General features: G+C 35.5%; 3 protein-coding genes and 1 long non-coding RNA gene across 12 annotated transcripts in view; all 4 read left to right on the plus strand.

The window, feature by feature from the left end:
- The first annotated feature begins 4,400 nt into the window (after positions 1-4,400).
- Positions 4,401-16,293, plus strand: LOC127808876 (uncharacterized). 3 transcript variants are annotated; one of them, XR_008024998.1, is made up of 4 exons: positions 4,401-4,573; positions 13,196-13,297; positions 13,520-13,568; positions 15,307-16,293. It is a non-coding gene; the product is annotated as an uncharacterized LOC127808876 (long non-coding RNA). The 3 variants fall into 3 exon arrangements; XR_008024999.1 differs by having other exon boundaries at positions 15,492-16,293; XR_008025000.1 differs by lacking the exon at positions 13,520-13,568.
- A 5,580-nt stretch (positions 16,294-21,873) lies between these two features.
- LOC127807260 (protein RGF1 INDUCIBLE TRANSCRIPTION FACTOR 1) lies at positions 21,874-23,846 on the plus strand. Of its 4 annotated transcripts, none has more exons than XM_052344959.1 (5): positions 21,874-22,079; positions 22,239-22,402; positions 22,486-22,686; positions 22,862-23,077; positions 23,237-23,846. In XM_052344959.1, the coding sequence occupies exons 2-5, from the start codon at positions 22,400-22,402 to the stop codon at positions 23,540-23,542; spliced, it is 726 nt and encodes a 241-aa protein (XP_052200919.1). In that variant the 5' UTR covers positions 21,874-22,079; positions 22,239-22,399; the 3' UTR covers positions 23,543-23,846. The 4 variants fall into 4 exon arrangements, with proteins under 4 accessions (XP_052200919.1, XP_052200920.1, XP_052200918.1 ...); XM_052344960.1 differs by having other exon boundaries at positions 22,275-22,402; XM_052344958.1 differs by having other exon boundaries at positions 22,314-22,402.
- Positions 23,847-43,661: 19,815 nt separating this feature from the next.
- On the plus strand, positions 43,662-44,865 carry LOC127807225 (uncharacterized). The gene has a single exon (XM_052344905.1). The coding sequence runs from the start codon at positions 43,853-43,855 to the stop codon at positions 44,555-44,557; it is 705 nt and encodes a 234-aa protein (XP_052200865.1). The 5' UTR covers positions 43,662-43,852; the 3' UTR covers positions 44,558-44,865.
- Positions 44,866-49,867: 5,002 nt separating this feature from the next.
- The window catches only part of LOC127807554 (tetratricopeptide repeat protein SKI3), a 24,470-nt gene continuing 2,248 nt past the window's right edge, over positions 49,868-72,089 (plus strand). For 2 of the 4 annotated variants that reach the window (XM_052345501.1, XM_052345502.1), the window contains exons 1-20: positions 49,868-50,021; positions 50,138-50,248; positions 50,440-50,652; positions 50,763-50,885; positions 50,990-51,073; positions 51,188-51,238; positions 55,382-55,474; positions 56,087-56,227; positions 56,348-56,428; positions 56,714-56,961; positions 57,038-57,209; positions 60,707-60,822; positions 60,918-60,975; positions 61,310-61,375; positions 61,526-61,738; positions 61,877-61,928; positions 64,661-65,034; positions 65,147-65,241; positions 70,935-71,177; positions 71,526-72,089. The exon at positions 71,526-72,089 is cut by the window's right edge and continues 80 nt beyond it. In XM_052345501.1, coding sequence (XP_052201461.1) covers positions 50,013-50,021; positions 50,138-50,248; positions 50,440-50,652; positions 50,763-50,885; positions 50,990-51,073; positions 51,188-51,238; positions 55,382-55,474; positions 56,087-56,227; positions 56,348-56,428; positions 56,714-56,961; positions 57,038-57,209; positions 60,707-60,822; positions 60,918-60,975; positions 61,310-61,375; positions 61,526-61,738; positions 61,877-61,928; positions 64,661-65,034; positions 65,147-65,241; positions 70,935-71,177; positions 71,526-72,089 — 3,107 coding nt within the window. In that variant the 5' untranslated portion in view covers positions 49,868-50,012. Of the gene's footprint in view, positions 50,022-50,137; positions 50,249-50,439; positions 50,653-50,762; positions 50,886-50,989; positions 51,239-51,707; positions 51,808-55,381; positions 55,475-56,086; positions 56,228-56,347; positions 56,429-56,713; positions 56,962-57,037; positions 57,210-60,706; positions 60,823-60,917; positions 60,976-61,309; positions 61,376-61,525; positions 61,739-61,876; positions 61,929-64,660; positions 65,035-65,146; positions 65,242-70,934; positions 71,178-71,525 lie in introns of those variants that run through there. The other 2 variants (XM_052345503.1, XM_052345504.1) reach the window with 2 other exon arrangements.

Genomic DNA, 72,089 nt, shown 5'->3' on the forward strand with positions numbered 1-72,089 from the left:
TCCCCACCATTGCTTCCTACTTTTGGAGAGTCACTGATTGTTTTGTGTTTACTTCCCGCAAGCAATTATTGTCATGCGTTTCGTTTCAACCAAACATTTATGTAACTTTTTCTTTTTCAGGAAAACACTTTGCCTACTTATTACATTCTTCCACTTTGTATATCTCAACTCCATTTAAATAAATTTTAATATTTAATATTTAATAATTGAGTTTATCTACTTTTAGTTTGAACCATACTTTTTTTTTTTTTGTAATTCTGACTATAAAATATTTTGAATGACTCTAATATCTTTTTTATTTTTATACACTTTCTTAAGAATATTTTATAATTCGAATTGAAAAAAACAAGTATAGTCTGGATGGACTGAAAGTAATTTTATTCTTAATAATTAATATTTAATATTTATTAAACTAATTAAAAGGTGGCATATGGGTGCTACTGTATTGGGTTTTTAAAGAACATTCTTGAAGTTTGACGAAATTATAAGAAACTCATTGATATTTGAGAAATGGCAATAACCATCCCTATTGTTAAATAAATAGGAAAAATGATCAATTTATTCTTTACTCTCTCTTCTTAGATTAAAAAATAAAAAATAATTCAAGTGAAACCCATTAAGTTATGTGCCAACTCCAATGATGAAACCTAGATCTAGGTTCATGGCTACTAAATTCTAGAAAAGAGATAAAAGAAAAGATAATAGAAGAAGAACAAAATAAGAAGAAAAGAGAGAGACTTATTGCCGTCATTGTCATTGTTGTTGTTGTCACTGTCAAAGGTCATTTGAAGAAAAGAAACAGAAAAGGAATTTTAAGAAGTGAGATAATTAGAAATAAAAAATAATTTAAGTGAAACCCATTAAGTTATGTGCCAACGCCAACGATGGAACCTAGATTTAGGTTCATGGCTACTAGATTCTAGAAAAGAGATAAAAGAAAAGATAATAGAAGAAGAACAAAATAAGAAGAGAAGAGGGAGATTTATTGTCGTCATTGTCATTGTTGTCACTGTCAAAGACCATTTGAAAAAAAGAAACAGAGAAGGAATTTTAAGAAATGAGATAATTAGAAATAAAAAATAAGAAAAAAGTATTTCGATCATATTAATGTTTAATGAGAGTAGGAAGAGAAAATTGTAACCTAAAATTAAATTTTAAGGGTACTCTTTGAATGTTAAACAGTAATTTTTTTTAACCACACTACGCTATCACTCTAATCATATCAATTTTAAGTAAGATGAGGTGTGATAGTTTATCTTCTTAAAATGGTGGAGAAACTGTTAAATTGAGTATTTTCATTTTTTATCTTCTTTTAGATGATCTAAATTATTTTCAGTAAGATCCAAAAAGTAAAGGGAGAGGGCGCTTGACAACTTGTCTTACTTTTGTGTCTAATTTTGTTACTTGCATTGGAAAATAATGAGCATATAAATTAATGAATGCACATAATAATAATAATAATATAATAAAACACAAAGTAAGATGGAATAAAGTGTTGGTAATTTGGTGGGAATCTATATTGTATGGATAATGTATTATATAGATGAGGAGGCATATATGTTGGTTAATGTTTCATCAAGTATTGTTTATTACAAATTTGGAAGGCAGAGACAGAGACAGAGACAGAGACTGACAGGGTGGTCTCATGATTAATAACTCATTGAATCTACAAATCACATGATGTGATGTGATGCCTTAATTGCCAGATTTATGAGTTCACATAAACTTTGCAATTGCGGTGGAAATACATGTCAGAGAGGGCTCCACTGTCTGGACGCTGGACTCTATTAGCAAAATGCTAGAGAATTCGACAAGTTGATCAATGAGTTCATGAAAAGAAGGTAAAAAGATCATTTTGCCCTCATGCCCAGTTCTTTCTTTCTCTTTTTCATGGATTCCCTTTAATTCTGTGCATTTCTCCTGCAATGGTCGTTGATCGCCTCTTCGTCGCACCTCGCTGTAGTCACTTGGTCTCGTCTTCGTCGCTTCTATGCAATCGCCGCCTCGCCTCGTCGATAGTCGTTGCATCGATTGTTGGTGAGGCGAGGCGAGGCAAGACAAGGCGAAGATGGTAGAGAGGCGACGGAGACAAGGCCAGGCAACTACAACGAGGCGCGGAGGATAGGTGATCGGCGGCCATTGCAAGGGAGACGCGTAGGGGGCAGTGACCTACTTTACAAATTTGTAAAGTGAACGGGGCAAAATCATCTTTTTACCTTTTCTTTGTGAACCGCTCAGTAGGCCCATCGAATCTTGTAGAGCGACTCTCTTCATTATACAATGTAAGATTAATTAATTAATTATACCAACAAAATAAATAGAGAGATTATATATATATATTTTATTTATATAAAAGAGGGTTTAGTCAAATATTACCTCGAAAGTAAAAATAAACAAGGATGAGGATGGATAAAGATGATTTTGATCAAGTTAAGAGTGAAAATGTTGTTAATGGTGACAATAAGAGCATTGTAGATACCAACGAGGATGAAGGTAATATGGAACAAAAAAAAATAGATATTGTTATAGTATAAATTAAGGAAGAATGAGTTAATGATATTTTGAAGAGAATGGAGGTCAAGAAAATGGAATAGATATAGTGACTTAGATGAAATTGTGTACTTGATTTTGAAGAGGGAAAAAGGACTCTAATTATAACTTTTGATACTTCCGAAGATGGGATAGATTTGGTGACGCTTGTGAACCCTTCGATATTGTCGCAATAGAAGAATAAGAAATATTCTTTATCAACTAATAAATCTAAGTATCCCTAGGGTTGAGAATGCAAAAGAAGTAGATGAGATGATTCACAAAGATGATTTCTTTAGCAGTGTTCTAAAAGGCGTTAAGCACTATTCTGGCTGCAAGTTGTTGCCAAACACCTAGGTGGGGCCTAGGCGTCGTCTAGAAAACTTAATATTTTTTTAATTTTTTTCTTAATATATTATTTCTTTCCCCACTCCACCCTTGCCCCTTCAAATTTGAGCACGTTCTCACTCCCCTTCCCCACCTACCCAAAAATTTTGCAGCACTCTCTCTCTCAAACCTACCTCCCTCGAGCATATCGTTGCCCCCCATTGTCAATTGGGCCGTCTTCCTTCTTCGAGCACATCGTTGCCCCCGCCATTGCCAATTGGACTGTTCGCCTCATTCGATCACATCGTTGCCCCCCGCCAATGCCAATCGGATCATCATTATGTTACCATAAGTAAGTCTAAAGGTTGTTCCAGTCCTTGTCTAGCAGTGGCAGCGACGACGACGATAACGGAGTTGGGCGACCCAGACCGATGCGACGACGACAATGGAGTCGGGCGACCCAGGCCGATGTGGTTGCGGCGGCTACGACGATCATCACTGATGGAGGCGGGTGAGAGGTCTCGAGCTCAAACCACGTCTAGGCGCCCAAGGTGACGCCTCACCACCTTGGCCTCATCGATTGCCTAGGAGCCGCTCGAGCCCGTTTAATTGGATCGGCGCCTAAGGGGCCAATTTAGAAGAATTTACGACGATCAGGGATTGCCTAGCGCCTCTCCTCCACCTAGGCAGCTGCCTAGGCTACTTTTTAGAACATTATTCTTTAGAGAGGGGAATGGGTTAGAAGGAGGAGTAAAAGGTGATCCAGAAATCATTTCATAATGCCATTGAAGTAGAGGATGAAGTGGGTGAGAGAGGGATCAGGCATGGAATGGATAAACGAAGCTATAAATATGGAAAATCCCATGTTGTATGTGCTGGTTAGGCTTTTCCTCAGTTCAAGTATTTAGGAAGGCATCGAGGCAACATGCAATTAAAAGGGCTTTGAACTACCTTACCACATGCCACAAGTGATAAACTATTTAATTTTTTTTAAGAATAGTGGAGTATTAATTGTTAAAATATCTCATTTAATGAGAATTGATCACTTTAAGAGTATATAAATTTATAATCGCATCTGATTTATTCAAAGGCCGAATCAAACAGAAATGCCGGTCTCCTTTAAAATTAGGAGGGCAAAACCCGAACACCTGAATTATCAAAAAAAAAAAAAAAATAAGACATTAAACTAGGATTTGCAACAAATGAATTCGATGGACTTACAACCTATTGTAAATTTATAAATCTATTTAATTAAAATTGTTCTTTAGTATGTATATATTTGTTAAACATTTCAGATGCTGTAAATTTGTATAATATTATTTATAACAATATTAGTTGGTTCTTTTTATATAAATAATAGACATTTTTCTGGGATACAAAAAATACCCAGGTGTTTTAGTGGCGGAAATTTTGGGCGGGAATGCCTAAGTAAAACGACAGCGTTTCACACACTTTGGCACAAAAATGTTGTCGTTTTGCTATGGTATGTTATAGGGTCCCCTGTAAACGGACATAACCCTTCTCACTTCGGTGCCCTTCGTCATTTGTACAACTATCAATGTCTCCGGCTTCATCTCTGTCCCTCTCCTCCTCCTCCTCCGGCGTCATCTATCTCTAGCGTATTTCAATCGATTTTGGGGCTTCGTATTGCTGCTGTCTGAAGTCAACACGACCTTTTTAGGGCGTCATTCGACCATTTTGGGGATTCATTTCTGTGGTATGCTCTTACTTTTTATGATTTTCCCGTTAAGTGTTTGTTGTCCTGTTTGGTTCCATTGGGGGGGTTTCTCTTTTGCCTCCCTTTTGTTCTTGTTATCTAGGTTAGCAACTCAAATGCAACGCATTGAACACATTGCACACAAAAGAGCTTTTTGTGAATCTCTCTGTCTCTGCGTTCGATTCTTCATTACTGCTCGTGACCTTTGTATATATAATCAAGCGAGAGAAGGTTTATGTGGGTCGGGGCGCTAATCTGGAAGGTTCTTCCTATTTTCTGGTCTGTTGGATTGTTGTTAGGAGATGTTGGTCTAGGGAGAGCTCCTTTTCTTTTCAGCTTTTGTTGTCTTGATTTCTCTGGTGCCGTTTGAGTGATTTGTTTTTTCGATCTATGAAGAATTACTATATAGTGAAGTTTATACGGTATACTACGTAGTCTAAATAGCCACCAAATATACTATACAACTATGTACAATAATCTAACCAAAATCATATCAATCAACTTTGCAAAACACCTCAATTTTTTTTTTTTTTTTTTGAGAAGATTCCTTTGCACATTCTCATGATCATACAAATAAGCATCAAGTTGCTCATAGAAAGACTTTGTGGTAAACAAACCAGAGTTATTGAAAGTCCATGAAATTTTCTCACAACCCTGGTCTAGAGGAAATTGCGATAAAATTCTGATTATATCCTCGTATAATTCTTGCTTGCTCCCAATCAAAAAATCCTCTTCTCCATTGAAAATTCCATCTCCAAACTGAGTTATCCCAGATTGCAAGATCGTTGATACATTTTTCTATAATGTAAAGAGCCTAGGAGATCTGTCTTTTAGAGCAATATTGCCCGCCCAATAATGTAAAGAGCCTAGGAGATCGGTCTTTTAGAGCAATATTGCCTGCCCAAACATCCTCCCAAAATCAACTCAAATTTCCTTTATCTACATGCAATTGAAATCCCTCAGAAAGTGGCAGTTATTGGCCAGAATAAATAATTAGTTACAATATCTCTCCATACAACACTAGAATCTCGATCAACAACCAGGTTTGGCATTCCTCTTGTGTGCAGGTTATACTTGCCTTTAATAACACTACACCACAGGCAGTTATTATCACCAACCAATTTCCAAAGTGAATTCAAGATCAATGCCTTTTTTTTTAAAAGTATTGGTCCAACAACCCCCCCTCCCCCACAATTATTTTTGATAGTTCCACCAGTTTCCATCTAACAAGGGTCATTTTATGAGAATCCCCAAGACCTGACCACAAAAAATTCTTTTGAGTCTTTACAAGTTTCTTAGCAACACCCTTAGGGATCTTAAACAAAGACAAATAATACACAAGGAGCTTAGAAAAAAACTACCTTTATTAAGAAAAGTCTACCGGCAATAGATAAATGTCTAGCTTCCCAAGCTGAAAGTTAGTTCTTCATTCTTGCAATCAGTCTTTCCCAAGTTGAAGCCCTTCTAGTGGCCAACCAAGATAGGTTATAGGAAGGGAGCCCAACAAGGATACCAATTAAAACAGATTTTCTAAAATTCACCTTTAGCCTTGACTCAAACTGGGGAGCACTTCAGGATTCTTTTAATTGAAACTAAATAGCGAAGATTCACCAGATAGAATACAAGTGCATCATTAGCAAACTGGAGCAAAGAAGATACCTGGACATCCATGGCCTGCTGAGAGCCCTTTCAAATGTCCCAAGCCCACAGATTTCCTAAAGAGCCTCATGAGACTCCAACTGCTATGATAAAGAGAAATGGAGAAAAAGGGTCCCCTTGTGTGACCCCTTTTTCCATCTTGAATCTACTAGCCACGACCCTGTTAACCAGAACTAAAATATATTGCACTTGCACACATTATGCCGGAATGGTGATATCTTCTAGATTTGAATGGAATCCTGATCTAATTCCATTAAAAATACTTTAGTTATTTTTTTACTTTTCATATTTTTTAAAAGTTACAAATTATCCCTAAACAAAAGAAAATAATTTTCATTCAAATCCATTAAGTTTTAGTGTGTCAAACGTAACAATGAATTGATGTTGAAGGATGCCTCTGTTGGTGCAATTAAAGACCCAGTTAATGCCAGGTTGTCTGCAAAGCTGTTAAGCAAAGCCGGAAGGATTTGAAGTCTTATCATTTAAATTAATTTTTCCTTTTCAGTTTGAATTTGAATAGTAGTCAAAGTTTGTTCAAGATTTTCAGGAAACAGTTACGATTTGTTTGTTTTTTGCACTTGTATTAATTTTAGTTGATTAATTTAAAATAATACAACTTCAGTCTTGACTTCTGTATTCTTTGATTTCATATACCAATAAATTGGTATTATTCTTAAGGGCCTGTGTTTGAGAGTGAGTGAATCGAGTGAGAAACCTTTTCATATAAAAATTTTACACTTGGACCTTCAAGCCAAATAAACAACTATGTTAGGAAACAATTTTATGCCAGCACCACCTATTTTTACAGGTGAAGACTACCAGATTTGGGCAGTGAAGATGGAGTCATATCTGAAACAAGTGATTTGTGGGATGTGGTAGAGACAGATGATTTTCCACCATTGTTTGAAGATTCTACCATTGCACAGATCAATAATTATAGAGAAAGTAACGAGAAGGAGATTCAAGGCCAAGACCTGTATTCACTCAGAAGTTTTAGATGCAGTTTTCACAAGGATTATGGCTTGTGACACTGCAAAGCAAGCTTAGGATGTTCTCAGAGAAGCATTTCAAGGCAATGACAGAATCAATCAAATGCAAGTCTTGAATCTTAGAAGGGAGTTTTGAGCTTTTGACAATGAAGGAGGCTAAAACCATAGAAGAGTATTCTGAAAGGCTCTTGAATGTTGTGAACAGAATCAAATTGATTGGTGAAGAACTCCCAAATAGAAGAGTTGTTGAGAAGGTGTTGGTCAGTTTGCCTAAATGATTAGAGGCAAAAATTTCTTCTGTTAAAGATTAAAGACACCTTACTCAAATAACTCTACCAGAGTTAGTTAATTCATTACAAGCTCAAGAATAGAGAAGAGCTATAAAAAATGAAGGAGAAGCAGAAGGAGCATTTCAGGTAAAGGAAAAGGCTCATGCTTAGTCACCTGGCAAAGGCAAGAAACAATTCTGGAACTAGAGGAACAAAAAGGAAGGTGAAAGTAGCAAATATGGTGGTGGAAAAGAGAAATTTCCTCCATGTCCACACTATAAGAAAACTTCACACTTGTTGGAATACTGTTGCTTTAGACTTGATATTCAATGCAAGTCTTGTAACCAGATGGGTCACATGGAAAAGGTTTGCAAAAACAAACAACAAGAAGGAAAACAAGCTCAAGTTGCTGATCAAAATGAGGAGCAATTGTTTGTGGCAACCTATTTTGCAGGCAACAAAACCAATGATGCATGGTTGATAGACAATGGTTGCACTCATCGTATGACTTATGATGAGTCCATGTAAGGAGCTTGATAAATCACATATTTTCAAGGTCAAAATTAGGAATGGAGACTGCATTGAGGTTAAAGGCAAAGGAAATGTGGTCATTGAATTTGGTTCAAGTAAAAAACTCATTTATGATGTTATGTTTGTACTTCATATAGATCAAAACTTGTTGAGTTTTGGACAACTGCCTGAAAAGGATTATTATGTGGTTTCCAAAGACAAAGCTTATGTGATTTTTGACTCCGTTGGAAGTGAGTTGTTCTTAGTGAAGACGAAGAGAAAAAGTTTTTCACTAGATTGGAAGTAGACAGATTCTTGTGGATATCCCAATTTTGTTGATCAATCTCAGCTTTGAGATAAAAGGTTGGGATGTTTTCATTATTCAACCCTCACCTTTATGCATAAGAATGAGCTTGTGCAGGATTTGCCCAATATTGAAGAAGGAATTGGAGTTTGTGAAGTTTGCCAACTTGGGAAACAATCCAGATTGTCATTTCCACAAAACAAGGCTTGGAGAGCAATAGAGAAGCTTCAACCTGTTCACACAGATGTCTGTAGTTTAATGAGGACTTTGTCTTTCCATGACAACATGTATTACATAGCCTTTATTGATAATTTTAGCAGATTATGTTGGGTTTATTTTCTGAAATAGAAATATAAAGTTGTTGATGTGTTTTGGAAGTTTAAAAACTTGGTTGAGAATCGAAGTAATCACAAAATCAAGGTTGATTAGGTCTGATAATGGAACTTGATACAATAACTTATACACCTCAACAAAGTGATGTGAGTCAAAGGAAGAGCATAACAGTAATGGAGATGGCTAAACGTTTGTTGTTTGAAAAAAAAATGTTAAAAAAGTTATGGTTTGAGGCTGTTAACACTGAGTCTACTTGGTTAATAGGCTGCCTACAAAAACTCTTAAAGGAAAGACTCCATTTGAAGTTTGACATGGATATAAGCCCTCAATACAAAATCTGAAAGTGTTTCGTTGCATTTGCTACATGCACATTCTCGATGTGAAGAGAGATAAACTAGATCAGAAGGTTGAGGTTGGAATTTTAATTGGCTACAATAGCATTACTAAGGGATATAGGGTCTATCAACCCTTAATAGAAAAGGTAATTGTTAGTAAGGATATTAAATTTGATGCATGTGCAGCCTGGAACTAGGACAAGTCAGAAGTGAAACATGCAGGGATCAAAGAACCTGACACTAAAGTAGCTTTGGAGGATGATTCTAATATGTTTGGAGATGATTCAGTTGATGACACACCTGTAAGAGGTACAAGATCACTTTCTGATAACTATCAAAGGTGTAATGTTACTGTACTTGAGCCTGCAAGTTATGTAGAGTCTGCAAAGGATTCTAAATGGATTACTGTAATGAAGAGGAGCTGAAAACAATAGGGAAGAATCAGACTTGGATTTTGGAGACAGACCAAGTCATAAAAAACTAATTGGTGTGAAATGGGTGTTTAAAACCAAATTGAATGCTGATGGTTCTATCAACAAACACAAGGCAAGGTTTGTAGCCAAAAGATATGCCCAAAAGTTTTTGGCGAACTTCTTAGAAATTTTTGCACCTGTGGCCGGCCAGACTTGATACAATCAAATTGCTCTTGGCACTTGCAGCACAAAACGAGTGGAGTGATATCAAGTCAACATTTTTGAATGGCTATTTAGAAGAGGAGATCTTTGTTGAACAACCCGAAGGTTTTTCTACAAAGGGGCATGAAGACAAGGTGTATTTGCTCAAGAAGGCCTTATATGGTTTAAAACAGGCTTCAAGAGCTTGGTACAGTAGGATTGATGATCACCTACTGAAGATTGGTTTCAGAAAAAGCTTGAGTGAATCAACCTTGTACGTGAAAGTTGCTAATGGTGATCTAATTGGTGTTTCTTTATATATTGATGATCTACTTGTTACAAGAAACAATGTAAGATTGATGCAACAATTTAAAGAACAAATGATGGAAGTTTTTGAGATGACTGCCATATTTTATTGGCTTGGAAATTCAGCAATCACAAGAAGATATTTTTAAAGGACAACAAAAATATGCAAGGGAAGTGCTTAAAAATTTCAGCAAGGAGGATTTTAAGTCCATTAGTAATCCCCTGATGCAAAATAAAAAATTAAGCAAAGATAATGGGGCTGAGAAGATTAACAACGGTTTTTACAGAAGTGTCATAGGTTGTCTAATGTATTTGACTACAACAAGGCCTGATATAATGTATGTTGTGAGTTTGTTGTCCAGGTTCATTCATTGTGCTGGGGAGTTGCACCTTAAGGCTACAAGAAAGGTGATTTGATACATCAAAGGCACTTTTGATCTCGGAGTTTGATTTGAGAAATCTGAGAAATTGAATTTGCATGGTTTTGCTGATAGTGTGGGCTGGATCATGTGATGATATGAAGAATAGTTCTGTACTTATTCAGTCTTGCTTTAGGTTGCTTCTCTTGGAGTTCAAAAAAACAAGATATTGTTGCTCAATCAACAACAGAAGTAAAATATGTTGCTGTAGCTGCTACTATAAATCCAGCTTTATGGATATGGAAGCTACTGTTAGATTTGAAGCATGATCAAAATAAAGCAACTGCCATTTTTATTGATCATCTAGCTTCCATATCTATTTCCAACAATCCATTATTCCATGGTAGAGCCAAGCACTTTAAAATCAAGTTTTATTTTATTTGAGAAGTTCAAAAGAGCAAGGAAATAGTTTTGGTTCACTGTAAGACTGAAGAACAACTTGTTGATATTTTAACAAAGGTTTTGTCTAAAGCCAGATGTGAAGAACTAAGAAAGAATATGGGAATTTGCAGCAAAAGGGTCAATGTCAGGTTGTCTGCTAAGCTGTTAAGCAGGGTTGGAAGGATTTGAAGTCATATCATTTATTTATTCTGTTTCAGTTTAAATTTTCTATTTAAATTTGAGTAATAGTCAAAGTTTGTTCAAGATTTTCAGAAAACAATTATGATTTTTTGTTTTTTGCAACTGTATAAATTTCAGTTGATTAATGAAAAATAATACAACTTCAGTCTCAACTTCTGTATTCTTTGATTTGATATACCAACAATTGACTTTCTCAATTGACATGTGTACTCTCTATGATGACCAAACAAAAGGGAAAATCGTATCTCTGCTCATGATTAGCCCAATTGAGGCTTGTGTGCAGTCCACTCAAAGGATATTGCACGTATTTTGGAGTTTGTTAAATTTGCAAGATTGCATAACTTACTAATAAACTCAATCATCCTTGTGTGCAACCTTTATAATCCTGGTGAAAGTATATAATTCTAGTTGCTGACATTTTTTAAGACTGGATTAGTTGCACTTTTGTTTATTCTCTTTTAGTGATCAGAGGCTTTATGATTCTGTGAATGTACTTGCAGAATCTATTATATATAATGAAGCTGAAGAAGGGGTTTATAAACTAATGATTGATAAGCCGAAGACGGGGTTTCTCATTTTGGTATCAATCTAATTTGTGTGACTTAATTAGTGGAAAATTGGAAAGCTTTCATGTTCTCTGATTGTCTCTTTGAAAAACACACCCATTAAAAAGATCATGTCTTTTATGATGGGTGTGTCTTAAAGAGCGGTTATAACCTTTTAGGAACAACATAACTCTTGAAACTAAAATATGTCACTTTAAATTTAACAAAACATGTCTTTTAAATTTAAACTGAAGGACATCTCTCTTGGAAACACAAGTATATACATTTACTCGCTTCTTCCTTGTAATATCTATCTATTATCTAACATTGAAGATTGAAAGTTCTTCTGTTGGTTTTGCTTTGTTTGTTGCTTCAATGCTTGACATTTGGTTGGATAATAGGTTTGTCAAATTAACCATTGCATCTTTGATTTTTTGTTTTTGTGGTTTCTTCTTCTTCTTCTTCTTTTTTTTTTTTTTTTTCGGCTTTGTTGGGAAGCATTTTTTTGTCAATTTGCATAAATTTGTTTAGGCCTTTCTTGATAACCATAACAAATGATGTCAGTAGTTTATAATGATTTGTTAATTTTCCATTTCAATTCCAATGTGCATTTTTTTTAGGAAAAAAAATTGCTCTTTGTTTTTTGTTTGGCTTTGTGGCTCTTTTGTTCTTTCTCTATTCTTCTATCTCTTCTATTAGTCAACATCGTGCAATGCACTAAAACTATGAGTGGCCAATTTATAATTTGATTTATTTCCCGTTCACCATAATCAATCATAACTCATCATATATGAATTTTAATCAGTTGAAAAAAAAAGTGTTATTAATGCATTAATATAATAATTTATTGCATTTAAATACTTGTTTGTATAAGCACATATAGGTTATAGAAAAATTCATGAACATATTAATGAAAAACTTGTTAGTGTACCCCAAAAATTAATACACTTAAATGGTAATAATGAACATGATGAGAAAATCATTTATATATGCATATAGATATATATAGATATAGAATGAAGCAACAATTTCATGTTAATTTAGCAAAATGATTACAAAGAAAACACACCACATTTCTCTATTTTACTTGAGGAGATCCATGATTGCATGTTTGATTTTTTGTTTTTGTGGTTTTTTCTTCTTCTTCTTTTTCTTTTTTGCTCTGTTTGAGAAGCATTTTTTGTGAATTTGCATAAATTTGTTTCGGCCCTTCTTGATAACCATAATGAATGATGTGAGTAGTTTTTCATGATCTGTTAATATTTCATTTCAATTCCAATGTGCTTTTTTAAGAAAAAAAAAATCTGCTCTTCTTTGTTTTTTATTTGGTTTTGTGTCTCTTTTATTCTTTCTTTGTTGGTCAATTTATAATTTGATTTATTTCTTGTTCACCAAAATCAATCATAACTCATCATGCATGAATTGCAATCGGTTAAAAAATTTAAAATTTTAAAGATAAGTTTTATTTACTAACTTTTCATGTTGGTTTAAAGACAGCCCGGGTGAAGCACAGGTTCATCATCTAGTTCAGTATAGTTGACTATATGTAACAGACATATATTCCTTATAAGCATTGCATATGGACGTCAATTCGGTACCTTCATTTTTGTGTTCCTTGGTGCATATGGTCAATTATGAATAACAAAAAATTATGAAATACCATGCAGAAAAACATTTTGGGTATATTCTATATTTTTTTGGTATACTCTATTCTGAGTTGACACAAATTTGAAAACATTTGGCATTACGGTGATCAGGAGGTTGGAGATGCACGTGTAATTCAAACTGGTTCAATACTTGCAAACATCTGAAGTTCAGAGTTCAAGTTCTCAGAGGTGAATTTCCATCTGCAATGTAAGGTGAACACTTAGCTTTGGATGCTCCTATTGCCATCAATGTGAATCAAACCATGTTCCATGTGTTCCCCATCATTGGGATAGTGATAACTTGGACATAGATCTCTTTAGCTTTTATTTATATATTGCTAGCCTAAGTGGCGCAAATATAAAGTGTATAAAAATAAATTTCGGTTATATCATTGCTAATCTTTGTTTATTTAACTTTGTGCGTTCTCCTTTCAGAAAACATTACTCCTTGAATGTTTCCAGCACTAGGAGAACCATCTTCCAGGTTATTCCTTGAATTGACTTTGTGGATTGTAATATTAGGGATGATAAATTTCTATCCGACTTAATAATAAATATTTGGTAAATTTGGTTCGTTTGGGTGAGTATAGACATAAAAACTGTGTTTAACAAAGTAGATATGAACCAAAAAAAAAAAAACCCAAACAAGTACATATAAGAGGATGGATATAAAGCCCTTTTCTCACCCCCTTTGGTACAGTGGCTAGTCGCTTGAATGTGCCTAGTTTTTGTGAAATCTTTTTCTCATCTCCTCCTATATAATAAGTATCTCATTTCTTAAGAGTATCCTTCCTATAAGCTAGCTAGTTTCATAGTGCTTATATTCCCATGTAATGTTTTAATTATATTTCCCAAAGACTTAGTCCCAAAATAACTCCCTTGTGGATGTGACAGTCAGGCAACAAACTATGTGAACCCTATCACTTTTTGATACCTCTCAATGCGGTCACAGGCTTGCTTGGGTTGTAGGAAAAGCATAAAACTAGAAACTAGGCCTAACAAAGATATGCAACCCCACAGTATAAATGTGTCAAATTAGCAGCCTCTTCCCATGCACACCATTGATTCCCACACTAAAACCACCTTGATTCAGTTACCAACATTGGCATCATAGACGAGCTGCAACCAAACCAGAGAGGAGCAAGCCTATTTAGACGTTAGTTAACAAAATAATGTGAGACAATGAATTTTATACACCGAGGCAGGTTAAACCTAGTCTGATTCCATAGTCAGTAATTAGCATTATTACACCTAGGCAGGTTCCCCTAGTCACTTATCCCAAGGAAAATAAACATTTGGTAGTTCTAGGTGTAACTTGCCAACCAAATGATTCTCTTGGTAGTCAAACTAATAGAGAAATCTCTTAGTTGCAAACATTTTGGATTTACTGGATGAAACTATGTGCACAGTTTTGTGCTAGAAGTCATGTCATGCATGCCATGTAGAAAAATCTCCAGACTCCTCTTCCATTTAAGGCTTTACTTTACTAGAACCAACTAAGAACTTCCTCTAAAATTCATTGAACTAATGTTCTCATTTGTGATGCCAACGTGGCATGTGTGGCTAGCTGTTTGTATTACTCCAACTGAACATTATACCTCAGTGATGCTGTAATTGCATGGTCAACTGGTTTGTTATTGTTGTGATTTCATGCTGATTGTTTTTTTGTTAAGTCCCCCTTAAAACCCTTTTCATTATTCTCTTGGCCTTGGGTGGGGGTGAAGGATTGGTTACAAATGATCAATGTAAAATGGCGCATAACACATAAACATAATCTATGCTAAGAGTCTAAGATCCTGGGTCTACATACATCTTCTAGGTTTTTCCTATTGCTTTAGAGAGTTAAACAACTTAGCTAATTAACATCTTTGACACATGCACGGTTCAAAAAATGGAGTAGATAATCTTTTGTTACACTTCCCCCACGGTCCAACTCATAGTGCATTATCATACAAGGGTTATATCATTAATGGTTTCCAATTTCACACTCAAGATTGTGAGAAAGAATTGACAACTCAGAATAGTGGAGTTATTGTGGCAGGGGAAACAAATAGTTTTCTAAGTGTAAGAAATAATAATCCAGCTACTAGTAATGTGGATTACTACAGCGTGTTTATAAATATTATTGAATTACAATGACTCGACAATAATCGAGTTGTTCTATTCAAGTGTGATTGGAGGGATGATTACAGATTCACTTAAATTTTTGTTGCTCCTTACAGATTAATGAACCTTCTGTACTTTCCAAGCTGTACAAGTTTATTATGTAAGGGATATGGGGGAACATAATTGGATTGTTGTTCAAAGGTCACAGCCTCGGAATTTTTATGAAATGCATGTTGAAGAATCCAAAGATAATGAACCATATCAACAAAATGAGCCACTAATTGGACACTGTCTAACCCAGGCTGTGAATGCAAACGAAGAAGCCTTTCCAATACTTAGAAGTGACATCCTACCAGAGGTTGCATATATGAAGAAGGTGCATCATGACACCAGCGAGGAGAGGTATGAGGGGAAAAAAGAAAGGGAAGGGAAAACAAATAGTACTTGCAACTTATGATGATGACAGAGCTTTTATAATTTGAAGTGTTGATTTGTAATTAACACAAATTTTGGATCACTGCTCCTGCAAATCCTTGTATATCCTTTTGGACATTATTTTGTCTTTTCCCTTATAATCACCAACTATGATATCTTCTCTCGTTCTCGTCTTTTTTATTCAATACCTGCTTTACTTTGGGTTTGTAGGTATTGTCTTTTCTTAAACCATCCCTAAAAGATAATAATACTGAAATATGAATACTAAATCAACCAAGGAAATGTTGAATTAAAGTAGAGCTAACTCAACTTAGAGATTAACATCTTTCCGCTTTCTTCTCTGACTTACCCTTGACAATATCTAACTCACACTATTGTAAGAATGATATGAATGGTGAAATCGTGGTGCTTTACTGGTAACTGTTCGAGAAAATTAAGAAACCATTTCAGTGGATAAAATTCTCAACTGAAAGTGCATTCGTGATGGCGAGGGAGATGATAAAAGGTAAACATTTGGAATACTTAATTGAAATGGTTTTATTAATTTAGTCAATAATCTGACATGGAGAGGAGCCCTAGTATCAGCTTTACTCATTTTGTGGTTATTAGCATGAAAATATTCTAACCTCAATCTGTTTTGATATTCTAACCTCAAATCTGTTTTGATATTGAAGCACATAATAGTCGTTTGTTTCCTTGCTGGGATTGAAGTGCGGTACTTCCGACTTGATTCTGGATTTTCTCATAAGGAATTTCAATTGTATTCTTCCCGAGATAATGTACCGGTGATTATCGCAGTCTTTGAAATTTGATTTTGTATATGTTCTGTTGAGTGAATATGGCATGTTCTGATTTCATGTAATCAACTTACAATACACGTGTAGCAATCTGGGGTTGGATAAAACGTCATGGTACTTTGAAGCAATGACATATTCCATGCTAAGCCATGCTGCTGGATATAGACCCTGAGGATTACAGAACTGATGGTAGTTTAACTGTCTAGTGACTTGTAGGTTAGATATGATAGTGAGGAGTATAAGTTGTGTACTCTTTTTAAGACAGGACAGGAATAGAGAGGACTATCAAAATTGGGAGTGAACAAACCTGAGGGTGAGGAGAAAAAGATGGAGAATAGAGAAGACTATATAATGAGCGGAAAACTTAAATCCTTGTCTACATTTGTAATCCTTGCAAAATCGCTTGAGCCTTTATCAACATCATAGTTGACAAAATTCCTATTGCATATTGCGACTTAGTTTAGATTCAGATGACTGTCAGTCAAATTTTTAGTTTCATATTTGGCATTTTTAAAGTATTTCAACGGTTAAGAGTACTTTTCAAGCCAAACACTAAGAGGCTTTGTCAGAAAACAACTATTAGGGTATCCTTTTAAAAGACTTTGGAATCTGAGAGTTTGCTTTTGCTTCTATTCCTGCCTATTTAGCTGATCCTTCCTACTACATTGGGTTTCATTTCAACCCAAAAGGCATTTCTAGACCTCTTTAATTTATAAACCGAAATTGAAAGGTATTTGGTGCCCATGTGCCTTTCAATTAATCTTCAAAACCAATAGCAGTGATTAAAGTTGAATCACATGATAAACCACTTCTATTTCCACATTCAGTATTTAGTAGCCTTGTACCTTTACATTAATTCATTTGCGTTATTTACCAAACCACAAGGAGTGAACCTTAATACAATTTCTTCCAGTTTTATTTGACTGTTTGAAATTGTATAAATGAATAGTCTTTTTGAAAAAAAAATATTACCCAAACAACAAACTCGAACAACATAGATGCTTGTATGGCTAGTAATCAACTAAGCACGAAGTATGTTCAACATTTGACATTTTTTTTAATGGCTACTGTTGCTAGAAATATAGCAAGTAAAATTTGTACTGGGATAGGTCAAGCTAGGACAGAGCTAGGTAGAGAACAAGGTTGGGGGGAGTTCATCGTTTTTTGAGGGAACTCGTGCCTCTGTCTGGGAGAGTGGGTAGTTGTCAGACTAGGAGAAACAACTGAAGGAGTGAAACAGGAGAGTGCTGTAGTTGTTCGAGAGAAATCTCCTGCAAGGTAGCAACTAGTTAGAAGGCACACGAGAATCTCTCATGACTGGGCTTTTTGATGCTTAAGTCAAATGTTTGCTCGATGCTTGGAAGATACAAGTAAAGTATATATAGATGTTGTGGTTTGAGTTGTTCGAGAGAAGTTTGGCACACTTCTTTTGGAGAAGAAGTCACTTAGGTATGCACGTGTGTCTAGAAGTCGAAAGGTTCAAAAGGATTTTGAAAATGTCGAGTTAGGGGGTACTTACACCCATCGAAGTTGGTGAGTGGGACATGTGGCATGCACACACAAGGTACATGGTGCTATCTTGAGTTAAACACGAAATAGGCTTGGTGAGAACCCCCCTTCCCTCGGAGGAATTGTCCTTTGGGAGAAGAAATGCCTTTGTGAGGCGAGCTTTCAATGTTCGAGACAATAACAGGGTATGGTTTTTCAAGAGAAAGTCCGCCCTTGTTTCCCCGGGAGAATGGCTCGATCGAGTGTGTGGTGTTGTGCAATGCTTCGTAGGACTTGATTGTTTGGGAGTACTATCTGGGAGAACTTCTCTCTCGAGAGTAAACCTTCTCCAGGAGAACTCTTCCCCCCCTTCCCGATCAACAGACTACAACAATGTTAATATTTTACTTCTATACTATCATACATTTTGCAACTTAGTTGACACATTTCTCTAAGTGCTAATCAAAATCTAATTATGTTAGCGAGTTTAAACCTTTCTCAGTTGTCTCCGGTCACACTAAATAAATTGACTTCAAAAAATAGAAATATAAATAATTACATATTGTTCTTAAGATTTAGTTTCTACAAATATAAATACTTACATATTGTTTTTAAGATTTAGTTTTTATGATGTACCATTTCTCCTTTTTGCTAAGTAAATTTCATTAACAAATATGACAAGAATCAATTTTCTATCTAAAGCAACTTTGGGTGTGTTTGATTGTACACATTTATCATAGAAAATGTGTAATTATTACAATATTTTCTATAAAAGCAATCAAACTCTCTTAATTTTTTTATGGAAAAATGTATATGGTACAAATATTTAAAGTTTCTTTCTATTAAATTCATTTTTCAAGGGCGTGGGTGGTTTCTGTTTTCTAGGCAAATATTAGCTAGAATTAAATTTTAGGTAATGCAATTGAACACACCTTATTGCCTAGAAAACAAAAATCACTCCACCCCTTGGAAAATGAATTCTATGAAAATAAGATTTAATTGCTTGTATTATATATATATTTTTCATAGAAAAATTAAGAATGTTTGATTGCTTTCATAAAAAATATGTATAATAATTATATATTTTTTATAATAAATATATATAATCAAAGACACTCTTAATTTTTTTTTTTTTGCAGTAGAGAATGTGTAGACTAGTTCATCACATTGAAATTGTTTAGCACCATGTTCACTGACAAGGAGTATAGAATATTCTGTCTCAAATCGGATGGTTTTTTGCCACCAACACAACCAAACAAAAAAAAAAAAAAGAAAAAAAAAATGAAAAGGAGTTTTGTGATGTTTCTTCTTCCTTTAACCTCTTGCCTTGAAATTGTTTCTTCCCTGTCACATAGAAGATATTGATATCAAGGAGTCTAGAAAAAGTATGCCTACTTTCTAAGCCACCCCCACCCCCAAAGCTATGAAGATAAGAAAGCTAGGGATTAGAAAAATAAGACTGAGGCTTTGTTAGACTTATGAGTGGAGGAGCAACCTTTTGAACCAGTTAAGTGCTGGAAGAAGAAAGGCATGGAAGGATATGTATTGGGTGGGGCCTTCTACTCCAATTTTTGACAAGACTCATTCTTAAAATAGTTTTTATTAAGAAATAACGATTGAATTGAAAGAACTTCAACAACAAAACAAAAACTTGAATTTATAATAATAATAGATTCTAAATTTTATTTTAGATTTGTATTGAATCATGTGATTTCAATTATTATGCCATTTGGGTGTTTATTATAGTAAAAAAAGGACTTGAAATGAGTGATTTTAAATACAAAATTAAGATTTTGAGATTTAAGATTTATAATTTAGGGGTTTATGTTTCACTGTACATGGCATGGAGAGAGGGAGATAGAGAGAGAGAGGGGCAAAAGGCCATGAAATTAAAGCATCCTTCTTAATTGATTGATGATGAGGAGGACTTTCAATGTAGTGACAAAGAAACCACATAGAGACCTCAAAAGAAGATGATGTGAAGGGGTTTGAAAATTCAAACTTTGAACTTTGTGGAGGAATGCAAAACGTCGATTGGAAGAATGAATGGTGAATGGGTAATAACTCTTCCAGATTTTTGTGATTTTATTTCTTAAGTTGAATGATTTTCTTACTTTGTGATTGATTCACTTACAATTAATTCTCTTGCACCCATAAAGTCTATATTTTAGTTTAGATTTGTATCAAATTGTGCTATTTGAATTGTGGATGGTGCACTTGGCGTCCAAGCAATTCTAGTAAGAAGTATAGTAAAATTAAAATAAATAAATAAAAAGTCTTCAAATGAGAGTTTTTTTAAATACAAAATTAAGCATCCAAAAGTTAGGATTTCAAATTTAGGGATTTATGACTCACTGTTTGTGGCATTAGAAAGAGGAGAAAAAAACAAAACTTGTTGAATAACGATGACTTTCGATACAGTAAAAGAGGAATAAAAAAGAGAACTTAAAAGAGGAGATAAATTGATGACTAGCCAAAAAGGGTTTCAAAATTATAAGTATTGGGTTCAACAAAGTGAATTTAAATCTTAATCAAAAAGACCCAAAAGTTCTATTGGAAGAAGAAATTTACGAAAATAAATTATAGGTATATAAAATCATCATATGATTAAGATCTAAGAACACCAGTTCAAATGACTAAGATCGAGACCCACCTGGGAGTCTTTTTTGATGCCTTCGAGACAATTTCTCGAGAATTTATGAGTCACTCAATATTTGTTATTCGAAATGGTACTATTGTGGGCCACTTAGACCTGAAAGGGTCTCTCCTAACCATGCAAATGACCTGTCCGAGAGATTAAAAAGCTCAAGAGTCATGATCTCCCGACATTATTCACGTGAGACCATAAAGAACAAAGTTAATCTTACCTCCAATATCATTGACAACAAATCTAGAAGAGTCTGAAATGCTCGTAGAGAATTATGGCTCTCCCTTCACCTGTTAGTCTCTTTTCTCTTATAAATATGAGACTTCTCTAATAAAAGTATGCTTAGACTATAATTTTACTTATTTTATGTATTTCGAGCGCAAACTAATTTAAGTATCAAAAAGCTCGCATGAGAGACTCATATTTATAAATCTCTTGAAAACTATACTCAAGATAGTCTCATACTACAAGCAAATTTATTATTAGATATTGTCAACAAATTTAATTATTAGATATTGTCAACAAATTTATTATTGAGAGAGGGAAGATGAATGGGTAACTTCATATTTTAGTAATTTTATTTTTTAAATTTTTCCTTACTTTGCCATTGACTTCCAATTATCACAATTCACTTTCGTTTCTTCCGACACGCCCATAAATTCCATAATTTAGCTTGAATTTTGTATTGAATAACGAACGCAATCTTGAAATGCAAGTCGATCGTGTGATTTTAACAATTATTATTGGAAAAAGAAAAGAAAAATTAGGATTTGAGAAGTGAACGTTGGAATTTGGGAATTTATGTTTCATTCAAACACACACGACAGGAGTGAGTTATCCTCTGCACTGCATTCTTAAATTAAAATCGTAAAATAAAAAGAATATATATTTAAAACAAGTGATATGCCCCCTCGATCTCTTAATTTACTCGACTCGTGTCGTATCAGGTAGATTATAAAAAGATTATCTCTTAAGATAAATGCTTAATGAATGACGAAGATAACAACACGTGTTAGTCATCGGGAACATTGTCACGTGTGACAATGCATCCATCCACCTAATTAAGACGGGCAATAAAATAAAATAGGATGGATCCGTAATATAACGACTATTGGCAGTGGGGTGGCTGCTGGTTTCGTCATTTAGATAGATAACGTGGTAATAATTTATTACCATTACCATCGCCAGCCATTGCCATTGCCATCGCCATCGCGAGATAATTCATGGAAAAGAAAAAAAAAAAGTTAGAATAATGCAACCGCCATAGAGATTGCTTTCTGCTTTCTGCTTAATTTCAAGCCTCCCTTTTTTTTTTTTTTTTTTTTCTTTGTGTGTGTGTGTGTGTGTGTTTGATGGTGTGGCCTTCTTCCTTTCTGCCTCTCGTTCACTGGCACGCATCCTGAGACAGCCCCCGCCGATATTTGTCTCTTTTCTGGACTCTCTTTCTTTCCATATACCTGTGCTATTTACATGTATCAATCTTTGCTTTGGACAGACAACAGATTCATGGGAGTTTGGGAAGGTTGGTTTTTTCATTTGATTCTCGGATATATGTCATTAGTACATATGGCTTCTTCTTCTTCTTCTTCTTCTTCTTTCTGTTTCTCGCATGGCGGCGCTAGCCTGGCAAAGTTCCAACCCTTTTTTGATATTTCTTTTTTTTGTTTCTGTTTTTTTTTAGCTTCCGTTACTATCTTCCCTTTTCCATCCATATCAGATGAGATTCCAATGTGGGTTTGTTCTCATCTGTTCGCAGTTGGCGATTCTGATTAGGGTTTCCTACATTTGACTTTGATTCCCGATTGCAGAGCATCGTATCAGGATTCCGAAACAGGGAAACTCATGGTATTCGTGTTTCTGTTACCATATCTTTTGGTTTTCTTCTTCAGGTTTGATTTTGATTTTGATTTTGGATTTGGTTTCCAAAGGTAAGTCCGATCGTGCGAGTAGGGAACGATGATATGGAGCCGCCATGGCTGATACCATTGTTGAGAGCGAGCTACTTCGCTCCCTGTCCAGTTCATGGCGATCAAAACAAAAGCGAATGCAATATGTTTTGCTTGGATTGCATGGGAAATGCTCTCTGCTCCTACTGTTTGATCCACCACAAAGATCACCACATCCTTCAGGTTCTAATTTGATTTATTAATCAGTCAAAACTTATTTTCAATCTTGCTACTGTTCCGGAAGAACATAGCAGCAGGTCTATGTTTTTTTAACTCCCTTTTTTCACGGGAGATATATTTGTTGCATATGAACAGAGCAGGTTTAGGGTTTCTGAATTTTCGTTCTCATGAGTTGCAGATAAGGCGGTCGTCGTACCATAACGTGGTGAGAGTGAACGAGATTCAGAAGTATATCGACATATCAAGCGTGCAAACTTACATAATCAACAGCGCGAAAATCGTCTTCTTGAACGAGCGGCCGCAGCCGAGGCCCGGCAAGGGAGTCACCAACACCTGCGAGAGCTGTGGCCGGAGCCTCCTCGACTGCTACCGGTTCTGCTCCGTCGGTTGCAAGGTGCATTTCCTTTTTAATTCATTGATATTTCCGGTTCCGATCACTTGCTCCCTTTTCTCCTGTTTATCCCGGCGGCGATGAATTTTGATCAAAATGCATCGCCGATCTTTAATTTCCGGCCGCGGTGATTTCTGATCAAAATGCACCGCCGTTTTGCAGCTTGGAGGCATGAAGCGAGGGGACCCGGAGCTCACGTTCACTCCAAGGCTGAAGCACAATCGGGAGACGTTCCATGGGTTTGAATCAGACGAGTCGTGGAGCCCGACAAAAATCCAGAGGATGCACATTTTTAATCGGTTGATGGACAGGGCTGCGATTTCGCAGGATGGTGGCGACGGGGACAAGTCGTCGTGCTCTACTTCTGGAGACGAGACGATGAGGTGCATCTCGCCGGCGACTTCTCCGCCCTTCAACCACCAGAATTCCCGGCGGAGAAAGGGCATCCCTCATCGTGCACCGTTTTGATCCAACAAGACAATCAATCAGATATAGCTATAACAACAGGTACAAAGGCATAGAAAGTAAAATGTGGGGAGAAAACTTGATTGTGAATATGTCGTTCTAAATGGGGGATTAAAAGAAAAAAATAGTTCTGTTTTATAAGATGTGTTATCATATCAGCTATGGTAATGGAATGTATAATATATATAGATAATGTGTAGTCAGAAATAAGGAGGTTGCATTGGTAATGGGGGATTTACATGTACAGAGAATATATGCATGTTTGGTGCATATATATATATATATAATAGTTCTTGTTAATTTGTAATTTTATTTGCAATGCATGGTGAGTCATGCCAAGTGACTGTGGATTTTAGGTTATGATGAAGGGGGTGTTCTTTAGGAAAACTTTTGAGTTATTAGGTACAGTAGTGTGTGGTCTTTCTTTCAGGATATATGGTAAATATTTTGTTAGAAGTTACTTGAGATAATGTCATCAATGCTCCTATTTCTAAATTTGTAGATCACAAGACAAGCAACCATTGCTGAGCATCGTAGTTGAACATCATGTAAGACTTCAGGTGTTGGTAAAAGTAGCTAGGTATTGTCCATGGAGCTACTATTTGGGTGGTGAAAGAATTTTTTTTTTCTTTTCTGTCATGGTAGGATCATGAGTTAGTCCCACTAGTTTGCTGAGCGAACAGCTTAGTGCACTGACTCAATCGATTATTAAAGGACCATAGATGAGATTAAGCAGACTCTTTGTTAGGTTATATGTAAACATTATTAGTGTTTTTCGCACCTTAAAATCAATTAATAACGATGGGATTTAAAACTCACAAAATTAGAAACAACGGGAAAGATATAAGAATGAGCTAGTGGTATGGGGATTTTCAGGGGATGGGGAGATAGCTACGTGACGAAACAGTTGAGAATGAAGAAGGAAGGAAGTTGACGAGATTTGTGGGGTGGGGTTGGGGTTGCGTGGGGAAGGGATTTGAGTGGAGGCGGCGGGGGTTCACGTCAACGAAAAGGTTTATTTGTGCAAGGGAAGGTGGGCACGCAACTCCATCTTCAGCTCCATCCATCCTTGGAGGACAACGACGCGCCCTGGCCCTTGGCCCCTGGGCATTGGCTCTCCTATCCTTTACCCCTATTATTATTATTATTCACACACACACACACACACACAAGTAGTACCAACAACTAGAAGAAAGAGTGGATGATTTCTGCGTCTCTTTCATTGGTTTCTACATCAACCAACACGTAGCACTAGTCTAGTAGCACTTGACGATGCGAGAGAAGTAGAGACTCATCACGCATCTCAAAGCCTTCCCATCTCCACGCGCAATCACGGTAGCTCCCCCATCCCCTTCCGCTATCATCCTCCCTAATTTTTTCCGCCAAAAAAGCCCAATTATCAAAAATAAAAGGCGGCCTTCCTTCCTACCAAACTCTTGTGTGTATGTTGTAGAATGACCCTCGGTTGGGTTGGATATGGTTTATTTATCCTTTGCATCCCATGTACACTCGTCAATCTGTCCAAGTGAATCGGGACGCCAAATGCACATATATATGTAATGTGATTGCTATGTGATGTGACAGGAGGGTGCCAAAATTGTCAATTGCAGCATTGCATACTCAGCCGATCAGACCCATATTCCAGAAGGAACTGGCTGCTATCTTGGACCTACAGCTGCCACATAAATACCTCTGAATCATAAATTATTATTTAGATATCTAATTTTGGCAAATGGTGTGGTCATGAATGATGGTTGGTTGACACACGTGGTACGTTTTCAAGGAATTGTTTGTTTTTTTCCTTTAGAAAAGAAGCAGATGGTAACACTAAAAACTATAGAATGCTTGGGAATGCGAGCATGTTGGGCCAGCAGCGGCCCTGCATTTATTACTCCAATGCGAGAGTGGGGACAATGGCTACCGTTTTCGCATTCATCTGTATCTCTCTATCTCTATCTGTGGGTCTACAATGCCGCCGCTCGCTGTTCTTTCCGGTCTCTGATTATATTCACTGCCCCCGAGCAATACCTGTTCCCTAATATACATATTATATTCCTTTTATATACATGAACATATTGCTGAGCATGTGGAACCAGAGACTTCAACTTAACTGTCTAACTTCTTAAATTGTTAAGCTTCAACGGCTCATATTAAAACACTTGTATGGAGGAGATTATTTGAGCTGAAGTTAGGTGTTTGTTAATTGGTCTACCTTAATCTAGTCTTGGTATAAAAGTGCTAATTGTAAATATGTTCATTACTAAGATCTTTCAATAAATATTCTGAGTCTTCTTCTTCATAAATTCTTTATTTCTCCAATTCTCCACATTGTAATCAGAACCAAACTGCTGAGAATTGAAATCGTGTCGTTTAATCCTAGCATCCCGTCTGATTCTACTTCTGAAGAGGTTGATTTCTCCCCTCTAGCAAAGGTATTGAATTTTCGTCCGATGAAACTAGAATCCGACAATTATATCTTATGGAAAGCACAAATATTTGCTACAATAAGAGCAAATATTGAATGATGAGTATCAAGTGGATGAAATTCGATCAATTGCTTCTTGGTTAGTTATTTTCCACAATGACTAAAGATGTTTTGACTCAAGTTATTCATTGTGAATCTTCAATGGATGTATGGAATATTTTGATTGGGCTCTATTCTCAACAAACAACTGCCAAGTCTTTTCAACTCAGACAGCAGTAAAGAAATTTAAAGAAATGTCTATGTCAATCACTGATTACATATTAGAGGTCAAGACTATTCAACATGCTTTGGCAACAATAGTTCAGACAAAGAACTGTCGTTAGTCATCACTGGTGGACTTGATTCTTTCTGAGTATGATTACTTATCAAATGGAAGATATGGATCTTCAACGAGTTCGTATTTACTCTGAATGCATGAAAAAAAAGGTTAAGTCAACAGAATTCATCTAAATCTCTCTTGGGAATAATTTTTCTGTAAATAAATCTTGCAAACAGTTACTGCTCGACTTGAACTAGAGGAAGTAGCTAAGAAAAGAGGAGGTGGAGATGGAGGAAGATTACTATCAGCTGTGTGGGAAAGCTAGACATTCTGCCGGTAAATGTTACTATAGGTTTGATAAATCTTTTCAAAGACTTGTCTACAATTTAGGAAAAAAAATTCTTTGCATGATTAGGACATACAGAGAGCCTACTATATCAACTCATGAGGGACTAATTCTGTTCCTTCAATTTTTAAGGCAAACATTTCTACCAAGTATTGTTCACCTCTTGATGCCGCTCCTGAAACAGTTATAGATCCAACCTGGTATGTTGATAGTGGGGCTACACATCATATCACCTCTAGTTTTAAATAATCTCACAGTTCATTCAGATTAGAGGGAATGACAAAATAGCAGTTGGCGCTGGTAAGAAACTTTTGTTTTCTCATGTATGAAATAGTGTCATTCCTACTCATTCTCAAACTTCTTTTCCTCTTCTTTTAAGAAAAGTTTCTATGTTCCTGAAATTACCAAAAATCTACTTAGCAGATTGCTTCGCTAAATAAGATAATCACACAATAGTAAAGTTCTCTGACACTTGTGCTATGCCAAGGTCAACTTAAGAATGGTCTTTATCAACTTCAATCTTCTCCTCCGCCTACTCAACTTGCAACTGCAAATTTAAGGCCACATACAGAGCTCAAGCACTCAGTTTTTCCTTTCCAATAAAACGTCAAGGACCTTTCCTCCTTATTCATCTGTATTACGATCTCATTGTGCTAATGTTGTATCCACTGCTAATTCCTGTGATCTTTAGCATGCTAAACTAGGGCATTCTTCCCCTCTTGTAATGAATAAAATGAAGTTACCTTGTTCGGTTTCTTCATTTCAATTTTGTGATGCCTGAAAACGTGGCAAGTGTCATCAGTTGCCTTTTTTTAGACGTCCAGTTATTGCAAAGGCACCTCTTGACCTCATTTGCTCTGATATTGGGGTCCTACACCTACTTCTTCTATTAAAGGCTTTAGATACTATATTATCTTTGTACATGCTTACACCATATATGCTTGGCTTTACTCACTTAAACTTAAATCTCAAGCCTTTTATACCTTTCTTACCTTTACAATCTTTGTTGAGCTTCAATATAATTCTAAGACTGAGTTTTCATGCAGATAATGGTGGTGAGTATAAAACCTTTCTTCCATTTTCAGTGAACAAGGTATCAACCCACATTTTACTATCCCTATACCCATGAATAAAATGGTGTTTCCAAAAGGAAACACAAGCATGTTGTTGAAATGGGATTAACTACTCTTGCCTATGCTCAAATGCCTCTAACCTTTTGGGTTGAAGTGTTTCATACTGTTGTATCTCATTAATAGGTTGTCGTTTTCAGTTCTTAACTTTTCTTCTCCTTATGGAAAGCTCTATCTTAAGCTTCCTAACTATACCATTCTTAAAGTATTCGGTTGTTCTTGTTTTTCCTACTTCAACCTTTTAGTTCAACCAAGTTTACTTACCATTCTACCAAATGTGGATTTGTAGGTTATAACCAAGCACATCATAGTTATAAGTGTCTTCATCTTTCAGGTAGAATTTATGTTCATAGGTTACAACCAAGCACATCCTGGTTATAAGTGTCTTCATCTTTCAGGTAGAATTTATATTTCCAGACATATAATCTTTAATAAATAAAAGTTTCCCTTCAAACATATTTTTCATTCTTCTTCTTCATGTATTTCTTCATATGTTTCCTCAAGTTTACCTAGTTCAATTTTGGACTCTCAATCTCACTTGTTTCATTCTCCATCTAGTTTAATTTCTTTTTCTATTTCACTAGTTTTTTCTTCTCCTTTATCTTCTTTCTCTAAGAAATTGTCACAATTTAGGCTAGTTATATTTTATTTTTATTTCTATAAAATTGTATTAGTTAGTTATTTACAGATTAATGATAGTTGTGCAATGTTTAGGAGTAGTTTCTCTAGTGGAGGAAGTGGAAACTGCTTTGTTAAAGTAGTGGAATAACCTCTATATAAGGTTGTACCACTCTTATACATTTTTTAGGTTCTGATTAATTGAAAGTTAATTTTCTCTCTCTGAAATTCTCTCTGTCTCTCTCAGGTCTCTCTATTTCTCTTTACTCTCTGTCCAAATTCTCCTTTCTCTCTTTAAGTTCTCAATTCTCTCTCTTAATCAATCTGATTCTTCCCTATTTTTCCTCTTTATTTCTCCATCTCTTTTAATCTATCATCAAAGGAATTACATTAGGCTTGGGTTCCTGAAAAATTGGTATCAGAGCAATCCAGTTCTTGGTTGGATCTAGGTGTTTCCAATCAGATTTTGAAGGCAAGAAGTACAAGGTAGTTTCTGAAAGAGATTTCAGAGGCAGGTACCGATTATTGGAAGCAATTCCAATTGCTATTCAGGGTGAAGTTGGAAGAAATTGGCTGAGAAAATGGTAGAAGGAACTTGCACAAAGCAGATAAAAACAATGTTGGAGGCTATGGAGATGGGTTTGCGACAGACTCAAGAAGAGTTAGGTTGCTGTTAAGAGGGGAACACAACCACCAATGTTGCCACTAGAAAGGCTATGCAATCATTGGAGAACGAAGTAGCTAACTTGGGCACCGAATTGATGGGCTATTGAAGATGTTTTCCAAGATGCCTCAAGCTAGCTTATTGGAAGATTTCCTTCCAAGAGTTGTGTCAGAATTGATCTTGACACAAGCAAGCATCCTCCCTCATGCTTCCACGTCACAGGAAGATGAAGAACAACCAGTAATAAACCAGGCCATCTAGATAAAGGGACCACACCCAAATCACCAACACACACCCCTACCTAGGCTGGAAATTCCCATGTTTGAGTGTGTTGAACCCAAGTGGTGGGTTAGGATGTGTGAGAGGTTTTTCCAATATTATCAAGTGGCTAAAAGCCAGAAGATAAACCTTGCAACAACCTATTTCAATGACATAGCTAATGCATGGTTCCAAGGGTGGAACAAAGTGTGAGATGAGACAAATGGGGCAGATTTTGTGGAGGACTTTTGTATAAGGTTTGGTGAGAAACCTTGACAGACACAATTGAGAAGTTCAATAAATTTAAGCAAGAATGGTCAGTGATAGACTACCAAGTCTGTTTTGAAGAATTAATGTCTTTAATGATGAATGTACATCTTGCTCTGATTGAAGATTATTTTGTTTCTAGTTTCATCAACAGACTTAATGATGAGTTGAGAGTAGTGGTTAAGATGATGCAGCTTACATTGTCAAGTAGGCTGCTAAGAAGGCAAGATTACAAGAAATGACCTTGGAAACAATCTTTAAAAGGCACCACATCCTAACAAGAATTCAACCTTCAACAGGTTAGTAGTTGGACATAAATCTGGCGACTGCAACATCAAGATGGAATCCTAGGGTTAATACTTCAGCAAAATCTCTAGCCATGAACTAGAGGAGGCAATTAGGGTTGTGCTACAAGTGTGGAGAGAAATTTAGTCCAAGCTACCAATGCAAAAGGAAATTGATGTTTATGGAAGGATTGGAGGAAGGAGAAGGAGGCAAAGATAATGTAGGGGTGGGATGAAGGACTAGCCGCTAAGATTTCTTGAGGAGAATAAATCTTAAAAGAGAAGAGAATGTCACGATTTAGGCTAGTTATATTTTATTTTTATTTATGTAAAATTGTATTAGTTAGTTATTTACAAATTAGTGACAATTGTATATTGTTTAGGAGCACTTACTCTAGTGGAGGAAGTGAAAACTACTTTGGTAAAGTAGTGGAATAGCCATTATATAAGATTGTATCACTCTTGTACGTTTTTTAAGTTATAATTAATTAAAAGTTAATTCTCTCTATCTGAAATTCTCTCTTTGTCTCACTTAGATCTCTTCATTTCTCCTTACACCCTCTCTAAATTCTCATTTCTCTCTCTCAATTCTCAATTCTTCTTCTTAATCAATTTGATTCTTCCCCGTTTTTCCTTTCTATTTCTCCATTTCTTTCAATTCTCTCATCAAAGGAATTATAGTCAAGCTTGGGTTCCTGACAAAAATATCTTTATTTTATTTTTTTTCTTTTCATGAATCTCTATGACTTTATAGTCGAATTGTCATGTCTATTAAGTCCTTATATATTGACAGTTTTTTACTACCTCATCTTTAGTTCACACCATCCTATCATTAGATTTAATGTTACCCATATTAGAAGTTCTCCCTCTTCTTCCCTAGTCCTATGGGTTTCCCTCCTTGACCATCATTGAATTTTTTTGGCAACCTTTCTATCTAATCAATCTTGCTTGTGTCTTTTATAACACAACCCTTCTAAGGTTTTAGTTTCTCCCAACAATGTCAACTTTTATTCCAAATAGACAAACAACGTTTGCGATTTTCTTTTAGCAAGAAAAATTATCTAGTTCTCCTTTCAACTAGGTAAATTTTTATAAATTTGCTCTAATACAAATTGTAAAATATAAGGCTCAGGATTACATCATCATAATTGAAAATGTAAGCTAGATACAAAATAATGTACAATTATAAAAATGCCATGCTAGTCACGTACCTTCTTCTTACCCTTATTATGAATGACTTATTGGTCACCTAACACATTTCAATATATTGTATTACATGTTGAATCATTTAATGAGAGGTCAAAAATATTTTGTGTGATGCATAAGTATGATGTGACTCGACCTAATCATATAGGTTCAATATCTAATACATTAATCCTGAGTCAAGATGCAGTTACAACGGGTATCCCATTAATTTTCATTTTGTGAATAATGAAAACAACCCTCTAGACTAGCTACCCAATCTTATCATGGTCGTACAATGACATACTTGTAATTAAGCCAAATAGTCACATCCTCAATGCATATAACATACATTTTGATGCATTATAGTCGACAATAAATACAATCATCAATGCATATGAAATAAATTGAGTTTTGGAGGAAAAGTACTCATTTTGATTTATTAATCAATTATTAAAGTCTATTTCCTTGATTTGTGCATCAATCTCGAGTGATGTGCCTAAAGTACTTCTCGAACCTCAAACTCACCCGATACATGCCTTTCTAATCTAAAATAATTTTCTATATTTTTCAAAAAAAATTCTCTATTTTTTTCTTATTTCTTTTTTATTTTTTTTCTCCATCTCAGTGTGGGGTACAATGCTAGCATCAAATATTGTGTGGGGTACAATGCTAGCATCATGTGTTTTTTTTTTCTTGACACGCGGTTCTATGCACCTGACACTTTGCATTTTTGTCGTCATTTTTTGTTTTCAAGAACTACATAATTTTTATTCTTTATGTTTTTTCTCTTATTTCTTCTCATTTTCTCTTCTCATTCTCTTCCTCCTTTCTTTTTCTTCCCTTCTTTTCTCTGATAGCAAAAACTCAATTTGCTTTGCCAGCAGCTTGGTTCGACTCCTATGACTCGCAATCATTTTCTAACAAGCTTGAAACTTTTTCAAACATTGTTTGAAATCACTCCAAATTCTCCCAATCTCAAGAACAAAACCCCATCTCTTGACCCTTGAGTCCTCTCAGAGTGGCCTCAATTTCGTGTTTCTTCCATACCAAACCCTTGCCCTATTTATAGGCAACAACCGACTAATCCACCGTTTAAATCCATCACATTCGAGCGAAGAAAAATAGGTTTTGGAATGTGAGAAGTGGATATTTTAAATGCATTTAGAGGTGTGTAATTTTCTGAAAAAAATATGGGTTTAAAGGCCCAAGAGAAAAAAAAATAAAATAAAAATAAAAAATAAAAAAAGTGAAGTGGCAGCAGCAAGCAGGCTGCAGCCGGCGCGTGGGCAAGGCCATAGGGCGGGCCCGCACGCGGCATGCACGGCTAGCGCACTGGGGGGGCCCGGGCGCGCTAGTGGGCCCCGCCTCCCAATTTTTTAAAAAAATTATATTTTGGGGGGATTTTAGGCCATTTCTTAATTGATTTTGGGCCCCAAAAGAATTTTCAAAATAAAAGGATTTTTCGGGCATTTTTAGAGAATAATGCCGAAATTTTGAAAAATTGAAAATGATGAGTTTCTCCTCCAAAAATGGTGATCAATCAATGGATTGGTTGAAATGGTGATTTTATGAAGCCGGTAAAATTCTTGGATGGAAAAAAAATTAAGATAAATGAGAAAATGGTAATTGGGCAGCTTAAAGTGGTTTCTTTCCAACCAAATGCGGTGTGGTTGAAGCCCAATTCTGCTAGTGAATCTTGGGGTTGAGGGAAGGGAAAGATGAGCCTAATTCCCACCTAGGGCGTTTCGTTTTAAAACATAGTCCACCCTTCACCAAAGGCCGGGTATGTGGACAATTCGGGTAATTGTTCACGAGTAACACCCGTAAGTGGGAGCGGGGCGTTACAGGATTAATCTAACAAACATCAAAAAATCTAAACTTTGTTCATTCATTGGATAAAGTAGTACAAGTTAATACTATAAGGAACAAAAAAAGAAGTAAATTCCCTAATTAGAAGTGGATTTATCGCTTTTGAATTGAGTTGAAACATCCACTATCTTTTACTCTATCCCTTCAATTATCCTTACTTGGTTTGACTCGTACTCTATCTCGACAGTGAGCTCTTCTAAGGATCAAATGGTAGAGAGGTCAAGCTCCAAAAATACTCGAGCCACTTAATTTTAATGGGATTGAAACCCTTATTTTCATACTGATTAGTGGTTAATTTTATAAATATTTTGTTATAATTATACCCTTCTTTTGATCTTAAAAATAGTTTAAATTAGATATTAATATATATTTTATGGTTATATGCAAGTTTAAATTGAAAAATGAATGAAATGAAATTTTAAAGTAAAATTTAATAATAATAATAATAATAATATATAAAATTATATATAATACATATACATCATTATATGCATGCATGTAATATATATATAATATAATATAATATATATATATATATATGTGCCATGTGTAATACATATATATAATATATAATTTATTAATAACATTAAATTATTTTTTTTTATTTTTTTATTTTTTTTTAGCCATGGAGAATTCAAGCCCATGAAGATTTAAAGTCCATGAAGAATTCAAATCCATGAAAAAATCAAACCCATGAAGAATTTAAAGTCCATGAAGAATTCAAATCCATGAAGAAATCAAGCCCATGAAAAATTAAAGTCTATGAAGAATTCAAACCCATGAAGAATTAAGGCCCAATTTGGGCAACCCATGGAAGATATTATTTGGAGAAGGCCCAAGGATTATTTTTAATCCTAATGAAGATTAAAAACCAATTTATAGAAATCTATTTTTATTTTTTATGTGAGAGCTTTATTAGGTGTGTTTTTTAGCTAAAATCCATTTAACTATTAGGTGGATATTATAGCTAAAATCCATTTAACTTTATGAATGCTTTATTAGGTATGTATTTTAGCTAAAATCCATTTAATATTAGGTGTGTATTATAGCTAAAATCCATTTAACTTTAAGTGTGTGAGTGCCCATTAGATATAATTATGTCTAGTTGAATAATTGAAATTGTGTGGTTTGTATTGCATCTTGTGGCCTATAAATAGATCACTTGATTGCATTTGTAAGTGTGATTATTATTCTTAAATCAAAGTTTAGTTGTTTCCTTATAATTCTCTCTTTGAGAATTGTTCTTGTTCTTTCCTCTTTTCTTTAGTATTCTCTCTTGTGATCTTACTTTATTCCTTTCTTCTTTTAAATTCTTATGTCATTTATTATTACTTTATTATTCACCGCCTAAATGGCCGGTTAATTTGTGCCTTTAAATTTCTGCAAATTTAATTCTTGTCATTTAATTATTCACCGCCTAAATGGACGGTTAGTTTATGCCTTTAAAATTTCTTATCATTTAAATTCTGTTATTTAAATTACGTCGTTTAAATTCATGTCAATTAACTTTTAAATGGAAATGAGTAGCTAAATCTAATCTTGGGTTAAGGCAAGGACAGTGTCCAACGCCAATGATTCCCAAAGAAAGCTGCGCTTTAAATAAGTAACATTAATTTAAATTTCAGTATGAGTGTATCTTAATTATTGAGAAATCACTAGGTTTGGATTGGAGCGTAAGCCTAACTTAGAGCTTTCATGCCATGTATGAGAGTTACTAGAACTGAAAACGCTATCATACCCAAACCCGGATGATTAATTTAGTTGTTTTGTGTATTAATTGTAATTGGATTTATGGTGGTTGCTTAAATTAGAATCCCGCATATCATGTATGGGGATTGCTTAACCTAAAACTATCATCATCTCTAATTGCATTTAATAACAAACCCTCATATCTGAAATTAAATTAATGTTGCTAATCTTTTATGCTAAAATTTGGGAATCAACGGGTTGGCACTGAAATTGTCTTAACTCAAGTACTATCCAATTTTATATTCTCACTTAAAGTATTTATTTCAATTACTGCCTTAATTTATTTCCTAGTATCTGTTGTTTAAAAAAACCATAAAAAACCTTGTTGCCAATTTATCCAAATGCGTGTGTGCTTGTGTGACATTCTCTTTTTTTTGCCATAAATAAATCTCTCAGTGGACGACCTGGACTCATTCAGAAAATATAAATTTAAATTTGGACTACAACTGCACTCGTACACTGACGAGTATAAACCTCTCACCTAAATAAAGAAAAAATATAAAATTTTTATTGTGTTTTGTTTTGTGTTTTAATTGCAGGGTGGGAGTGCAGTCACATACTCTTGCAATTTGTTTTAGGGGTAATCCTCTATCACTAGAAGAAATACGGGTCCACCAACTAGGTTTTAAGATCCTTGATTCTTTATTAGAAAAGCTACTCAATTCCTTCAACCTTTAACCTAGCAACCTAGACCCAAGCAAGACCAAGGTCTACCTCTAGCAAGGTGGCATGCTTCTTTAGGCACTCTATCTTGACCTATAAATGGGAGACGTTATCTGCCTTAACCTTGGCGATTTTATTGTGGCAACTCAACTGGATGTTTAAGTTGAGTAGCCACTTTGAGTTATTAGCCAAATAATGCTATAATTTTTAAAGGATGGTGATCCCCTACAATAGAAAACTTAGTGCATCAATAATCAAGCCTTTGTTAATGTTGTGTGCCTTGGTGCTAGATTTTGATGACATCTAGCGGGCTTGTTTTAATGCATTAATTTTATTTTTATATAAATTAATACAGGGCAAGGTTTTATCCATTCATATTTTGTTTTAATGCATTAATTTTATTTTTATATAAATTAATACAGGGCAAGGTTTTATCCATTCATATTTTCTCAAATCAATTATATGAATAAGTCACTAGATTTTCTATATGAGAATCTCATTCTAAAGATGTTGAGACTATGTGACATGATTATTTGATAACAGAACTTTTTAAACTATTCCTAGTCATTAGATTCTTTGGATGGTGACTCCAATTAATCGAGTATGGACTAACATAGGGGTTACTACCTCGTTCAATATGGGGATACTACTTGGAAGATGGTGTATCACGTATCATATGACATGAGATGTCGTTAGTAGACCTGTGGGTGGTTGTTGGGGAACAATAAGTCAAATGTGATGCCAATGACTAATCACATGGCCTAATGGATAATGGTCATGTCATCATGTTACGATAGTATGTTGATCCTTAGACTTGAACAGGCACAATTATTTTGTGTATTGGTGTGCGGGATTTGCTAATGAGCCGAACCATCCAATTGAGAGGTGGGAACGTTCATCTATGTGGTTCCTTATTACTAGTATATGGAGACAGGTGTTGGGAATATGGTATGTAGCCCTCATCGGTATTTGATGGGGTGAACTTCTTATGTGATCTACTATTGATGTGACGGGACAGTCCATGATCAGGGCAGATTGAAAGTCTGAAAAGATGTTTCTTGAGGTGTCATCTGGTCACATTAATAAGGTTTGACATATAGTTTGTGAGTTTATCACTTTATTGCTCCCACTCAGTCGGGACGTTAAGTGATGGAAGGATTATAGCGCATGGTAATCGTCAACTATAATACGTTCATTTGAAATGAGATTTCAATGCCACCTATACTATCTTAAATCGCTGATAGACGTTATTCAAGAACTCTTGGAACATCGTTGAGATTTGGAGAAGTTCCGATGATGGATCAAGGGGTTGACAGATACCGAAAAGGGTTTCGATGTTATCTAATTACTATCGGGTACTGTTACGGGTATTTCCCACTTTACACTATGTGGGTTAGACTTAAGTCAATAGGCCGGCCCAGCCGCTTAAGATTCAGGAGACCTCGAGCTAAGCCCATCAAAACGAGCTCACACACTACTGGCGCCCATGCTCATACGGTAGAACCAAGTGAGCTCCCGGTAACGCCTCTAACTTATCAACGTACTCGAGTGAGCTCCCAGCTACGTTTTGAACAAGCTTCCAGCGATTTTTGCAGTTCGTTTGCGCAGCCGATCAGCTTGCGTAATAGAAAGGGCATACGCCATGGATATCATTTGGCCAGGGGCACCCCAGCTGGACTATTTAGGCCCATTTGGCCGGCCCGCGCCGGTCCCATCTTGGCCCCTCTTTTACAACATCATTACAGTCGCGTCTGGGTTTCCACGCGTTCACCTCAGATCTCATCCCCATTAATGATGGATCTCATCTGGGTTTCCACGCTTTCACCTCAGATCTCATCCCCATTAATGACGGATCTCATCCACATTAATGAGGGTCTCGTCGACACCTTGCTGTTGCATGGTCGTCCCCCCCGACGTCGGCTATTCCATCCCATCATCTATATACGTATAGGAGAGGCAGGGAGGCATGTCCTGGGATATATATCAGTCAGCTCTTTTGAGAGCCAGGGTATGTTTTTCTTTGATCCACGAACAAATACCTTGCACACTTACTTGCTCGCTCACTGATTTTGGCATCGGAGTACTTTATAGGGAAGGGCCGGCGGGTCAAGGCGTTGAACCAAGCATCATGTTTTCCCTCTCTCGAATCCACCGCACCAGAACGGACCAACGAATCACTGTTGACCAATTCCGAACGTCGACAGGTAGTGAACCTAGAAAGTCACACACCATATAGTGTTACGTTTGGTATCGATATCGTGTGTCCAAAATGTCTCTAGGAATGATTCATCAAATGTTGACCATTGGCCTCCTACCAACAGTACATAGTTGAGATGCATAGTACATAGTAATAGTGCATAGTGCACAATGTGAAATCAATTATTGATTGTACAGTAAGAGGCGGTAGCTGAAATTGCACAATGTATAGTGCATAGTGAAATTGCATAGTAATCTTGAATTATTGAAACAATAATTAAAGGAGGCTAGCTACGCAAATTTCAATTGAAATTCATTTGGGAAAAGGGAAGGAAGAAAAAGAAAGAGGGAGGTTTATTTAATGGGCCTCTAGTTCTCTTTCTCTCTGTTTTTCTCATGCAGTTCTTCTTCTTCTTTCTTCTTCCTCTGAATAATCATAGAAATTATACGTGTAATTGTTACGCATATAGTTTTGAGACACAGGCACTGGTGATACGTAGATCCTTTGTGTCTAGCATAGGAAGAGGTAACCAGAATAATATTCTATTGCATACTAGGTTTGAACCGACTAGGACCACCACATCTTGAGGTGGAATCTGTCTCAATACATAAATCGATTTTGTATTTCATCATTTCATCAAGCAATAGGTATGCATTTATTTATGTATTCAATTGTTAAATATGCGTGTTGTTTAAATACCCAATTTATGTATGGCGTGTATGTTATATTTCGTTACGTATATCAGATACACGGTAAAAATTTAATTTTTGCATATACTGTTGTACTAGTGATTCCCTTTAGTAATAAATACATTTAATGTATCTTTGTATATATCTATAAATGAGAAGTTTATTTTCATTCATAAACTCTCCAGTTTAATATATGAATGAGTCCCTGAATCTCCTATATGAGAGTCTTATTTTTAAAGTGTTAAAACTATGTGACGAGATTCTCTGGTGATAAGATTTCTTAAATGATTATTGGTCCTTAGATTAATCAAATAGGGACTCATAGTCAGGTATGAACTGACATAGAGTTTACTACCTTGATCACTATGAGTTAATAGTGGTTAAGGGTTGTGAATCACATACCATATAGTGTGATAATATCTCTTGTAAACTCATGGGTGATTGTTGGAGAACAACGCATTGAAAGTGACATTGATAACTGACCACATGCAATTATCGATCATGGTCATGTCGTCTAGTTGCAACAATGTAGGTAATCCTTAGAGTTGAACTGACACGGTTGTCTTTTTATTGGTGTGTGGGATTTGCTAATGTGCCAAACCATTCAATTGTGAGATGGGGACATTCATTTGTGTGGTTCTATATTGCTGGTATATGAAGACAGGTGTTTAGGGATATGATATATCACCCTCATCGTTATGAATGAGGTGAACGTCTTATGTAATCTACTATTATTGTGACAGAATAGTCTCTGGTTAGGGCAGATTAATTATTAAAGAAAGGTGTTTCCTGATATGTCATCTAATCATGCTAATAAAATCTTGAAGGGAATCACTAGTACGACAGTACAAGCAAAAATAAATTTTTTACCATGTATCATATACACACAACGGAATATAATATACACGACATACATAGTTTGGATATTTAAGTAACATACATATTCAACAATTGAATACATAAATAAATACATATTTGCTGTCTGATGTAAGGTTGGGGTACATAAACAATTTTTATACTGAGACCATGTCCACCTCATGTCGTGGTAGTCCTAGTCTATCCACACCTAGTATGTAGTAAGGTACCATTCCGATCACCTCTTCCTGTACTAAACGCATAGAATCTACGTATCATCAATGAATGTGTTTCAAAATTATATGTGTAACAATTACACGTATAATTTCTATGATATTTTCAGAGAAGTATGAAAAAAGAAGAAGAAGAAAACAACATGTGTGTGAGTGAGGGAGAAAGAGGGGGACAGAGGGCTCTGACCCTTTTATTAAAAGAATTCCCCTCCATTTTTCCTTTTCTTTTTCTTTCAAATTGAATTCTCCTCACAAATTCGTCGCGTCCAAATACTATACAATCAATAATTAATTTTACTATGCACTGTGCATTATTTTCAATTCGTCGCCTCATACTATGCAATCAATAATTGATTTCACACTATGCATTATTGATAGGAGGGGCCAATGGTCAATTTTTAATCAATTATTTTTAAAGACATATTGGGCAAACGATATCGATATCAAACACAACACTATATGGTTTGTGACTTTTTAGATTCATTACACAATAGCAATTAGATAATATTGAAACCCTTCTCGGTATTAGTCGACCTCTTGACCCATTACTGGAACTTCTCTAAATCCCAATGATGTTTTGAGAGTTTCTGAATAACGTCTAATAGCGATTCAAGACAATATAACTGGCAGTAAAGTCTCATTTCAAATGAATCTATTACCAGAGTGGGCCCTAGCCCATGACTACCAGGGTTACAGCCCGGAGCCCACGGCTAAGGGGGGCACAAAGTGGTTTTTTTTAGAGTAGTGCTACATTCCCTACCTTTTAATTTTTTAATATTTCCCCTTCCTCCACTCACTCTCTCTCAAACTATCTCCCTCTCACGAGACCCCCCTCTTTCTCAGCCTATTATTTCCCCTTCTCTCTCCCTCTCTCTCTTTCTCACATTACTCTCTTCCTCTTGCCTATTTTTTTCCCCCCCATTATTTTTCTCACGAACACATCTCATTAATTAAACACATCTAATTAATTTTTCATTAATTAAACAAATCTAATTAACTCTCATCTCTTTATCTTATTAATTAAACACATTAAATTAATTAAATATTTAAATTATAAAATTAAATAATAATATATTTATAATACTTGTTCTCTATTAGTGATATTAAATTTTTGTAACTTAATAAATTAAATTATTTGATCAATTTTCATTTGATACTATATTTTACTCTATTATTTTAGAACAAAAAAATTACATATTTGAAAAAAAGTTTTAATGAGACCCCAAAATATTCTTCTTTATCTTTTGTAAATTCTTATAATTTTTAATAAAATTAATTAGTTGATAATTTTTATTTTTTTATTTAATTTATATAAAGGGGCATACTTGAGATAAAATTTTTCCTGGACCTTAGAAAACCCAGGACCAGCTCTGTCTATTACAGTTGACAATTATCATGTGTTATAATCATTCCATCACCTAACGTCTCAACTGAATGAGAGTCATGGAGTGACAAACTCACAAACTCAGTAAGTATGTGTCAGACCTCATTAATGTGACCAAATGACACATCAAAAAACATATTTCCTGACATTCAATCTGTCTTGGCTAGGAACTATCTCGTCACATCAATAATAAATCACATAGGATGTTCACCCTATCAAATACCGATAAGGACGGCGGATCATATTTTCAACACCCGTCTCCATATATCAGCAATACAGAACCACATAGATGAAGGTTCTCACCTCCCAATTAGATGGTTCGACTAATTAGTAAGTCTCACACACTAATACACAAAACAACCATATCGATTCAAATCTGAGGATCAACACACTATCGCAACATGATGACACAACTATTATCCACCATGCCATGTGGTTAGTCATTGGCGTCACATTCGACTGACACATAATTACTGAGTTTATAAGTTTATCATTTCATGACTCTCGTTTAGTTGGGACATTAAGTGATAGAAAGATTATAGTACGCGATAATCGTCAATGATAATAGATTCATTTGAACTTAGACTTCATTGTCTTCTATATTATCCTGGAATGCTGCTAGACGCTTCTTAAGAGCTCTCAGATCGTCATTAGAATATGAAAAAATTCTTGTAATGGATCAAGGGATATTGACCCAAACACTCAAGATATAAAATTACTCATTTACCCTAAGGAAACCTAGTCTTTATCCTACATATGTCCCCACCAGAGACCATTAAGGAAGGGGCACTTGTTCCCTGCTCAGTCAATATTAGGAAAAGTTAATAGATCTAAAACCTAAGTGGTCTAGGATTGACTCAAGGGATCTGCCAATTGCTACTATTCAATAAAAAAAGGTTAAACTTTAAAAATCTCGACAATAAATTTTGGGTGACTTTCTAGCCTAACATCAACCCTGCCTATATAAAGGCCTCGATTACTCGCAGGTGAAGACATTCAACTCATCTTATATTCTACATACTCAATTTTTTTTTTAGTTAATTGACTTAAAGCATCAAATATTGAATTAAGAGTAGTTAGTTCCACCTCTTTTTGTAAATACTGGATTCGAAATTTACTGGTAGTTATAAATCCCAACTATCATCAATAATTGATGTGATCTTGTTTTATTATATACTTTGACGGTTGAATAGGGAAAGAAAAATAATCTTACCGGTGGGTTTTGTGTCTAAAGAATACTTCCATGTGACGCAGAATATTCAATTTTCAGATTTTGTGCCCTTATTTCTAAATGATTAGATATGTAAAGTAATAAAAAATATTATTAAAATGTACATACTGAAGTCAAGGGCCGTGCCATCGCCTCGTACCCCTCTCTGGCTGGTATTTTAAAGTGGCCCCCATAATCTTGTGCTTGATTTGAAAAAAATTTCATATCCAAACATGCCTTACGGAAGGAGAATTTGACAGGTGTACGTGGCGACGAATTCTCATTACTATCCCTAAATACCTAAAAGGATTTTATTCCTGAAAATGGTTTTAAAATTTAAATAAATAATTCTTTTGCTCATTAAAACGGCAGACCCAAGGACCCCTATTTTTGTGTGGTTCTGTCACACCTCACGCTCCACTCTTCTAAATTAGGCATCCTTGTTTGGTAACTATTTTTAAAATTTGCAAAATACACCTAATTATAAAATATTTGAAAAATTAAATAATACTTTTAAAATTATCTTCTTACTTGATTCTCGATTTCAATAAATGAGGTAAATTGCAAGTGAAAACTTTATCTAACTGTATAAGACGAGAAATCAAATTCATAATCTATTTATACGAATTTTACCTTATCACGATTCAATCAATTAATTTGTATCTTAGATACAATTAAACTATACTCTTTTTAAATATAATGATAGCATCATTCATCCCTCGAGGGGTTAATAGAAGAGGTTAGGAGTATTTAACAAAAGACTTGCCCTCGCCAAACCCACTTCGAATTGCTAGGCCACTGTTACAGTGATAAATAGATAAATTTTTATTGCCTTCTAATGTGTCAATTCGCAATTGATAAATTCTGGGAGTAGATTTTTAAAAAAGAAAAAAATAAAAATCAATGCAAGCAAAACACCCAAAAATAAAATAAGAAGTAAACCTGCGTTCGAGACTTCGTCATGGGAAATCTGTTCTCTAATGTAAACAATATGAACTATAAGTTGAAACAGAGGAAGCCTTGGTAGTTAAAAACAACACTTGGGATCTGTTGCGTGGACGGCCCGCAAGAGGAGATAACACGTTTACGAACAGGTGCTGATTTCTATTTTCTAATTACTAAACCATGTCATTGTCAGCCCATAGGAAACATACATACAGTTGGAAGCGGAATCGAAAGCGGGAGATTTACCAGATTTGGGAAAGAAGAAAAATAGCTCAATAAATAAATAGTAATAGTAATAATAATAACAATAAGAAGAAAGTGGAAAATGGAAGGTCCCCCACACTACCTACCTGACGTTATGGCTGGCGCTCGCTGCTCCCGCGACGTCACGGCTTAGCGTTCTCACCTGGCCGCTGCCTTCGGGTGCACGTATTTGCCTTAATACATTTGCTCCGTACGTACGATTTTACGCACTAAAACTGGCTTTTGAATTTTTTTTCAACCACTACTACAATCTTTAATATATTATTTTTTCAAGTGTTTGAATGATCGAAGCTCAATAAAAATGTTATTGTCAAAAGCATTTATATATTGATATTATTTAATAAATATATTTTTTGTAATTTTAAATTTTAATTTGAAGTAATTTTGTCAAAAAAAAAATAATTGGGCTTTTTTTTCCCTGAGAAAAATTCAAATTTTAATGATAAAAATAGTGGCGAACTCGTAAATATATTGTTGGAGAACGAGTGTGAAGTGGGGTCCAAGGACTGCGTCCTGAATGACGGCTTCGGTGGAGTCACTGCCCCCGCGGCCCTTTTTTCCTCCCCTTCGCCGCTATTTCTCATTGGGGATTACAGTGCACGATGCTTCTTTTATATTCCCTGCCACCCCACCAGCACATCGCTGCCTCATTCTCTTCCTCTCTTTCCCACCCATCCATCCATTCCCCCTCTCTCTCTCTCTCTCTCTCGCTGTTTCTGGTTGTTCCTAGAAGAAGCGAAAACCTGAAGATACATAGATATGGGCCCTTGTCTGTCTTCAGCAGCACCGAAGGCAAGGAGGACGAGTGAATCGGAAGGTTCGAATCCGAAGGCGATTGTGATATCGGAGAATGGAGATCTGGTTCGATTTGGACTTCCGATGACCGTCTCTCAGGTCTTGCTTGCGCTTCACTCCCAAGCTGCCAAGCCTGGTGCCAAGTTCTTCTTGTGCAATTCGGATTGTTTGTACTACGACGAGTTTATACCGGCCCTGGACGGGGATCTCCAGCTCCAGCCGAATCAGATCTACTTCGTCCTTCCCGCTTCCAAGCTTCGTTATCGCCTCTCCGCCTCCGACATGGCTGCTTTGGCCGTCAAGGCCTCCGTCGCCCTCCAAAATCCCTCTTCTCCGGCCAGTAACAGTAAGTCCAAGGCACGACGCTCCTCCGTCTTTCACTATCCTCATCGTCTTCTCCATCGCCACAAGAAAGTCGCTCAAATTTCCCCACTCTTAGAAGAAGTCAACATTACCAGCAGCAGCAGCAGTACATTTACTTCTTCCTCCGGTACTCTGTCTGAATCGAGTACGATTTCAACATACCTTGGGGTATCGAGGTCGATTGCTCCTACGAGGAAGAAGTACTTGCGGAGAACGAGCTCTATAAGACGAGCAAAGATGGCTGTTCGCTCCTTCAGGCTCAGCTTGACCACCATACACGAAGGCTCCGTCCTCCAGGTTTATTGATTCGTTTTCCATCAATTGTGATACAAGCGAAAGGAAAATACTCTGTTAGAGTGAGGCGGCGAGGCTAACCAAGCCAGTCGCCCCCAAATAATCTGTGTAAAGGTGTCCCCGTACATGCAATCGAATCGAGCCCGCAACGAAGAGTGCCGATGAGCCTATTGTCTGCGGAGATCCGGAAGAGGCCGGCGAAAACGGAAAGAGACGTGTATTGTGTATGTGAAATATTTAGTTTTTTCTAGAATAATACGTCTCTGGAGTCAGTTGTATTGTGACGAGGGATTCATTCATAGATTCCAAAAATTATTTTATATCCTCTTCTTTTGTTTGCATATATATTTGACCTCTTTTCACATCATCCAACGCCAAGGAACCTTGGCATGTGAACAGAAAAAGGCAATTGAAGTACTGTATTTTGGGTATTGAATGAGATTATTCTGTGCACCCACTTCATCCTCGTTTCTTCACTCTCCTTCTCCTCCTAGATTTTTTATATTTATTTTAAATAAATAACTTTTGACTTTTGGGTTTTGGATCGCCGCGTGTATCTAATCCATGTATCTTGGCCGGCCGGAATAGGTTTGAGTCCCCATTCTGGTGACTGGTGATAAATTAATTTTTATTTAAAAAGCAGCTTACGTTTAAGAGAAATCAATTGCTCTCTTACAAGCAAATTAAAAAGTCTATAGTTGCGCTGGATATGGATTGATACGGATCTTTTCCTAATTGGGAACTTTTTCCACCACTCAAATTCTTCCATATCTCCACGCCTTTGACAAATTTTAATTCAATTATTATTGAAGATACGATTCAGATGCACTACCACTCCCAGTGTCGCAAAGTCCTTAATTCTTATTTGACACTTGGGATTTAATAGCAGACAATTACTAAATAAGGATTGAAGGTTTAAAACCCACCCTAGGTTAGTAGCTTTAAATACCATCAAGATTTGAGGCAAGTAGACCCCAAGGGGCACAGCTGGGTGGCAAAGAAGGGCTGACTCAGCTGGGTGGGGCACAGTTGAGTGGCAAGAAGGGCTGAAAAGTCAGATGGAGTCTACTAGTGTGAGATAGATTGTTGGAAGGAATAAATCTTTCATTATTCTCGAAATGGTCCTCGTTAAGTGTCGATAGATGTAATTTCAAATCTTAGTCACCCAGGTATATCCTTAATTTATTTCTATCGTGATGATCTTGGGATAAATTTGATGGGAACACGAGTGATAGCACGTAATTAAAAAAAAAAAACAATTTGAAGACAAGATTTGATGGTATCAAATGGTTGTGATAACAGTAAGATTTCCATCTATCAACAAAAGTACTGTCTCCAGCTTTATTAAGCTCTACGTTAAAGGTTGAGTTTTGCTACTAAAACAAACAAAGAACCAGACTGTCAAGTAATATGGCACCTATAGTGGTGGTTACACAATGACTAATATCTCTCCTTTTTTTTTAATTTGTCATCTTAAAGGTCTCCCACACATTGCCCTACATACATGGAAGGAGTTAATCACAATATACGACAGCACATCAGGTAGAAGATACAATGTATGGTACCCACAAAGAATCACTCCACAGAAGAATGAAATTCCCACACTACGACTGTCATGAGTCAAATCTACATCTTTAAATACAATTTATTACATGAGAATCAATCGCGTGTTACCTAAAAAACAACCTTCATAGTGTTTATTAGTAAAAGGATAATTAAATTGTGCTTTTAAGTGTGGGGTTTTTTGGTCTTTAGAAGGATCCCCTCCCAAACCACATGGTTGACTAAGTATTCTCTTTAAATTTAACTCATAAGTCCAATCATAATTATTATTATTTTTTATAATTTAACAATAAATCTTAATCTCGATAAACTTAAGATAAATTTTAAGAAAGCAATATCTAAAAATAATTTTAATCTCTCCAAATTTATTTAGAATAATTATTCTTGAACACTCTAATAAAAGACAAACTTAAATCTAAATGAATGATTATCTTTAAATTAATGGAGGAATAAACAATCTCAATCATAATTTCTAACTTTCTTACTTCTTTAGGATTGCTCCGTAACTAACTTTAGCATTGAAATGTCTTTCCCAACCAATCACATGACAAATTTACTATTTTTTTATGCATAAGATCAACTCAAAAGTCTAAAGTTCAAAACATTCACGCCATCTAGTATGTTATTTTCTTCACAAGTACATTATCAATCAATTTTGTATATTATCATATGGGTTTAATGGCGATCAAATGGTCTCTAGTAACGGTAAATTAAAAATTAATTGTTTTTTTAAGAGTATTCTATAATTGTAACAAACTTATAAGTTTGGTAAATAAATTATAAAAATTAAAAGTTAATTATAAAATTTTAAGAAACCTAAAAACTAGGTTAGTGAATTACAAAAAAATAAAAAATTATTATAACATTACCAAAGACCCAAAAATTCAATATTTTTTTCTAATTTACCCTTGTAGTAAATTTTTTTTTTTTTTTTTTTAGGACCTTTTGAATGACTAATTTAAGAACTCAATCATGAAAAAAGTTGCTACATGATATACCTAATCACCAAGGTATCCCTTTTTCATGGAAAGATAAGCTAAATATTGCTAATCAAAATTGACCTCCTTCCCCGAATTAAGTACCCTTTTTGTTAGTCAAAATACACAAAAGTCAACAACTGAATAACAAGGTACAACTTCGTAATAAGAGGGTACAACAACTGCACCATATTATAATGTTACACCTCATCCCTGACGACAGCATTGCTGACCATTTGATATTTCCGTTACAGCAATAATTAATTTCCTAAGCCTAAGTTTCAAAGATATGGACAAAGAAATCTCCTAGACTTTTATCTACCAAGAATCTTGAATTATTCACATTGAAGGCAACGTATGTATTTTTACTATAATTTAATAGGACATATAGACATGCAGTGGAGAAACTAAAATTAGGATAGAAAAGGGACAGAGATATAGCTCCTATATTAAAAGGTTGAACAAATATATAAGAAAATAATGCATGGAGGCAACATTTAAAGCCTCAAACCTTAATTAGTTTTTATTATTTGAAAATTTAATTTAACAATAGAACACTAATTTGACTCTTGAAATATTAAATTACGTTGGATTGTTTTATTTTATTTTTTATAATATGAAAAACTTGATGAGTTCCTTGATCAGAGTCACCTTTAAACTCGACTTATTTCACTCTATATAAAATTTACGATTCGTCTGTTTCGTAGTCTTAGATGAATGGATAAGAGTCAAAACAAAAATGAAAAAACAAAATTTAAAAAAAAAAATAAGAAACAAAAATATAGGATAAAGTATAAATTTAACAAATAACAAAATTTTACTGTGAGTAATTTTATGAAGCACTTTCATGCATAAAGAACATCATAACACAAAGTGAATACAAGAATATGATGAATAGCAAAACTTTAGCTTCAGCTGCACTGATCGATCACTTTAGAATGACAAGAGAAGATTGTGCTTCAAGGAAATCGAACCAAAATAATGCCATGAAAGTCCTCTACTCTATATAAAAACTGAAAATAAATCAAAACAGTTCAAAAACCTGAAATTGATAGAAGCTATCAACAATAATTTACATGGGAGATGGAAGCTATCATGAATGAAAATTTAAACATAATGAACCAAAGCAAGTTGTCAAACTATTCGGCACTTAAAAGTAAAATTAAAAGATCAAATCAATCATTTTCTTATACAGCTATTCTAAACAAATTTCACAATCAAAGTTGAACTACTTAATTAATAATGGAAGATTAATTTGAATCCTTATTTTACTAAATAAATTTCAAAAAAAGATCTGGAGCCTTATTTTACTTCGATTAATATGTGGAACTCATGTGTATTAATGTAAATACAAACACAAACATAGTTTCTAAAATTAAAAAAATACAAACACGGAGAAATAATACAAAGAGTCAGGTGATTGGAGAAAAAGAGATAGAGAGAGGTTAATGAAGAAAAACGACAATAATGACCGATAGTAAGAATAATTGGTGTCGAGACTTTGGGATTCGACACCAAAATGGAGCAATCTTCAACAAAGGAACAAGCAAGGGAATTGTGGTGAGGGAGCACTTGGAGCAACAAGTGATCATATGAGGAAGAAGACTTGGGATTCAAAAAGAAAAACAAAGCGAAATAAAATAAGAAGAAAAAGAAGAAAAAAAAAGACTGAAAAGAGATGGGAAAATAAGGCTTTAGTTTCGGAAAATGTGATGTCGCTGCGAATGTGCTTTCTGTCAATTTATGTAAATTGTGAAATGACTTGAAACTTTTTTCAATTTACAAAAATAACCTAAAAATGGCCGTTTTCTCCATTTCTATGCTTCATTTACCAGGATTGTGTTTTGTGTGATAACTGATAAAAGATCTAAATAGTGGTGAGTTTGCAGTAATTCTTGACTTACTGACTTTGTATTTATTGTTAGATTCATAACTTATGTGAAAAAAAATAATTTTCATTTTTCTTTTTAATTTTTTTGATAAAGAAAATCTGTTTGAAATTAAAAAAAATGGGTATTTCTGGAGGTCCATTTATCACAATTTTGAAAAAATAGGAAGGTACCTAATTAAGTGTAAAATCTGTAAGAGTAATTTGACTTATTTTTATAATTAACTTAGGTCAAAAGCCTTATTTTCAAAATCAAATGGTATTCATGTATTTTAAATGTCTGTTTGACAGAGAAGAGAAGTTGTTGATATAATTCAGTGAAATTTTAGAGGTGTCAACCGTAATTTACTCTTTAGAGTTATATGTTACAATATATTAATTTAATATACATGGTGTTTAAGTGCAAATGGACGAAAGTAGGGGACGCTACAAGCAAATACGCGTAGATTCAAGGGTCAATGGCTAGCAAACATTTTGGACAGAGGTAAGGGAAGCAACAACTTTTGTTTTATTAGGCAGTGTTTGTTAGGTAAGATTTAGATTTAAAAAAATAAAATATAAAAAGTATTTTAATTTTTTATTTTTTTAATATATTAATTAATTTTATTTAATTATTTTTTTTAAAAAATTACGTGATTTTTTAGTTGATATTTTTTAGATATATTTACTTCTTTTTTATCCGGATAAGCAATTATGCATATATTTTTTATTATATTTTAAAATATTTAACAAATAATTAAAAACTTTGAATATTTATTAATTTTATTTTAATTATTTTATATTTTAATTTAAAAATATTTCAAACTTGTTTAATACGATTTTATATTTTAGGAAGGAAACGCTACCTTACTTAATTAGCAAATCATCTTTGTCGGGCATCAAATACGTGTCGCCTTCCAGGATACAGATACATATATGCGCGACTACTTTCGTTACACGTCTTTTCAGAGGTTTTTAGGGTTTTAGAATTCTGTAAAAATCGAATTGAATCGGAGAATCGAGCAGGGTAAATTGAATCCAGGAATCGAGGAGGAGTGACATGAAAATGGTCCGCTTCAGTTGAATCTCTCCGTTTAACAATTTCCGTGTTCCTTTCTTACGAATTACAGAACTGTCGATTAGGCTATGTGGAAATGTCTTCTAATTGGGTTTCGAATTCTGTAGGGAGAAGAAGAAGAAGAAGACAGAGCAGGAGGAGAAGCCGCCGGCCAGTTAAGGCAGCTGCAAGAATCTATAGACTCCAATCCTGATGATCCCGCTCTCCATTTCGACCTCGTTCGGTTTCTTCTTTTCTTATGCGTTTAGTTTGTTTATACAGCTGTGAACACTCGCACACAAATTGATAATCTTCTACTGCTGATTTTTTATTACATTCAAATGTAAGGTTGGCCCTAGTAATTGACAGAGAATAAATTGAAAAGAAGAGGCGCACACAGGGGTGAAATGTTGATTTCTTTTGGACGCAGGGACTGTTATTGTGGGAGAAGGGGCACGAATCGAAAGAAATCAGAGAAAAAGCGGCGGGGCATTTCCTAATTTCTGCCAAGTTGAACCCTCAGAACGCCCTCGCTTTTAGATATTTGGGCCATTATTATAGTCGAGCATCCGACGACAGCCACAGAGCTCTCAAGTGTTACCAGAGAGCCCTCGCCCTCTATCCTGATGACTCCGATTCTGGGGTTTGTTTCTTCTTCACTGCGCTTAGACATTGTCTTTTCTTTTGAACTATTGTTGTTAGTTCTACTCCACTAGTCTTTTTGTTTTTGAATGCTATGATGATACACTGCAGGAAGCATTGTGTGATTTGTTGGATCAAGCAGGAAAAGAGAGCCTGGAAGTTGCCGTCTGCCGTGAAGCTTCAGAAAAATCACCAAGGGCCTTTTGGGCTTTTCGAAGATTGGGTTACCTTCAGGTCTGTCTTCGTCTTATACATGATAGGTCTCTGTGAAGTTTGCACTCCTGACGATGGAGCCAGCCATTTATCATGATGCTTAGCTGTGCGCTTGCTGCTTACAGGTTTATCAAAAGAAATGGTCTGAAGCAGTACCGAGTCTGCAGCAAGCCATCCGAGGCTATCCTATTTGTGCTGATTTGTGGGAAGTCTGTTATTTGCTTCCCATGACTGTTCCTTTCTTTCTGTCGGTGTTTTTTTTCTTAATTTTTTAACTCTGATAAAGCATTAATCCTGCTCTTCATTGTTTGATGTAATTGTAGGCTTTGGGTCTTGCCTACCAGCGGTTAGGCATGTTTACCGCGGCTATGAAGGTTATTGATTTCTTTTGTTTTCTAACTTTCGCCCCATTTTCTTGTTTCCTCTTCCATTTTGTTTCCATAATTCTGCTGACCAGGAAAGGCAAGGGTTATTCTCTGGTTCTTGTGAGCTTTCTGAAAGAAAAAATACATAATTTAAAAAAAGTATTTACTTAATGTATAATTGAAACTATTCTTTATGCTTTTTGGAATTGATCTAACGTCTCTAGAACTGGAGAATGTTGCCATAAACCATGTAATGCTATTCTGGGGTTTGGTTTTGGAGCAATAGCTAATTTGATTGCAAACTACTCATGAGATATTGCTTGATCTGAACCAGTTTGCCAGGGATAAGATGCTACTGTTGGCAAATTCTACTTTCTATCCTCTGGTGGTGTTGTGCAGTCTGTATTCACACATAAGCTTTTATTTTATAAACAGTCTTCATCTCTGCAACATTGACCATCTAGCTATTTGCTTGCAGACTGAGACGCCTTTAAGGTGGTCTTTTTTGTTGGCTACCTTATGTCTTGGAAATCAACTCCAGCTGTCCTGCACTGGTCTTTCATGTCTTAATTAGCAGGGTACTGGTTTGATCTTTAAATGCTTCACCATATTGCGCTCTTGATACTTGGAGGTTGTGTTTGCTGTTTTTGGAGTTTAGTAGGTGATCCTATGACGCAGCATGTAGCGCGAGTGTGAGGAAAACACATCAAAATAAACTCTTGAAAGAATAAACTTCAATGGATGAAGCTTGGCTTTCAAGAAGACGCAAAAACAATACTGTTTTGCTAAAAAAACCCAAATAGGTTGCTAAAATTTGATTGAGAAAAACTTGATTACAAACTCTAGATTCTAGGCATATTTATAGTATTTGGTTAATCCAAATCCATCTAATATTTGTAAACAAAATCCAACTACAATCCTAATAGAAATAAATCTTAAGTAAAAGTTAACTAGAATCCTAATAAAAATAAAACCTTAATCAAACATGAAGTAGAATTCTAAATTAAGTAGAATCATGAAGTAGAATCCTAAATCATGCAGAATCATGAAGTAGAATCTTAAATCATGCAGAAACATGAAGTAGAATCCTAAATCAAGTAGAATTTTAAAACTTAAGAAGTATTAAAATATTGTTCCGCCGTGGTCGGGTCGGCTTTGGGCCGGGTCTTGATTGTTGACCACATCATTCACCTCCACTTGAGAAAAAATTCGACCTTGAATTTTGATCCGTGTAGGACAAATCCATGTTTGTCAAGTACAAAGAGAGATTAGCCACATTGAATGTTTAGAAATACCCATATGATTAGGCAAATCCACAACATAAGCATTGTCATTGGTCTTCTTTGGAATCTTGTAAGGACCATACTTCTTTGGTTTGAACTTGTTCTGCTTTTCTGCTGGAATCCGTTCCTTCTTCAAAAATCATGACTTCATCTCCAACCTCAAATACTTTGTGCTTCCTATGTTTGTTATCTGTTGCTTTGTATTTCTTATTTGTGCAACTTTTGTTTGACATCTTCCTGAATTGCTTGAACTTTTCTGCTAAGGGAACATGAGCAAAGACATTCCTCCCCTTCTTAGCCATATTTGCGTTGGCATGGGTCCAGTCATTGCCATGTTTGTTGACATCTACCTCCACTGTATTATTAATGTTAGATTGAGGATGTTGAACATTCCATCGTGAGCGCTTCTCTAATTTGGTAGATCTTATCACAAGTCTTTCTCCTCTCATTAGCTTTATTGATTTTGACTCCTCCTCAGCTTCTGAATTCATTCGTAGATTTTTCTTGCCTGAAGAAGCATTCTTTTGCAACTGTTTTGAATAAAGGCTTATTCCATGACTACTAGCAGTCTCTCCATCACTTAAAATATTGATGCTTGAATCCTCCTCTGGTCTAAGCACTTGATCAGCTATAGCAGCAACTATTACAACATTCTTAGTTTCGGAATCTAATTTCAGATTAATATCAAAAGCAGTTGCACTACCTGAGTTGAATAGCCTGGGAGATCCAACACCCCTATCCACAAAGAGACCCATGTGACCATTTTGCTTTTGCAATCACGGAGATGAATATGTTTCTATTGCCTGCGATTTAACCATGCCAGAGCTTGAATAAACTATAGAAGGATTTGCTACCATAACCTCCATCTCCTTTACAGTCGCAAACCGATCAGAAGAAACACCACCATCCTTGGGTTGCGAAGCAATGCCTGAGCCCGCGGGACTAGAAAATACCCCAGTATGAGTCAACAACCTTGGAGTTTCTGTCATGTTAGCAGTATAAACCAGACCTGAGTTTGCAAACGTTGAGGTTGCTGGGAGAACATAATCTTCGAGATCAAGCTCCAAAACCGAAAAGCCATTCTTTAGTTTATACTCATCGTTTTCCCAATGGTTGTGTTGCGATGCATTTCTCCTTACCCCTTTACCACTGGGGTTGGCTATCATACGACCAAGATCATTCTCATCGTCGCTATCATCCATCATTGGTTTTCTAGGATTAATGAGGACAGGATTAATGGCTGGTCTTCCCGGTTTAACATAGCCGGCTTGATTCACGTCATTAGTCCGGTTCCGATTATCCTTAACTCATTGTAAAACACCAAATTGGTTGCGGATTCGCTCCAATTGCTACTCCATTGTACGAGTTATTTCCCGTTGTTCTTCGATTGCTCTCCAAACAGCGGGCAGCCCCCGATCATCGTCACAAGACTGGTTGCTACCGTTACCTTCAAGATTGATCATCTGATTGGTTGATGAACCGTTCTGATACCACCTGACGCAGCGTGTAACGCAAGTGTAAAGAAAACACACCAAAATAAACTCTTAAAAGAATAAACTTCAATTGATGAAGCTTGGCTTTCAAGAAGACGCAAAAACAAGACTGTTTTGCTAAGAAAATCCAAATCCGTTGCTGAAATTTGATTGAGAAAAACTTGATTACAAACTCTAGGTTTTAGGCATATTTATAGTATTTGACTAATCCAAATCCATCTAATATTTGTAAACAAAATCCAACTACAATCCTAATAGAAATAAATCTTAAGTAAAAGTTAACTAGAATCCTAATAAAAATAAAACCCTAATCAAACATAAAGTAGAATTCTAAATCAAGTAGAAACATGAAGTAGAATCCTAAATCAAGTAGAATTCTAAAACTTAAAAAGTATTAAAATATTGTTCCGGCGTGGTCGGGTCGGCTTTGGGTCAGGTCTTGATTGGTGACCGTATCATCTTAAGATCAATCATAGATTTTTGTGTTTATGGAACTTTCTTACACAAACCACAGTCAGTGGCACACTTCAGCGACAACTTACTTTTTTGGTTGCTTGTGCTTCTATTGTTATTAGAGGATGGGGAGAGAGATGGTTTATGGATCCAGATCTTTTAGCCATGGCATTTCCCTTTTATTGGTGGTTTAAGAGTACACCTTTTCTTTTTAGTTTTTTGCACAGTTAGTGATGATACGTTCTTTAGTTTTTCAATAGGTTTTCTTCTCTGTTTTGTTCAGTTGATCTTTTTTGTTCAGGGTTCAACTCCTTCATGCTGTCCCTTTCTTTTGATGAATTTTGCTTATATATACAAAAAGAAGAAGAAAAACAAGAAGAAGACACTAAGAAGGATGGAAATTACTTCTTTGGTTGCTCTTTTATCTATGGAAAAATAAAATAATGCATGCTTTGTTAATTATAATAATGAGCACTTACAATATGGGTGCAGTCTTGCTTCTACTTAATTAAAAGAAATAACAAGACATAACCATGCATTTTCTTCAAACTTTTTCCTTTTTATTTTTTGTCAAGCAAGCTCCTATGAAGAGTGGCCGTTATTTGAAAATGGAATATTCTAATAAGCGCATGAGTATTGCCCTGCCAGTCAGATTAAGGCTTGATATATTATATATTGTTATTTGTTATTGCTATTATTGTTTTATTTTTTTGGCTAAGTATTATTGCTATTGTTGTTGAGTACATGAGTGCCTATCACCTGTCCTATAAAGTAAACTTTTAGCTTGTTGCCAATGCTATTTCTGGCCCTATATCGGTCTTTTATTCTATTGTATTGTTAATCTTCTAAAGTTTTTGATGATCCTTAAGTGTATTCGAGGACTTTGCCCAGTCAATGGCTAACTTCTGTTGGTACTTTGATAGTCATATGGACGTGCTATTGAATTGGAGGGGTCAAGATTCTTTTCTCTGGTTGAAAGTGGAAATATTTTTTTGATGCTTGGTTCCTTTAGAAAGGTATGTATGTTTCTTTATTTGTTTGTATTAGTTAATAAAAACTATGCTCATGCTATTTCACATGCAAGTAGAGGCCCTAGACTGCCTGCAAATGATTGATATATTCATATCCATTTTCTTCTTTTTGGCTTAGTACAATTAAGGAGTGGTTGGTTTAGTATAGTCAACAAACTCCTAGTTCTAGTCCCATAGAACAAAATTTTTCGTCATTTTCATTACTAAATTATGTTCATTAGACAGAAACGTTTGATTTCTACTTGTGGATTTTATTAAAAGCTGTCTTCCACCCTTTCTTGTATGCTTCAATGCTACCATATTATTTATCTCTTGTATAAACAAAGGATCATTAAATAGGATTTTATTTCACTAGTCACACCTTCTGAAGTTTGTATATAAAAACACAACATGGTTGGGGCTGAATAGAGATCAAGTAACCGGATTTTATTGATCTACGAAGTTGAATCATTAAAGAGCATTTATTGCACTGATTGCACCTTTGAATAGGATGTGCACAACACAACATGAACTGGGAGAATAAAAGTACCTTTATTATGCTTAATCTTTCTGCAATTTATGATATATTGATTCTATTGTTTACCTTTGTTCGAGTAGGGAATTGAGCAGTTTCAGAAAGCTTTACAGATCTTCCCTCAAAATATATCTTCACAGTATGGCCTTGCTTCTGCACTGCTTGGTTTGTCAAAGGAATGTGTGAATTCAGGTGCATTTCATTGGGGAGCTTCATTGTTAGAGGTTTGTAATTTTGGGGCTTTAGGAAGTATACCTATTGATAGAAAATAATTCACAAAAGCATGCTACCCTTCATGATGTCAGAAGAAAAGCTTTCTTAAAGTATTTACTATAAAATTGTAGGAGGCATCTCATGTTGCAAAAACGAGTGCCTGCTTGGCTGGAAATTTTTCTTCTGTTTGGAAGTTGTATGGAGATATCCAGGTATGGTCATTTAATTCTTGATTTCACTTATCAGAAGAAAAAAGGATTCTTCTCTTGGTTTTGGCCTTTTACACTCTGCACCCTGTGGTGAAGAGGTCATAATATTTGTATAAATCCCATCCTTAATTAAATAGACTATTGCTGGCACTTAATTATTCCCATCCATTTCTTTTATTATTTTGACTATCTGAAATAAGTTTGGTGCCTCTGCTGAGGTCTATTTTATGTTTAAGAGTTCATGTTTCTTTGTCCTTCACATAAATGGGGTCATTCCCTTCTTATTAGCTTGCATACGCAAGATGCTTACCATGGATGGAGGGTGCCTGGGGTTTAGAAACTGATGATGAAGCTTTCGTAAGTTCCATCCTTTCATGGAAAGGGACCTGCCATTCAGCTGCAGTTTCTGCATGTAGTTCCTATCAACGGGCTTTGCACTTGACGCCGTGGGAGGCGAATATCTATACTGATCTTGCTATTGCTTCAGATCTCGTTTGCTCTTTCAATGAGTGTGTTAAAGAGGATCCCGATGCATGGTAAGATCTTAGTACCATCCTAAAATAGTCCATTCAATTAACTATTGCAAACTTAATTGTTCATCTTATTTACCAGGCAGCTACCTGAGAAGATGTCCTTGGGGGGCTTGCTTCTTGAGGGTTACAACAAGGAGTTCTGGGTGGCATTAGGATGTTTAAGTGGTCATAGTGCATTGAGACAACATGCTTTTATACGAGGACTGCAGATTGATGTATCTCTAGCTACTGCTTGGGCATACCTTGGAAAGGTATAGAGCTTTTCTTTTAATGTATGGTGACTATCTTACTAGCTACTGCTTGGGCATACCTTGGAAAGGTATAGAGCTTTTCTTTTAATGTATGGTGACTATCTTACTATATTTGTTCTTAGCTGAGGGTGCTGTAACTTATTGGTGATGTTGTAATGTAAATCCTTTCACAAATTGCTAGCGAAAGCATATTAATGGACTTTCTCTAGTTGGATTAAAATTGGTGAGGGCCCCAAGCTGGCTTGTTAGTTGACAAAATAGAATGGTTGAATAATCATGCTGTGTAGTGGTTAATAATATGATTTTGTTTTTTTGAAACCCATAAAAGTTATGATCTTGCTTCAAGTGCAAGCTGGGGTTGCATAAGGTGCACAAGCTAAAGTCCAAATGCGGTGACATGACTTAATGACAGCTTATGCCACATTGTAGGTAATTTTTAGTTTGGAGTTTGGGAAGTAAAATTTAACAAGTGTACCAACATGGTATGTGTTAGAATATGCAATTGTGGAATATGGTTCACTCTGTGAACTAGTTTCATTCTGTTCATTAGAGTCAAACCCCAAAACACTCATTTTTTAAAACTAAATTTATCATTCTTTGCCCACATTTATCAATGATATGATATATCGTTGGTGCATATGTAACTGGTGTGTTTGTCAATTGTTTGTTCTTGACAACTTGTTACTCTAGAAGAGCATATCGGTGTGGAATATGATGTCACTTTCTCCACTTTTAATATTATGTGTATCTCCTATTAACCATATATTTATCTTTTAAAATTTTCCAATATCCAAGTTGTAATTTGGTTTATAAGAAAGCAAACGGGAACACAAGAATGAGTACTAGACATGAGTTGACAAATATGTGATACCCATTTGAGTTACAGATTCTTAATGCATAAGAGTTTTTTCATTGCTCATGGAGGAGTTGGCACATTATTGTCTTGAATAAGCAACAAAAATAACTTGTTTAGGATCATACCATTATTATGTAATCTTAGTGAAATACTGGATTTGTTATCTCATGTCTGCTTTTTGTGAAGACCTACTGACATTTTCTCTATGGATTGATGAGAAAAAGGGGCTTGTCATGAAGGTAATATTGTTGAAAGTTTTGGAGTTTGCAAATGAGAATGCATTTTTGTGGAAAAAGGTCATTGACTTTTGAGTATGGTTCCATTTGGGGACTTGGCTATGGGTTCATAAATTTCCCTCATGGTGATTGTGCATGCCCTTTGAAATGGTGAATGTGATGATTTGAAGAAAAATTAATATTATGTGCCTCCAAAAGATGAGATGGGTTTGAGAGAAGGCTAAAATATTGACATAATCTAGATATGCTTGGTACTTATGGAAAGATCAAGCAAAGCATGGAGTGGGGATTATTATGGACAAGACTTTAAATGATGGGGTGATGGGATTATTGCAGCTAAAGTTGTTCTAGGAGAAGAAACTATGAATATTGTTTGTATCATAAATTGGACTAGGAGAGGAGGAGATAGGTAAAATTTTGGGAAATTTTAGAGGAGTTGGTGTAAGAGATACCTAGAAGAGAAAAGATCTATCATGTACATAGGGTTTTGATAGGAAATTGGAAGAAATTAAGGGGGAATTAGATTGAAAGGGAGGGAAATACAACAAGAAATGGGAAAGGATTACAGATTGAATAGCACGAAGGAGGATATTAGAGAGAAATCAGAGGGATCAGGAGAGAGTTCAGGGAAATTGAGAGAGAATTGGTGAGAGGAAAATGATTGAATTCAATTATCATTCAAAACATGTCCTATAAACATTCTTCAGTAGCTTTATATAGCTACTCACATAAAATAACAGACTAATAGACAAATACAACTAGAGGAAAATACAATAAAATGTAAAGAACTTATCCTGGTTCAGTCTCGAATGAGACTTGCATCCAGATTGGCTTTGCCCTTAGCTTTCTCCACTATCTTTGAATGACAATACACGATTACATGTGCCACAAATCCAACTCTCTCACAACCCATAAACCTGAAAGCTATAGAGAGTTGTAAACCTAAAAGATATCCCCTCTTTCACATAGCACATACTTGCACAAGATAGATTGCAAAAGACAACTGAAAGCTCTCTCTCAAAAGCCTACCTCTCGGCCCCTATTTATAAGCTATAGGGGCGGAAGTTACAACCTGACCGATTGCCCCAAGATGGCAGTTAATACAAACCTGGTCAGCCTTCTAGAAACATACCCTTTTAGAAGAACTAATACAGGAAATAAAACATGACACCTCTCTTACGTTACAAGCCCTAATCTAGTACAAATGTATTTAACATTGAGATTTTTGAAAGTTATCCTCCTTGCCTTAAATTGAAACATTGTCCTTTCTCCCTTTTTTGTGGGCTAGAGGGGAGTTGTCCAACTAATTTGACACCTTCATTAGGTTCTTGGATTACTTTATTCTGTAAGAAAATGATGCCATTGTGTAAAGGGTTTGATCCCTTAAGATGCTCATTTTTTATGAGGTCATTGAGAAGCTATATCCCAAGTCTTTAGGTCACCTTCGGCGTCTATATGTGCAATCCGTTTTTCTTGAATATTTACCTCGTTCACTTGGTAAAATAAAAAAAAAATTCATAAAGTTAAGATCCCAATGTTCGGCATGTCCATTATCTAATCTTTTCATTGAACTAAAACTGTTTTTCACATGTTTGTGGGTAATGTTTCCATGAAGTAGAGGAATGGTATAACATTGGCTTGGTAAGTATATGATTTAAGTTTGATTTTATAGATCTGTGAAACTATGCTTTGGTAGATTTATCCTCTGGATTGCAGAGATGGAGAATCCCTCTGTCTCATACATTAACAGTACACAATCAGACAACTTTATTTGGCAAGATGGCTGTTTTCTATACTTGGTGCCAAACTCTTAAAAGATTGCACAGAGGTGATGTCTGATCTGATGGGGTATCTCTCACAGACCTTGAGGGGTCACTCCAATTTTTAAGATGGTGTATATAGTTGGGGCATTGAGGTTACAGATATTGGCCATAGGTTCTCCATTTGTTATGGTTGCTTTTACTCCTTTATATAGACTGATGTGTGAAGCACTGTATTGAACTTGAAAGATGTGTATTGTATTTCATTTTTAGTACCTATCATTGTGTAGATAGGTAGGTATTGTCTTTTGCTTGTTCTAGTATTGTTCAATTTAACCTCTGTTAACTAGTTGAACTTTGAATGCTGATTTCTGCTTTGGGCTGAACATGTGGAATGTGCCTTAGCTGGTTCCAGGCTTGCTTTGGCCTCACAAAATGAAGGGTTATTTTACCTGCCCTTTGGAATATTCACAATTGACTAGCCACACACATCTTTTTTTAGCTTCAATGGTAGTTCTTGATGTCATAAACACCTAGACAGTTTGGAGAACAGGGTGTGAAGCAATTAGCTAAACCTTTTGCTTACCAGCTCTTGAATCATCTTGTCAATCTCATAGTCTCTCTCTAAACCTTTTGCTTTAACAGCTCTATGGAGAACAGGGTGCGAAGCAATTAGCTACACAAGCATTTGATCATGCTAGAAGCATAGATCCTTCACTTGCATTACCATGGGCAGGAATGTCGGCTGATGTTTATGTTAGGTAAATTGTTATCTTCAGTAGATACTGGTTCCTTTCTATTCTTTATTGGCATTATCATTTGAGTGCATCAATATTTTCCTTTTTTACCCCTTCAGGGGACTGACTCCAGATGAAGCATATGAGAGCTGTTTGCGTGCAGTAGAGATACTGCCAGTAAGGATTGTGTTTCACTATGCTTTCCCAAATTCTTTTAATGGATGAATTTTTGAACCTGTAATTTTTGTGCATTTGCCTTGTTATGGTTCCAATTGAATGGTTAATGTTTGGTTGGAGCTAAAGGAATTTGTGGCAGCTCTTCATATCATTCCAAGTTAGCTGTCGTGTTCATTTCCACTCATGCCTTGGTCTATTGTAACATTCCCCATTAAGATTATCATCAGCCCCTTCCCCCTTGAATTGGTAGTGAGTTTTCTGTTTATGGCCTTAGACTTGACTGGCTTGTCAAAAATGTTGTATAGTTTTACTTACATCACTACTGTCTTGGCAGCTTGCAGAATTTCAAACTGGTCTTGTTAAGCTTGCTTTGCGTTCAGGTCACCTTTCATGTCCACAGGTATAACTACATTTTGATGGTTGATATAGTAGAACCATGAGTATATGCAACTGTTTCAGTCTGATACTGCAAGTTACACATTAGTTGTAGTTGTGGAAGGACATACTGTAGAAATTTTCCACCTAATACTGCAGGTAATTGCTGTTTCAGGTTTTTGGAGCCATACAACAGGCTGTACAGCAGATGCCCTACTCTCCTGAATCACACAATATGAATGGTCTGGTTTGTGAGGCACGCTTTAATTATCAGTCTGCTGCTCTCTCTTATAGACTAGCACGTTCTGCAATCATCAACTTTGCCGGCAATGTTCCAAAATGTCAACTCAGTGATGTATCAATTAATTTGGCCAGATCACTTTTTAGGGTAAACTATCTGACAACTTTTTTTCTCCCAGATGATGTTTTAGACAACATTTTAGAAATTTAGTGCCTCTTCTTGCTGCTCAGCATTTTGTGGACGCATTCTCCATTGTAATTAAGCTATTGCATCCATTGCTTGCAGTCGGGGAATGCTCTTGATGCTGTACAAGAGTGTGAAGACTTGGACAAAGAAGGTTTGAATAATGAATATAATAAAGTTGCACAATCCTGGACCTTTATTTCGCTTTTCATTTGTGGCTCAGTGCATAATACCAGGGAAAAGTAGTGAGGTTGTCTGCATTACTGAAGTCAATATTTGTTTTTAATAAATTCTCCTATCTTGTGGATAAAAGGTTTTAAATAATGGTAGTGACTGCCATAGTATTAGCAATGCCAATGGTGCAGTTTTAGTGTGTAATGGGCGTGGCATAGCCCCAGCAGAGACCAATGGCATGAACCTTTTTTGCTCTTCATGCAACTCCTAAGATCTTACTGATTCAATTCTTTATTTTCTCAAAATGTCGTACTTTGGGATTGGAAATATTTTTGATATTTTTTTTTTATAGACATTATTTGATAGATATTTTAGTTTTCTATTATTTTTGAATTGCTGTTGAGTGAGTTTTACCTTTTTCTTTTGCATTATTTTGATGATTTCAGGTGTCATAAATGAGGAATTCAAGAATCAAAATTTAAATCAAAGCATAAGAGAAAAGGAAAGAAGAATAAAAATTTAAATCAAAGCACAAGAGAAATGGAAACTTCACAAAGGAACATGACCAAACAAAACAAATGAACACATCCCATCCATTTTCTGCATCCTTGGAGAGACATATGGTAGGAGAGAAGATATTGACAGAGAGAGAACTTCGGGTTAGTGCAGTTAAAGGTGAGTGCCTTGCTTGCCTAGGTGCATAGCCCCTCAAGGCTCTGTGAAAGCGCCACCTCTACCTCTAGGCAAGGCGACTTCAATCAGGCAATGCAGACAAGCCTTAGATGAGGTGGCAGGCATCGAGTGTGCTGGCATAGGCTTTAGAAAAAGGTAAAGAAGAAAAAATCAAAAGAGGCATGTGAGAGGCACATACAAGCTAAAAACAAAGAGGAAAGTAGAAACAAAATGGGAAAAAAAGATCTCACCCTTGAGTCATTGCTATTGTCAAATGATCACTATAAGTTGCCCTCTAATTTCTTCTCTTCTCATTTCTTCTGTAGTAGGAAAGGTTACCATGACATAGGTCAAAAGAAAGCAAGTCAAGGGTTCCCAATGAGTGAAGTCACTCGCTGATGAACCACCATGGCATGTGGTTAACCTTCCAAATTGCTACTGTGATGGCTATCCCTCTCTCTCATTCTCCCTCTAGTCTAGTATTGTGCCTTAGTGATTCGAATGACACCCAATCTCTTTGTCTTCTCTCTGAAATTTTAATGTGCTGCTCTATTTGGGCTATTGGTTTTTTATTCGTTATTTTCTTTATAATATATTACATTTTTGTATTTTTTTTAGTATTGTTATTGCTACTACAACAAGTGGCTTCTAAATGTTTTTCATTAAGTTTAAGTCAGAAATAAACATCCCAGTTGGGAAAAGATCTAATTTCTTGCAAGATCCCGAAGATGTTTGTTTGAACATTATCCACTTTTTTGCAAGATCCCAAAGTTGATTTGCTTGAACATTCTTAAAAATATTTGTATTTGAGAGTATTTTAGAAGCCCTATATAAAATATATTATTATCTTTTTATTTTAAATATATATTGTCAATTTAAGTGCCTTGTTTCACAGAGGTGAGTGATTTCTTGGGCATCTAGCACCTCAGGCAATATAATGGCATAGCATCTTCAAGGTGCCTATTGCCTTTGACTACCTTGCTTTGGGCTGTGTTTGGATTTTCTACAAAGAATAGTTCTTGCTTTTGCTAGAGCAATTTTGTAAAGTCATCTGGTCCAAAGAGTAGCTAATACATTTTCTTTCATTTTGTTCCTTTTGTACTGATATTCCATATTTGGACGTTGAAGCCCCTATTAAGGCAACCATAGTGGCCATTACAGCTTTGATTAGACACATGGCAAATTGGGATGTAATGGGATGGTCATGCTGAAACCATATGGTTTGCCAAATTTCTAGATGGTAATTTAAAGCCAAATTGATTGAACATGCCATTAGTCAAGGTAATGAGCAGCGGTCCCGTGTGATGCTTGCCGTAAGGTTCAAAAGCTTTTTACTTGGAAGACTTTCATTAAGCTATTGTTTTGTAGTTCGATATTTTCCATGTTGATATGATAAGTTTCTAATTAATAGTCAAGGCAAGATAGAATTTTTAGGTTAGATTCCAAGAAGCTTGGATGTGGGCATGTAAAATGGATACAACATGACATGGACGTGACCTGGTGGCAGTTTTTGAAAAAGCATGTTCGTGCACATACTTATCTATAAAGGAAAATACTAAATTGGCTCTTCCGTTTTTACATAACTAATACAAATTATATCATTGTATGCCTAACAGAGAATCTTTGGGTCTCTTCTACAGAGCTTTCTTCATAGCTAATTATGAATTTTGTTTTATAACTGTCAAATTTATGTCCTAGAACAACATACCACCTTTACCCCACTATGTGGGGTACATGAACTCTAGCTCAAAATTAAGAAGTACAAAAGAAGATGAATTAATAGATAATGTTGTACATCTTCTTATCTATCCATAGGCTCTGAATTATTAACATAAAATTGTGTCTGTGAAGTAATTGGTACTTGTTCTTGTGATGAACACATGGAACCTCTTAAACATGTGTCCTTAAAAGTGTCTTCCAATACAGACCTGGAACTTCCTGGAGGTGCCTGAGCTTCTTAGCTCTGAAATTCTTAACTAGATTTTCAGATACATGTGTTTTATTGTTTCTAATTGATTTATCCTTGTTTTAATGCCCTAGGTCTGCTTGATTTGGAAGGTTTGCAGATATATGCTCTTTCTTTAATGCAACTTGGTAAAAATGAGCTAGTTCTTTCTATATCAAAAAGGCTTGCTGCTAGTGCTCTGTCTACTAAACCACCATTCAGGGATGCCTCTGTCAGCTTAATCTGTAGATTACTCTACTACATTTCGGGATTGGATTCAGCAGTTACTGGCATCTTAGAAATGCCCAAGGAGTTTTTTCAAAGTTCAAAAGTTAGTTTTGTAGTATCTGCTATTCATGCTATGGATCAATCTAATCAGCTGGATTCAGTGGTTTCTAGCAGTCGTAACTTTCTTATAACTAATGAAGAGATCACCAGGATGCACTTCTTGATAGCACTGACTAAAGTTGTAAGTTCTCCCCCACCCCCCCTGGTTTCCCATTTTGAGTGACCTCTTAGGCATCTTTTCAGTTGTGGAGTGACAACTATGATGGTATTTGTTTTCCCTTGGGTTTCTGCAGATAAAAAATGGATCTAGTGAATGCCTTGAGATTCAAAGCGGAGTAAGACATCTTCAGAAAGTCCTTCATAAGTACCCTAACAGTGATTTGATAAGGTATGAGTCTCGTGGAGGGAATATGCAATGCTGATGCCTTTCTTTCTCCATGGCTCATGTTCATTTAGCCATTACCATCTATTTTGGATGCTTTTACTTGTAATCCCTATGCATAATTTGATAATTTTACCATCTTTCATGATTCTCGTGTAGCCCTTTTTTTTCTCCCAAGTATTGCAATATGCCAAAAATATGATGGGTTGAGAAACTTGTTTATCTAGCCAAGCATAGTTATGCCAGTTTTACTTAAGAATGCAGGTTGCCAACCAAACTTGACCTGACACTGACCCGTTTTAAGATAAAATATGTTAGGTCACTATGCAAATATACTGCAAGTTAATAAGGATCATACTAAGACTTGATGTCGGTTTAATCCAAATTTGGGTACATTTATTTATATTTGAACTCAACTCTATTAAATGCTTATTTGTAAAATTATCCTTGATATATGACTAAATTTTTTTTATGATCTTATTATGTCCAGTACCCAACTAAAATCTGTAAACCCTGAACCTGTTTAACTTAAATGGGCAAACATCTATTGTAGTATAGAGAAAATAAATTGGTAAGGGATCTTGGTGTGGAACCTAATATAGGTATGTGATAAGTTTTCCTATTTGTAAGTGTAAAGTGTTGGTCCTTCTCTTCTGTATACTCAAGGAGAGGGGGGGTGTGAATTGAGTCTATTTTAGTTTTAATTTTTTTTTTCAATAATTTTCTTCAATTATATTTGTATTTGAATGCCAATATAAGATATTCAATGTAGAAAAACAATACTAACAACAAGCAATAAGAGGATGCACAAGGAAATTATAGTGGTTCAGTGTCTGTCATGCCCATGTCCACTCTACAAGGCAAACCTGCCTTGCATTCCACTATCAATAACTCCGCTGAGGTTTCCCACAAGCTCACCTCAGAAACCTGTTACAAACACATAGTTTGATCAAGCTCTAGGAAGCCAACAATCCACACAAAGGTTTATACAAATTATACAAGTCTAAAGTTCACACTTGGACTAGATATGGCAATAAATCAAGATGAATGAACAAAACAACTACTTTGAACAGTAAATACTTTAGAATGTAGTTTCAATGCTTTTAGTGATGAAACGTTGAAGAGCTTTCAATCCCTTGGTTGGTTTGATTCACAATGAGAGATTTGAACTTGAAAGCTTTTTGATATTTAAGAGCCAAGAGTTTTTTAATATGCATTCAATCCTATTCTCTTTTGCTCGTGAAGTTGTGTTTATACTTCAAGACTTTCATTTGAATGTTTCCAACAGCCAAAACTGCATTTAATGCTTGAAATAAACTCCTGCACAAAATCTGAACACGCAAACAAACTAGCTGTTACAGCAAAGTAGTTGACTATTTTTAGAGTAGTCAACTATTTTGGTCTCCCTCAATTTGAATTAGTTTTTCTATCCTTGGAGTAGTTGACTATTTTGTTCCCCTACTTTGTGGCAAAATGTAAAGTTGTTTGCCTATTCTAAAATAGTCGACTATTGGTTTTCCTATTCTGAGAGGAATGTAAACTGGTTCACCTATTCTAAAGCAGTTGGCTATTGGTTCCCCTAATCTGGGACAGTGAATAGATTTGGCACTCCTACTGTATAGTAGTCAACTATTTTGTTCCCCTATTCTGGGACACAACATAATTTTGGTCGCTAACTTTCCAGTGGTCAACCATTTTGTTTCCCTATTCCATTGTGGTTGACTATGGGCTCCCCAATTCTATGTTAGAATGATATTTTACTCAACTATGATCCTGTAGCCCACTATTTGTTCAACTATTAGGCCCTTGAAAACATTTTCAAACACAGTAAACCACAAATTTTACATTTGTGACGTTCCTAGGGCTGTAATTGTAATTTTTTTTCCTTTTCTGTTATAGATATTTGTCCTTAGCTAGGCAGTTATGCTTACCATTTGTACTGCATGTGGGAGGCTGTTAGGCTATATATAAGCCACAGCTAGAGGATGGGAAGGCATGTTGTTGAATGAATAGAATTTTAATTTTCCCTCTCAAATTCTCTCTAATTTCCCCCCCAATTCTCTGTTCCCCCTCTCGATCTCCTCTGTGCTCCCTCTATTCTTGCTGTCTCCCTCCATTTTTGTCTAATTCTTCCCCATACTCTTCTCAATTTTCCATCCAAACCATAGGTCGTGGCAACAATAAAACTTTGTGCTTGGATCATATTAATTTTGTCAATCATTAAAACTTAAGGTCGGTTGTCTTAGAATTGTAAGTTGGCTCAACATAGGGTTGGGGCAAGCCTGCCTTGCCTAATCCGTTGCGATATTTAGTGAAGATAAATGAGGACTTGAATATCTACTCGCTTCACTAATGATATGGAAAGTCAATAAGGATGCAGTGATTGGTTTATAGTTGTCAAGGATGAAGGACTAGTATTCTTTGTCTCCCTCTCCTACTCGTCGATTGGATCATGTTTCCAGTATACTTTCAGGACAGAAATTAGAACTGGTATGTTTCCTGCTTTGAATTTTGAAGGACGATGAAGGGATTTGGGAGGATTGGGCCCCATGGATTTAGAATGGTATGGATGAATTCACTTAGCATCAGGAATGTTTTATGAACTGATGTAAGACTCTTGTTAAGTTGATTGAACGGTATTTTGACAGTTTGGTGGTTCACCGAATACATGTTCTGGTAACTGTAAATAATAATGTTGAGATGAATGCTAGTTGTTGTATTAAAGATAAAATAATAATATTGAAGCTATTAGGAGGAAGTTAGGACACCAACCAAAATATAGAATTGGAATAGTTTGAGAGATAGGTGTTTCAAAAAAGATAAAAATAACAAATGAACCTATTTGCTGAAACTAGTTGCAGCAACCAAGGATAGAATTGGGGGTATTACTATACAACATGTTCTTTGTTGACCAAGTAATGGTCCTGCAAGGAAGGGGATGATTTGATTCATATAGAGGGCAGTAAAGGAAATGATGAAGGGAGGCCAAGGAGAACATCAATTGAGGCGTAAGAAAAGACATTCACTTTTAACCTTTGTTGGGGTTATGGCTTCTATTGGAATCAATTTGGAGGAATATTTACCTGACTTTCAAGTAACAAAGACCTAAAAAGCAAGAACATGGACACGGGAGACAACAGTTCAAAATGAATTAAGATATAACATGGTTGTGGGACATCAATAATTATAAATTTAATTCATATACATGAACAATGTTGTTAAAAGCACCCTTAAGCACCTTTAAAGCTCAAAGGGAAATTCTAGTGCCTGTTCTTCTCAAAGCGAAGTGCAAATGAGAAAGCTCAGCTTAAGCGGTAAAACCACTCTTTTTTGTTAAGTGCAAGTTCTGCTTAAGCATGTTTATTTTTTATATTTTTACAGTAAAAGAAGAGTTGTTACTGTGTAACCTAATACATCAGAACACGCCATTTTATTACATAAATATCTTAGAGTGCTGTAGAAGAGAATAATTCAATATTTGGTGATTTTTTTTTATGTGTGGCGCTGTTGCTAATATAACTAGAGTCCAAGGGTCTAGATTTAATATTGGAAGCAAAGGAGGCAATGCAACAATAGGAACACCAGCTTCCACTTCTAGTTCACATTTAGTTTTGGTTGAAGTCAATTTAGATGGCACTAACAAAGAAGATGATGGGAACTATAACCTCCAATTCCAATGATGAAGATGACTCCGCGCTTTGTGCTTAAGCTCTAGAAGGCTTTTGCACTTGAGTGTGCTTAGAGCCTTTAGAAACACTGTAATGAAGATTCAATATGGATTCTAGGTTGCAAATCATCTTTATTTATGACTATATCTTTGTAAGATCATTATATCTTTTATTATGGTAAGGTTTTCTCACAAAGTTTTCTTTGGTTTTTGTTTACAATTACATCATTACAAATTTCTTCTATTTCATAAATTCTCCTTGCAAGTGCGTTTACTGGTCACCTTCATATGTCCAAATCATTTGAACACTTGCACATCTTATTTCCAACAGGTGCCACTCCAACCTTATTATGGATATTTTCAATTCTATTTTTTTCCTTTCTTTTTTGTACAGCCATACATCTGTCTTAATATCCTCATTTCAATTATGCTCATATTTTTCTTATATTATTTAATTTCCCAATACTTCCATGCCATACAATGAATTGGTTTTATATCATTAATATCCTTAATGCTCATCTTTTTGAACATTTGATCTGAGATATTTGAATTTATCTTTTGTTGGAATAACTTGATTTTCAAGTCTCACCATAATGTCATCCATATTTCCATTTCTACTAAATCACATTCAATTTTTTTTTACATTCAACATGGTAAAATGTAAATGTATACAACTTGAAAGTTTGGAATTCTGAATTCTCAAAATAAAAAGTTTGAAGGATGAATCAGTATCAATCCATTTTGTCTTTATTTTATAATTGATTTTCAACTTCTTTTTATTTATTGAAACCTAAAATGTGGTTTTGATTATGATGAAATAATTATCTAATCCTAGAATAGTTCAAAAAACAAGACATGCCTAGTTTCGTACGATGCAACACCTTAGAAGCTTTTGTGCTTCTTGGATTAGGCAAAAGGCTTGTGAGTTGAACTGTGGTGTGTTGTATTATTATGGTGACAATGCTTTAAGCAAAATCAGTTTATTAGTCTAATTTAGCCTTCCATGCAACATATTAGGACTAATTAGCTCAGTTTGGAGACTATTGATACAAAGCTAAAGATTTTGATCTGTTGGCGGCATATCTGAAGGTGACTCATTCTGGGGCATCCTATGCTCATTACCTAGTTACATTCTGTAAAAAAGTCAGCAAAGGCCTCATGTCAGGATATTGGCAATATACTTTGACACCAGGGCGTTTTTCGTGCAGGCTTTTGTATATTGATTGAAAATTTTTAGTACATATGCACTATACTTTGATGCCATGGCGTTTTCCATGCAGGCTTTTTTATATTGATTGCAATTTTGTTCCCAATTGCGGGTGGTACAATTATTGAACTATGTTGATTTTCTTATAATAACATCAACCTTGTGGCTTCATGCAGGCTTTTGCATATTCATTGCTAAAACTCTTTCCTATTTGTGTATTGCTGCAATTTTTTGGAAATTTAAAGGGTTTTTTGCTTGAATATTAATTGGGATCTTAATTGTTTCGTTTGCACTAATTCCTATCAAAGGCCTAGAACATGCGTCTTTTAGTGTCATTACTTTTGGCCTTTTTTTGCAGTTTAACACACAATCCAATCTCCCCCCTCCCCCTCTCTCTCTCTCTCTCTTTATATATACATATATATACGCATATATATCATTCACAGTAAAGATCCCCTGCTTTTTACATTTGATAAATTAATTGTGTTTCTTTCCAGTTTCTATCTAATGCCATATTCTTGTGTGGCCACATGGCATGATGTTTCCAACTTCCTTGATTTTACTTCGTTTTGTTCACCGCCTTTTGGAAAGAAATGGACCACCATATCATTCTCAAGGGGCATATGTCCGACCTTATCCTTTGTTACTCACAAAGCTTTCTTGGTCAAAGTTCTCTCCTTCCTTTGCTCACTGATTTTGACATTCTTTATTATTTGCTTGGTATTTTCTGATATCCCATCTGTACATTGGATACTTATTAATGTTATTCTTAACCACTAGATCCTCCTTTAAATGTTATCTCTAAAGTAAATTTGCTCTTAATAGGAATCTACTTGGTTATCTCCAACTGTTTAGTAAAGAATGGAAAGATGCTCACATTGCAAGTAGATGTTGTACTATAGGCCCTCCAGGGTGTCTACAGGAAGAGGGTTTAAAATCTGCATATGAGATCCTTGGTGCTGGTGCAGTTGCTTGTTATACCAGAGAAAACTACAACAGAAAGTGGGCTTTCCCAAGCTGTGGATGCCAGTGCCAATATGACACAAGAGCAATCCAACAGGTGCAGAGGTAATGCATCTTTATTCTTCTGTTCCTTTGAATTCTTTTCATCGTCTTCCTTTCTTTTAGCAAAAAGCGTCTTGTTATTTCACAGGACAAGAAAGTTTTGTATTTTATCTTCTCTGAGCAATAGACCCTAGTGATTTCCGAATACAAAATTCTATGATTTTTGTATCTTGTTTATTTTGCAAGTTTTGATGTTTGATTTTTTGTTTACTAAAAAGTTGATTGCTGTTTATTACTGATGTCTTAGTAGTTTGAATTTCCATGAAGAGATTTCATCGAAAAGTTCAGTGAACAACTTCATGTTTATGATTATCTCTGTTTCTTAAAATGGAAAGCAATTATTGTTTACAGGTTGTTACATCAAGAACCATGGAACCATAATGCCCGGTATTTGCTTATAATTAATTATCTACAGAAGGCTCGTGAAGAGAGATTTCCACGACATCTATGTGACGTGCTTGGGCGGCTACTAAATGTGGCTCTTTCCAGTCAGTTATATTCAAAGAAAGACAAGACTTCTCAATATCAAATGTTCCAGCTTCTGCTTTGTGCCTCTGAAATGAGTTTGCATTGTGGAGACCACATTGGCTGTATCAGCCATGCGAAAAATGCTTCAGGGATTTTGCTTCCCAATAGTTATCTCTTTTTTGCACACTTGCAGTTGTGTCGTGGTTATGCTGCTGGAGACAACTTTTCAAGTTTACGGGAAGATTATATTAGATGTGTGGAGCTCAAAACCGATTATCCTATTGGTTGGCTGTGCCTCAAATTTATTGAATCCCAATATGAGCTGCACACTGAATCAAATCTATTGCAGTTGTGCCTTGATAATTGCTCAAATGAGATTAAGAATTCATTAAATACGTGGGTGGCTGTATTTAGTTTGCTACAGGGTATGGGTGCTATATGGAACCA

This window comes from Diospyros lotus, chromosome 8 (genome assembly GCF_014633365.1).
Source record: "Diospyros lotus cultivar Yz01 chromosome 8, ASM1463336v1, whole genome shotgun sequence".
NCBI classification, from domain to species: Eukaryota; Viridiplantae; Streptophyta; class Magnoliopsida; order Ericales; family Ebenaceae; genus Diospyros; species Diospyros lotus.

Excerpts from the sequence above, each read along its gene's own strand:
- LOC127807260 (XM_052344959.1), top strand. Across the intron at positions 22,687-22,861 it reads AAGATCACCACATCCTTCAG|ATAAGGCGGTCGTCGTACCA; the intron begins GTTCTAATTTGA and ends CATGAGTTGCAG. Across the intron at positions 23,078-23,236 it reads TCTGCTCCGTCGGTTGCAAG|CTTGGAGGCATGAAGCGAGG; the intron begins GTGCATTTCCTT and ends GCCGTTTTGCAG.
- LOC127807225 (XM_052344905.1), top strand. The coding sequence starts at position 43,853 with ATGGGCCCTTGTCTGTCTTCAGCAGCACCGAAGGCAAGGAGGACGAGT.